At 32.5% G+C, this 60,768-nt stretch overlaps 1 protein-coding gene across 2 annotated transcripts; it reads right to left on the bottom strand.

Annotated features, from left to right (window-relative positions):
• Positions 1-9,212: 9,212 nt before the first annotated feature.
• LOC123695580 lies at positions 9,213-22,590 on the bottom strand. 2 transcript variants are annotated; one of them, XM_045641474.1, is made up of 3 exons: positions 22,460-22,590; positions 10,052-10,198; positions 9,213-9,709 (listed from the first exon to the last, which is right to left on the bottom strand). In XM_045641474.1, exons 1-3 carry the CDS (start codon positions 22,523-22,525, stop codon positions 9,233-9,235), a joined length of 690 nt encoding a protein of 229 aa, XP_045497430.1. In that variant the 5' UTR covers positions 22,526-22,590; the 3' UTR covers positions 9,213-9,232. The 2 variants fall into 2 exon arrangements, with proteins under 2 accessions (XP_045497430.1, XP_045497431.1); XM_045641475.1 differs by lacking the exon at positions 22,460-22,590 and adding an exon at positions 10,755-10,809.
• Between the last annotated feature and the right edge of the window lie 38,178 nt (positions 22,591-60,768).

The following is a 60,768-nucleotide window of genomic DNA, read 5'->3' as shown; positions in this document are numbered from 1 at the left end:
AACGCGCCTAAAGAAGTTTCACTTCAAAATGCAAAAATAAGGAAACAACTCACACGGAAACAATTACTAATAAGAAATAATTAGAATTGTTATTTTGAAAAATTAGGTTAATACATTCAAAGTATGTATAACAAATCCGTATAGCGAGTTACGGTCAAGGACCTCGCGTGAGAAAATTTATATTTCAACGGATTAGTTGGTAAACAATTTTGCTTAGGATTTGTTTGAAAAATACTAACAAAAAATTGTAATAGAGTTGTTATTTAACACTTATTGTAGGTATATAAATATATGTATTCAAAAATCTGCCTTAAATACATATGATTTAAATATTTATCTATACTAATATTAGAAAGCTGAATAGTTTGTTTGTTTGAACGCGCTCATCTCGGGAACTACTTGAAAACTTGAAAAATTATTTCGGAGTTAGATAGCTTGTCTATCGAGGATGGCTATAGGTATAGGATATCTATGATCTCGCTGAGACCAAAAGGAGCGGAGCACTGCGGTTAAAACTGTGGAGCACAGCTAGTCATAGATAAAATTGTTGCTTTTCTTTATGGAAAATTTAAGATAATATTTCTATGTACTACTACATTAACGAAAAATTATAAATACAAATACTTAAGTAAATAATTAAAACTTAAAACATTACTTTAAACCGTAACAATAAAAACCTATAAAAATGGAAAAAAATACACACTTTTCAAACAGAGCGAACAATGTACAATAATTAATAATATCACAAAGCAAATACAGATTACAAAATGTCTAGCGCAAATTCGCGCCAAATGTGCATCTCAAAATGGCGGCCATTAATTACTCTGTAAACAGCGCGACATAATTGGGTTTTTGTCTGTTCGTAAATGATTCACGAGCAATCAAGTGATCATCTGTTTTTAATTAATGACTTTATTTGGTGACTATTAATGAATTATTTAACAATTAAGTAAATTGCATTCTTAATTAAAAGCGCTCAAATACTGGCGGGAAATCTGAACATTGGAAGTATTTTGAATGAAATGTCACATAATGTAGATTATTTAAATTTGCCTGATATGAGATGCAAATACAATTTTTTAATGAGATAAAGCAGGATAGACTGAAGAAAAACCCCAATTTAGTAGTCAGCTATGACTTTTGACAATTTCATTGCCGTTCTTAGATTTCTAATGGCACTTTTAATAAAAAAGATATACCTATTGAATAACTTAAAAATATATAGAGCTATGTCTTTCACACGAATACATACGCCTACACACACACACACAAAATTGTAGAATTTAGTTTACGTATTTACTCAATAATTTATTATTTTAGTTATTTGCTCTAAGTAAAGAAAAACAAAATAGTGAAGACGATATTAATATTCATTATAATAGAAGTTTACAAGTGAGGCGCTTCGAGAAAATGCTATAAAGAGATATCGATAAAATTTTATCATAGATTTTGTTCGTTAACACAGCCTTTGAAGTCGATTGAGGATAGTTACTATAAAGTTATAAGTTGCGGAGTTATAACGATCTACTATCGGGTTGCGTTGAGAGCTGTGGACGACACTATTGCTAGTGATGTTCGATTGCGATATCGATATTTTGAATTAATATTTTTTGTTTATTGCGAAGAAAAAAAATTCATTCTTATAAAGAGGTAAGTAAATTACGATATCATACATTGTTCATTGTAGATAATAAAAAAAAAAACATCTAATGTTTTCATTTTTCCTGCATTCAGGATTGAACACTTTGGTTTTTAAAAGCAGTCCGCTTTAAAATGTAGTAGACTTCTGGCTAACATTGAGAATCACCACACAAAAAAAAGGAACGAAACAGACAGTCTTTTGCATTCACAATATTAGAACACTGATTATTATGATTGTAGAATTGATAATACTTTCCTTGCTGGTTGGCTTTTACTAATGTATTCTGATTGGTTACTGTTTAATTATGTATTACTAGCGGTCCACCCCGGCTTCGCCCGTGGTACATATTTCGCAATAAAAGAACCTATGTCCTTTCTCAGGGTCTAAAGATTGTCTGTGCCAAATTTCATCAAAATCGGCGGGAAAGCATAACAGACAGACAGACAGAGTTACTTTCGAATTTATAATGTCATGTCATAGTAGGGATTACCACCCACACTACACTACCAGTCTATCTCTAAAACAACGTCAAACCCATTGCTGCCGACAGGCCCGTGAAACTTTTAATTAGTATCGTATTTCATCTCGGAACTGTTATGCTTTACAGAGTAATCTTACTTGCCAACTTGTCAAACATAATATTTGTGTTAGTACTGTGTCAATCTTGGATAGATTGTAGAGGCAGACCAGATACGTTAAAAAGAAAATTATTCAGTCGTGTTGTGTAGAATATAACTGTTTGTGAAAAATCAAAAGTGCATTTAGAAACGAGATATTTTGAAATGTTTCTTTAACATCAATTATTACTAATGCTTAAGTAAAAAGGGCACTTACATATGTGAACAACGTGTGAAAGGTAATCACTTAATTCCTTAAAAAAAGTACCAATAGGTAATGTCCAACAAGGCAAACGTATTCCTAAAATCGAAAATACCTGAAAACGACCTAACCGTAATCCCTTATTATTGCATCCGTATAGCATTCAATACGATACGACCATGATACGACTTATTTCGTTCAAAAACTGTACTAGCTGTCATTTACAAATACAAAACCATCACTACCACATTGCCTGACATTTGAAAAGCGTTTCAATATTGCTTATATCAGCAGCCAGCTAAAATCACCGATTCCGAATCCGTATTCAGAACATGCAATTTGTACTGCACAGTGAAAAGCCTACAATTCGTCACCTACGACAGCTTATTCTCTACATTCACGAAATAATAGCGTGGAAACCAAACTGTACTACAAACAAGCCAAAACCAACCTTATTACCTACGTTTAAGGTTCACGTTAAACGCAGGATTAAAGTTGGGAGCGTTCATCACGTCCAGTTTGTTTAGAACCCCAGCATTTGTAACATGTTTCCTCAAAACAGGGGAGTGACGGATCGGGAGGGGTCAATGTTAAATGGCGTTGAATGGAAACAACCTAAGTGCATCTAGTTAGGGAGCAGGAACATTGTGCCATCAATATTGGCTGCTTCCTCTTTCAAAAGCGAATCTGTCGATAGTGCAGACGCGGTTTAATTGCCTTGAATTGCTATTAAAATGTTTTTTACTAAATATGAATTTTGATTTGATAAATTCAGAATTTTGGCATAATTAAAGCCAAAATTTCGACGATTTATTCATCACACCAACCGACCCTATTATAACTAAATTAATGATTATTTTAATGCCAGATAATTTATTAAACAAAAATGTTCGATTTTAAACGGGTGTTTGAATAAATAAGAATAATTAAAACACTTTTTGGGATGATATTATACTAACAGTGTTTACGGGACATCATAAATTAACAAATCACATACCTTGAACAAGATTCCATATTGAGCGGACGATGTCACGGGCAATAGCTAGTATAAACTAATTTATAATTTACATAAAAACAATTACTTTTGATGCGGGTTGTATAAGCCTAATTGACTGTGCCGTTCTATATTAAAATTTACTTTCAACAAACGAACAAATAAAAGAAAATTGTGGATTTTCATGCCGTTGAGGTTACTGCGGGTAAAAATTAATTTACCGTTGCACCATTACATGGTTATCTCTCGGGTTCGGTTTGATATAAAGCGATTTGAATAAATCCTATTTAAGTATTTCGCGATTTGCCTATCCTGCTATAATTCAAAATGTGAGAGTTTGTGAGGATGGATGTATGTGTATGTATGCTTGTTAGTCTTTCTCGCAAATACTACTGCACCGATTACAATGAAATTTAGCACACCTATATGTGTGCTATATTTCATTGTATAGGTAGAGAGTAACTTGAATTTATATTTTTTTGGTTTTTATGGCATTCAAATGCTTTATAAATATAAATTTATAAAGAATAGAAAAAATAGAATAAATTCGATCACGAGGCGGGACTTGAACCCGCATCCTTCGCGCCATTCCGGGGCGGATGCCTAACCAACTCAGCCACTCGTGACCCGCCTGAGCAATCGAACTTATTCTATCCTTTCAGTTTTATGTGTCTTAAGGGACACACCGCGCGCCATCTATTGAGATGATTTAACAACCATTTCAACCAATATGAAGCACTTTTCAGTGAATACAATATTGTAACGATGGAACACGACCTTTTCTTGAATTTATATTTTTTTGGTTTTTATGGCATTCAAATGCTTTATAAATATAAATTTATAAAGAATAGAATAAATATAATATAGAATATAAATTTATAAATTTATATTTATAAAGCATTTGAATGCCATAAAAACCAAAAAAATATAAATTCAAGAAAAGGTCGTGTTCCATCGTTACAATATTGTATTCACTGAAAAGTGCTTCATATTGGTTGAAATGGTTGTTAAATCATCTCAATAGATGGCGCGCGGTGTGTCTCTTAAGACACATAAAACTGAAAGGATAGAATAAGTTCGATTGCTCAGGCGGGTCACGAGTGGCTGAGTTGGTTAGGCATCCGCCCCGGAATGGCGCGAAGGATGCGGGTTCAAGTCCCGCCTCGTGATCGAATTTATTCTATTTTTTCTATTCTTTATAAATTTATATTTAGAGAGTAACTTGTTAACTTTGTTGATTAACACATAGGATAGGTTTTATCCTGGAAATCCCACGGGAACAGGAACCATGCCGGTTTTTCTTTGAAAACGCAGGCGGAAAGTTCTGCTAGTGTTTATATTATAATTAAAACTGTAAAAAAATTCTTGATGATTCACATAGAATCTAGTTCCAAAGTGATCGAAATACTGATATTTTTTTTTAATCTAAACATACGGAAATAATACGTGATTTATTTTACCCATTTCAAATAATGGCAATTTTCTAAATAATAATAGAATAAATTCATACAGCATATAACTTTTGTTATAAAATCTAAGCCCTGCCGAAACACTGAAGAGCAATTTCTAAACTTACCACTTTTTAGTTTTTCTTAAAGAACAAAAACATTATTTAGTACTCTTAAGAATTATTTAGTACTCTATCCCTAATAGAAGTTGCCTTATACACCGCTCTCACTACCACCCCACCTCTCTAATTCGCACTTCTAACCAAGTTTTTCTTCTTTTTATCGTTGTTTGCTTTTAGCCTTACTGGCTCAGCAATTACCATACCAGCTTAGTAGGCTTCACGGGAAATCGGAAGGCTTTAAAGGGCTTGAAGTAATGTGTAGTATGTACTGAAAGCTTCTGAAAGGTAGAGTAACTTTTCTTTGGCTATAAAGGGGTAAAGAAGGCTTTTGGTAAACAAGTGGAGAAATGCTTTGAAAGAATTGGGCTTAAAACGATTATTATAGATGGCTGAATATTAGTTTTTTTTACAGATTAAAAAAAAAATGTATATAGAATCCTTAAATGTTTTAACTAACTTGTTTTTTTTCAATAATTATTACCAGACCATCACCGTTGTATACACGTAATAATTATTTAAATCCATACTAATATTATAAATGCGAAAGTAACTCTGTCTGTTTGTCTGTTACTCAATCACGCCTAAACTACTGAACCAATTTGCATGAAATTTGGTATGGAGATATTTTGATACCCGAGAAAGGACATAGGCTACCTTTTATTGTGAAATATGTATCACGTGCGAAGCCGGGGCGGACCACTAGTAATAAAAAAAAAACACTTTATTGTACGATGCACAGTAATCACAGACATATATAATATGTCTGTGACAGTAATATAAAATCGGCCTTATCGCTTTGAAGCGATTTCTTCCAGGCAACCTTGGGATATAGTAAAATGAAAAGAATTGAATTTAATTGAATAGACTTTTGGTAGGAGGAATAATTATCGTATTATTTTTTTTGAATCAGTTATTTTTTATGAATGTGAATAGGGAAGCGCTCGCCCAAAATCTCGCCTAATGTTAAGCTGAGATGTGGTCTAAGATGGTTAGCGCTTCCCTTGAAGCACCTGTTCACTCTACGCTTGAAGACCAATTTTCAATTATAGATAATTGCAATAGAGGTGCGAACAATAAAATATATACAATATCGCGGCCTTATGGTATAAGCTATAAAATAAATATTGTTCAGAAGAATTCAATCATACTTAGCAACTTCGCACATTAATCAGTTTAAGCAAATTGCAAATAACTTAAGTAAAAGAATGTTGAAACAATGTGAAACTTCAATTAGGAAAGAAATTCATTTTAATAAATCAGATTTCATACTGATTTTTTGTGTAGGCTTGAGATACAATAGGCCGATTCTTTATTTATTAATAACTAGCTTTCCGCCCGCGGCTTCGCCCGCGTTTTCAAAGAAAACCCGCATAGTTCCCGTTCCCGTGGGATTTCCGGGATAAAACCTATCCTTTCTCGGGTATCAAAATATCTCTATATCAAATTTCATGCAAATTGGTTCAGTAGTTAAGGCGTAATTGAGTAACAGACAGACAGACAGACAGAGTTACTTTCGCATTTATAATATTAGTATGGATTTTATTGTTAGTCTTAATAAAGAATTTTGTAAATAAAAATTTAGTTATTATAGGTTTGATGCCTTATATCAATTTACTCGCATTTTTTAAGTTTTAAGGAATGTATTATTTTGTTATAACGTCAGATCATTTAAATGATAATAAAAATGAATATTAATATAGAATAATATATACGTATCAATCAGTGCTCATTTCCTCACAAAAAATTTTTTCATACGCGAAATTAATGAAATTTGTACATAAATTTGCCGTCCCGACGAAGCGTTAAGCGCCAATAAAAAAAAAGTTGATAAAAGTTCAATGTGTCCCCAACTTTAACGAGGTTGGGGTCAAACCAGGAGTCCAATTAAAAAACTTTGTGAGCTACTCCTAATTAGAAATGCTTGATATTCAGACGTTGGTACTTCACTGTAATTGCTTTCAAATTAGTGAAACGGAAAAAAGATGGCGGGGCTTACATAAAAGAGTGATTATGTCGCTGGCTCATAAGAAATTTTTAATTAAATAGATCCTTACAACTCGGATTTCTTTATGTTTTAAACGTGATTTAATTCAGCTCTTTTCGAATGTGTGGAGAGGGCATGATGTACAAAATTTTTATGATTTTGCAATTCTCTGCTCGCTGCTCAATTCGTTCAAGGAAAATCTTGTTAAGGTACGTTTTCGAGCGAAAAAGTTTGACATAAAGTTTGTGATGGTTCACACTCGCTAAAGGTACCATGGTAGATTAAAATATCATAGGGGCTTATTTTTCACTTAGTAATATTGATTTTTAAATATTACAGCATAGATGATGTATTCATTCAACTAATTTCTTGTATAAAATAAGTTTACTCTTTTTTTAGACAATCAACGTGTCTCAAATCTCAATTACTATTAAAATAAAATATGTTAAAAAACGTTGTTCATCATAAACTGTATAAAAATATTTTTAAAAAAAATATTTCTCTTTTAATATTATAAAGCTGAAGAGTTTGTTTGTTTGGTTGTTTGAACGCGCTAATCTCAGGAACTACTGGTCCGAATTGAAAAATTCTTTTGGTGTTAGATAGCCCATTTATCGAGGAAGGCTATGTATCATCACGCTAAGACCAACAGGAGCTGAGCAATGCGGGTAAAACCGCAGGGCACAGCTAGTGTGTAATGTCACACAAACCGTTCAAATTCACGACGCACACATTCATGACGTCGAATTTCCTCGTAATGTAGAACCAATTCCTTTAATATTAAACGCGAGATAAAGCCTCATTAACCAGCGCAAATACGAGGTTAGACGTTTCCACAATTGCTGAATAAACACTTTATTAGCAGTTCCCGGTAATGAACCAAGATGCGAGACAAACATAAAAGTGCACACTTGCAATTTTCGCAATTTGCGCTAACGATGGTAAACGTTGACCGTTGTCAAGTAATACTGAATTGTCGTTGTGGATCTTATATTGTTTAGAAATAGCTTTTTTCCATTAAGTTGGTTACCATTGCGTTGTTTAGGTAAGAAATAGGTCTGAGAAATATTTAATATTGTAATAGTTTTCGATTGGTTAAAGTATTTTTAAAATTGACTCAGCAGTTTTAGGGAAAACTTCCAGCTAATGAACATTAAAAAAGTTCTTGTAAATAATAATTTATTGTACATTACCTTTGAAAGTTTTCAGAAGTCGTTTAAGTTCATTGTAGTTTTAGTTTGTTTATGTCAATGTACTCGCTTTTTTATTTTTCAAATCGGACCAGTAGTTCCCGAGATTATCGCGTTCAAACAAACAAACTCTTCAGCTTTATAATATTAGTATAGATTATCTGATATTTTTAGTACCTACGACTCTATGTATAGTAACTTATGTACATTTTTCAGCCCCAAAACTTACCTTAAAAAGGTCGCATTTTAGCAGCGGGAACGCCGAACGCAGTAAACGGTTTAGGGTCCAATTCTAACAAATTGGAGTGTTTGTGAACGTTTAATCGGTTCAGTAGATTTGTGGATGAGGGGACGGTAGCATTTATCCCGTAAATAGTTCTTTGAATTCTATGAATAGTGTATTCGGTTTGTGAAACTGAGCAAATGATAACGGTTTGTGAGTTAGGTTTGTACTGGCTATAAAAGTTTGTGAATAATGTTATGTAAGAATAGAGTGTATTTATTTATTTATTTCTTGTACATTTCTTTTTTTGTATGTATTTATAATAACAGCAATACTGACACTTTGTGAGCAATAGTGCTTCACCCACGTATAAAGAGTAATTTTACTCGGGAAGGAGTTGTTTCACTGCTGTAAAAAGTAGCTTTAGTAGTAGTAGTAGTAGTAGTAATAGTAATGACACTCCTATCTCCAGATCTTATCTCCAGACATAAAAACCATAAAAACTACTGGGCCTATCCGAAAAAATTTTATGGTACCAATTCGACACCATCCCGCATTCACAAAAAAAGAATCATGTAAATCGGTTCAGAAACCTCGGAGTAATCGGTGTAAGTACATACATAAAAAAATATAAGTATACCGGCCGAATTGATAACCTCCTCCTTTTTTTTTGAAGTCGGTTAAAAATAGCTCTGTTGCGACGAAAGAGAGACAAACAAAGAAACTGTTTTGCAGATGCATAATACGATTATCATATTTCTGAGGGTTGAAACGAATAAAAGACAACACAAAATTTAACATACAATTTATTTAACCAACGATCTTAGCCAAATTATTGAAATCGGGCCACCCTTCGTCAGTCTCATTTCTCCTGTCCCTAATATCTTTAATTTCCTTCAAAATGCTGTTAGTGATATTCTCTTCCGGTTGTACAGTTGTTGTTTGTACAGTTTCGCCATTCTGAGCCTTCTGGTATTTGACAATAAGTTCCAAAATCTCGTGTTGCATTTTGAGCTTCAAATCGCTGGTTAGGTTTTTCATAGAGTTACCTATATATTGTCCGAAAACGAAGTCTTCTGTAACTTGATGGGTTAGGAATTCTCTTCCTAGCTGTGTTAGTACATCTTTAACTATGTTCGTTCCTGCATTGATCTGTGAGGGGGTTGTTCTGGGGTGTTTTATTGTTTTCTCGTATTGGGGTCGGATCGCTGGAGGGCCCACAGCTACTGATATTACTTCATCGTTTTCCATGTCATCTTCGTTCAATGGTTTGAGGTGGCCTGAAGGCTGCAATTGAGAAAGATTAGAAAAACGTATTGACTAGATTAGTTATATGATAAATATAAAAGGTGAGGGTAATATTAAATAGTAGTAGGTATGTAGTAGAATTTTTATATAAGTATACGTAGAACAACAAAAACGGGGCACTTATTTACGTCCAAAAACTACAAAATTCTAAAAAACGTGTTGGGAAAGCTAGGTATAAGTTTTATCTGGGATGATATATATGGATTATGGGTGCGTCTAGATCGATGAATTAGAAATTCTGCTAGTATCTAAGTTATGTTACATACAATGGAACCACTCATTTTATATGTTTTTACTTTTTAGTAATTTAAAAAGACTAACCTTCTTCCTCCCTTCCTTCGGAGTCTGAGTACTTAACCGCTTCCGTGCTTCAATCTCGCGGGGAAGCATGTGACGTTTGGACTGATAATGGACATCGCTTTTCAGACCTCGAGGGTGCCGCCTGTACTCGTGGGTGTGCCAGGCTTCCTGAAAATATACACAATAATCTAAACTGTATTATTTTAAAAAGGAGAGATTTGATTGTTTGTTAACGATGTCACTAAAAACGACGGAATCGATTTCAATAATTATTTTTACTAGCAAAAATAATTAATTCCGAAATCAACCCAGGTAGAACAGGGATGAGTAGTATAAATAACAACATAAATGATAATTTGGCAAGGAAGCTATAAAAGATAACGTATACTTAACGTATTATAACTAAATTCAACGTATGCTTTAATGAATGTTTCAATAAATAAATAAATAGCGGGTTTTATAGACTTAGTACGTACAATATATAGGGAAAAAATGAAATAAATAAAAAGAGCTTCCTAACTGTTGTGATAAAGACTATTTAATCAGAAACAGAAGCTTCTACAATATTAATTCATAATCTTAATATTTAGGTAGATTTGAAATCAATTCTTCGATCTCTCGAATAGGTTAAAAATCACGCGCAAACCACTGAACGTAAACAGACCGTGGATACTATAAAAAGACGTTTCCTTAAATTAAATTTAAATAAAAATTAAAAACTTACCACTATCATTGGAGTTAACAATAAGAAAGAAATGAGCCAATATGTTCCCTCCATCGCTCGCAAGTTTTAAATGACATTGTTCGCTGTAAGATGGAATCAAGAATTGTTTGTTGTTGATTCAAACAATGGAAGACAATACATATGATTTTGAGAAAAGATCGAGGAATAAATAACAATTGCTTTGATGTCTGTTTGCTTGTGCATATTTTTCATAATAAACAAGCAAAATTTTTCATCTATACTAATATTATAAAGCGTTTGTTTGTTTGAACGCACTAATCTCGGGAACTACTGGTCCGATTTGAAAAATTCTTTCGGTGTTAGATAGCCCAATTATCCAGGAAGGTTATAGGCTATATTTCATCACGCTACGGGCAACAGGAGTGGAGCCACGGGGGTGAAACCGCGCGGAGCAACTAGTTTTATATATATATTTTATGCTGTTTTCCCCCTTTTTGCTATTTGTCTCAAAGGTTTTTTTAAAGGATAGTTTTTAAAACATGGGAAATTATCGACATAAACTTATTGTTCTTAAAACATATTGTAATATCACTACATAGTATAAAACAAAGTCGCCTTTTCTGTCCCTATGTATGTTTAAATCTTTAAAAGTTACACAACGTACTTTGAAGTTTTTTTTATAGATACAGTGATTGAAGAAGAAGATTTATATGTATAATTTATATATTTTAGATACAGTGGGCGAAGCCGTGTGTAAAAAGCTTGTAACATATAAAAAATAAATTACCTGTTTGTTATATCAAGCAGCTCCACTGTTTTATTGTTCTACGTTGAATTTATTACAAAACATTGGCTAAATATGTTTTAAATTCATACATAGTTCAAATAACATATTAATTAAAAGCCAATAACATACTTTGCTATTTAAATCATGTGATATTGTAGTTTCAATTTCATATTGTAATATAATTTGCTATACTAATAGTTTGTGGTTGAATTTTTAATTCAATTTGTAATTTTATATCCGAAATAGTATTATTTTCTGTTAGTAATAATGGTTTTTAAATAATGTAAGTATTATTGGTATTTTAGGATATTATATTTACTATCACGTGAGTTTGATATTACTTTAAGGACAAAATTATCATTAAGAATATCGTATAGTAGGTAAGTCTAATATAAATGAGGCACTAGTTTTCAAAATCATCATAAAGTCTAAAGTTTTGAAGAAACAAACCCAAAAAAAAAATACCGTCGACTTGGAAATCTCTTTTTTGAAGTCGATTGAAAATTACATTTAAACAAAAAAGAGAAAACGTGTGTGCCCACGTGTCTGAAGTAAAACTTCTTTCGCAAGTTTAAATCATCGCCTTACTCCATGATGTGACGGTATTGTTATGACTTTGCTCTCAACGCGCCTAAAGAAGTTTCACTTCAAAAATCAATATCCAAAGCATCCTTGTCCACAACAAAATGGAGACATTCTCAAATTCGACAAAAACACAAAAAGTTCGCAAAAAGTTTAAGCTTTTACAGCGTGTGAACAAAACACGTGGTTTTGTTTGCTTTGAGATAAAACTTGTAACACGAAAACGCTCTTGGCGAGTTCGGGAACGTCTTAGCAGGTTTTATTCTCGAGTTTATTAAGGTTTTATTTAATCTCTTAAGAGGAGAGAAAAGCTTAGTCAAACTCATTTCTTTTTGAAGTGAAACTTCTTTATCGGGGTTAGAAAAAAATGTAGTGTAACATTTTTTCGTTACGCGTGACATTTTTCCGTTACGCCACAATATACAGATACATACAGTAAGGAAACTTCATACAAAATGTTCGAAATGGCTCCCCCCCCATCAAGCGTGTTTACGAGGGTATTGAGGGGGATCGATAGTAGCGGGTGACACATCCACAGATTTTGAATTGTTGATTGTTTCTTCTTGTAAATTCATATTTAGGCTACACCATTTTTGTATTTTAATCTCAAAATTACCACAAATCAACTGTAAAAAAGCAAACAGAAATATACAGGCCGAATTGATAACCTCCTCCTTTATTTTTGAAGTCGGTAAATATCAAAAAGGTAACAGCCCTATAGCTATACATCATAATTTCATCGCAGGGGCTTAGTTTCCTAACTGTATGTACGTAGTATATATCTGTCAACTGTAGTTACGCGCTATCTTTTTCTTATCCCTACCACGCGTGATTCGACGTATTTCTGTAAAGTTGCATATAGTAAATTGTTTTTTGAAAAATAAGGTCATTAAGAAGTTTCACTTCTTACGTGTCTAGTGTACACACGCACACATTTTTTGAAGTGAAACTTCTTTATCGGGGTTGGACAAAAATTTAGTGTAACATTTTTGCGTTACGCCGTAGGCGTGACACTTTTGCGTTACGCCATAGGCGTGACATTTTTGCGTTACGCCGTAGGCGTGACATTTTTGCGTTACGCGCCAACTTTTTCTTATCCCTAAGTTTCACTTCTTACGTGTGTACTATAGTACACACACACATTTTTTTTAATAACGCAGAGAGGCGGATAAATGTGCAGATACGAGGTTTCGTATTTGAGTTATGGTTAATAGACTAGAGTAGATAATTTTTGAAACAAAAAAAATCGCAGTCGGATGAAACCCATTAGAAAAGAAGGGGAATATGATGAAAATAAAAGGAAAAATAAATTACGGTCAATCCGAGTTCGGGAAGTGGGAGGGGGGAGCTTTTAAGAGAAAAAAATGGTTTCGAAATTACCTGAAATGTTTTTATCGACATCATTTTGCTTTTGAATATGCTGTAAATATTATACTTAGAACAGATTATTTTTTTTTTTGAAATATTACCGAAAAGCCGATACAAGAGAAGATATAGAGTTCGAGAAGTGTGCCTGATTTGGTAAAAGCTCATTATCACACTCTTTGTATGCATTTCCTGAGGACTTTTACTAGGGTAATTTTTATTTTTTTTGCACAATATGAAAGTAGAGATTTCAATGAACAAAATGGCTCCCCAAGTTTTTGAAAAAAGCTGATATTTTGACGGGTGACTTTTCGATTGAAAATTAGGTTGTTTTTTTGGTATTAATTCAAAATAAGGCGCAAAAATAAAAATTTTCTATAAAAAAATTACAGTGTATTTGGGACATAATAAAGTAAGTTTGCACCAAATTTCGTAGAAAAAAAATAAATTTTAAAGTAGATAAAAATAAAAAACCAAACACATGGTTTTTTGAATTTTTCACCTAAATTTTGAGGTTATGTGATAAAATTGTTAGTACAAAAGTTGTAGATCTTTTTATTACCTACAACTTTGCCATTGAACGTTTTTCCGTAGGACTTGTAGTTTTGTTGGAAATCGAGAGAAACCATTTTTTTCTCTTAAAAGCTCCCCCCTCCCACTTCCCGAACTCGGATTGACCGTAATTTATTTTTCCTTTTATTTTCATCATATTCTCCTCCTTTTCTAATGGGTTTCATCCAAATGCGATTTTTTTATCTTTTTATTATTTTTAAAGGCCCAGTCCCAGTCTATAAGTCAAAAACCAAACTCAAACTCGAACTATTTTAGTATGACGAATGCTTTTTACTTTAACACGACAGACAGGCAGATACAAATTACACATTCAAAACGTCTTTTGTTTTTGTTAAAGGTTAAAAATTTGTGTATCAAAATCATTTTTAAATCAAAGCCTGAACATTCTATAATATAGATGCAACCATATCAGTATGTTTTACAAGTTCCAAACCACTTTTTTAGTTTATAATACTTATAATACCTAAATATTCCGGCGTAACCATTATCAGTGTACTGACAAAACCTCAGCAAATAATTATCAAATAGAATCACACAGTTATCAAGTCCATAACATATAACCGAATTCGATCCGCAGATTTCCCAAACATCTGTTTAAAATGTAAAACCATAAAATGCTAATGAAATTTATTCTGAACACATCAAACTTCTAAGTAGGATCGTTTGTATTCCGAAACGGGCTACATAACCAGACATTTGATCTCTCATTGCTCGCATTATTTGCTAGTTGAGTACCATTTTAGAAGGGGCGGGAGGTCTTGTTATACTGGTCACACGATATGTTACGATGTACTAAAGTTGTACAAGGGGAAAACAACTCCTTTCGAGATTTAATTAGATGCCCTTAATTGAAAATATGCTTGTATAAGTCTTGTAGCGTCAGAAAAAATATTTGTACGTTTTCGTTATAACGTATTTTAATAATTTAAGTTGGCGTAGATGTGGTTGTGGGGGACATTGAATGGAAAATAAAGTTATTACGAATGTCTAGCGATTTCACCCCCGTCGCTCCTCTTCTGTTGATCGTAGCGTGATGATATATATAGCCTTTTTCGATAAATGAGCTATCGAACACCGAAAGAATTTTTCAAATCGGACCAGGAGTTCCCGAGATTAGCGCGTTCAAACAAACAAACAAACAAACTCTTCAGCTTTATAATATTAGTATAGATAATGTGAAAATCATGTCAGCTCATGTTAACGTCATAGATAAGTGGAAAAAAGCTCTCTTTAATTATTTAATAGTACATAGAAAAAAAAATACTATAAAATTAACAAAATACCACTGAAGATTTTGGATTGGTGCAAAAGAAGTAAATTATTGATAAAGTCTGCCTCGAGATATTATGTAAAACCATTTGTTTTTGATACTAATAGTTATAGTGTCGTCCGTTACTTTGCATAGAAATCTCTTTGTTACTAATAAATTTTAAATCTAGCTGACTTACATAGATTTTTTAACAAACATATACACAAATATAGTACATGCGAAATAATATCAGTCTATCAGTACTTCATATAAATGTTTAATTTGCTGTCTCTATCGTAAAACAAGTTTCAAGTCTTGGGTTAACTTGCTACATTGTTAGTTTCATATCTTCTACTAATTGTTGAGCTAACCATAGTTTTAGATAACTTAACAAGATGTAAAATGAAACCGGACAAGAGTATGAAGGGTATTAAGTTTTAATTAAATAGAGAAACTAAACATTTTTTCATATTTATTTTTTATTTTTATCACGGTTTTTAACTGTGCATGTGTATGTAGTTGTAGAAAGTATGAACACATATTGTATTCATTGTGATCAACCTATGCTATTACAGTAGGTACAGTACCTACTCCAAAATTAATAATGCGCATGCAAAACTTCGCTATTTGTCGTATTTCCAAAATGTATTTCATTTGACTAAACAAATTTTACTAAATTATGCATAAAGAAAATGCATTTAACCACTCTATATACATATCGTCTTCGGACGCTCCGGGAATAGGATGACAGTTGCCGAACTGTGACGAAGATTTCTATGCGCATTATCACTTTTGGAGTACTGTAATTTAACTTAAAAAATACTTGCATTTAATACATATAATATACAAAAGTTCACGAATAAAAGTACGATCAATTTGATTCTATTACGTGGAGAAATGACCGGAATTTAAAAATAGATTTACAGTAGTACTCGTTAACCACGTTTACAAATCTAGGTTTTATTCACAATTTTATTCGCAAAAGTTAGTTACTACTAAAATACTTCATCTCTGTATTTCCACAATGAAACCGCAATGACGAAACAAAGCAAGCAATCCATGAATAAAATCACAGCACTGTAGTTTTAGCTCACAACTCAATCCCTAAGGCCTACATTCACTTTGAACACTGAAAAATCTTAGTTTTATATCACTGCCCCAAAGGTCTAACGACCATCATATCTTGATCCCTACGACAGACGCTCGCTTTGTAATTTCTAAGGCCCCTCCAAATTAACGGACGGTATTACGGGTCAACGAAAACTGGACGGACTTCATTCGATGTTAGTTATGCTGGGATGGACTAGACGATTTTTGTTGAAACTACTTAAGTGAGCTTTATAATGCTTTTTATTTCACTCGTTAAAGTGAGGGTTTTATTATCAACACTAAAGTCGAAGTTTCTAAATTATTTATCGACCTGAGAGGGTTCGCATAAATTTAATTGAAGTGGATGGATCGTTTTTATTTGGGTTTAAAGTGTTTTCTTAATAATTAAACTATACTAAATTTCCCGTGATAAAGCCAAGACAGCTTTGATCCTGATAAGCTTTTGATCGATAAAGACTAGTCAACCGAGCAGATAATCTAGATGATCTATTACATATAATATGATGTCTATGTCTATGCAATATATTATTATAATGCATAAGTTATATATAATGCATATGCCTGTGCACTTCCTATACCACCACTTTCGTAATGTGACCAGACAGATCGCTATTAAAGACCGAAGAGAACCGAGAACCTTCCTACGTGTTACAGTTTACTTTCTTATCGAACGAAACAGCAGTCCTTAGTATTTGTACTCTAATTAATTATTCCGCTCAAGCTGAAATTACAACCGTTTTTCCAGCTTCGCGAGCTGACCTCGTCATGTCATGAATACCTAGTACTTTTGGTTATTGTTCTGAAACATTAAAACGTTCTGGATTCAGGCCGGCCGTCAGTTTTATTTCCTTTTTACTATTTACATTCATGTTACTCCATTTTCGGGTCAACGAGTTTCAGAATATTTTAGGCTCCTCCGATCCGTGGTTGCAATACTTGGAAATTACTTTTTTATCTGGGTTTTAGCTGACCTGTTAGTTTTTTAGGTTGATCTAAATTCATGTAGTTCGCGTTATGAATCGACATATATATATATATTGCATTTAATTCTGTTACATTGTACTTTAGTATGATGTATGACATTGTTAACTATTGCTCAACTGTCGAGCTTGAATTCATTATGCCTGCTGTCAATTTCTTGGATATTATTACCACCGTATTCATATTATAATTGTACATATTATATAATTTTATAAAGCGAGATCGATAATACCTGAGATGCATACAGGCATATAGTTTTGCAAAAATAAAATTTTTAGGACCCAGAAACCCAGAGACAGTTTATATCAAAACACGTTTTATCAAAAATGATTAGTTTCCTTATTCCTCGAGCAAAAATCGCCATTTCCAATACAACCAACGGCACGTACGAATTCGTACATTATAGATTCCTTTCCATATCTCTTGTACCAATTTCAACAGCCGACATTGCAAAGGTAAAAATTCAATAGGGGCATCTCGTATTTCAATCTGCCAGTACAGCCGGTAAAGTGGCGTCCTGATTTATATGTACATTTACAATGAAAAACTGGTTTAGCACGTTTTGTTTTTAGATAAAAGTGCTTTGTTTTATTTTATAAAACGTCAAAGGGGAGAACGCGACCACGCGACTATCACTTGACTGACGTCACACGATGTTCGTAACTCCAATAAAAAAATATTTTATTAACATTCAAACTCAACATTTATTTATTCAACAAAACTTGTCTACGATGCGTGTCTTGTCAAGTCAGCAATGATTGCTAAGTTTCCCAGTGCACTAACAAACGCCAAAACACTCAACCACTAACAACTTTTTAATAAACTCTCTCATCTGCCTCACAGTCACATCTAATCTAAAACTTTAAAAATTTCCATAAACTTAGCCCACTATTTACATGCATACATTTACAGTAGCAACCCGGGACTTGCCAACAAAAGAAAAATTATCGTTCCAATATGTTAATGTCCCCATTTATTGGGCATACTTTGCCAACGTCAACGATGCTTTAGCCAGCACATTTGGAATAACGGTGTGGTGGCGTAGCGACGCTCCGGTTTAGTTTACAGCTCGGATAAATCACTTGAATTGTTGAATGTGCGTGAAAAGCGGAGTCTGTTTTAAATTTACAAGTTGCAGACGGGAGCGGGCTGGTTCAACTTTTGTTTGGAATCTTGAGGATATAGTCAAAGAGCTGATGGTTTATGTCGCTGTGATATAGTGGCACTATATCGATACACAAAATATTAATAAATTTAAATATACTTATGTGAATATAGCAAATACTCCCTTCCTTAATCTATCCATTCAATCTATCTCTAACAATAAAATAGGGAGGACTTTAGGGCCCATTGATTAATACATAGTTCCTAGATCTTTTTACATATGTGGTTTCCTTTTAATTAGAGCATCGAACAATTAAACGAATATTGGCGATATTCTCGCAGCTTTTACCTTATATACCTACAGGCTTCATGACTTCCTACGTACGTAGTACCCGTACTGGAAATTACTTCTAATCACGTTAATTAAGAATAAATCAAATAATTTCCCTCAAACTAAAATCTCTTTCCTTCATTTCCATAGAACATAATGTGCAAAATAAAAAAACGCATCATAAAACATCCGAACGATTCTCTCATGAATTCATTCGCATCCAAAATGCAGCGCAAGCACGGCCAATCCCATTTGTTAACTTAACGCTCAACTATTTGGATCTTGTTCTCTGCACGATCATGTTAGGATGTCATACGTGATGCTTACATGTAACAAATGAGTATGACCAGTTTATGCCTTACATGTCTTGGTGTATATATAGTTCAGGATACATCGCCCATTTTTGCAAGTGACTACTATCAAGCTGATTTTCCGTTTGTAGCTTTATTTTGATGAGACACCGAATAATTTCGTGTACGAAACTCTCGATTGTGGTAGCTAACAGAGATAACAAGGATAAAATTTTTTGATTTGATGGTTCTCAAATATTTATTACGCAATTTGTAGGACAATATGTCTGTTGAATTATATAAACATTAACTAAGTGAAAACAAAAAAATCAGCTTGTTAGTAATCATTTATGATGACCTCGTTATCGATACACTTTGGAAAGGGGGACTCTTTGAACAAACCATAGATTTTGTAGGACAAATATTTTTTCGAATAATTTAGGTAATTATCTTGAGATTGAACAAAAAAAATTCATTCAGTTAGTAATAAATATTTGAGAACCATCAAATCAAAATTTTTTATCCTTGTTATCTCTGTTAGCTACCACAATCGAGATTTTCGTACACGAAATTATTGGGCGTCTCATCAAAATAAAGCTACAAACGGAAAATTAGCTTGATAGTAGTCACTTGCAAAAATGGGCGATGTATCCTGAACTAATATGGATTATTATGGAATAAGACATCTAATTCTACGAAGCTTGCTTTTCGAACTTTTACTCCTGAATATTTCACAATACCGTTTAGCTCTACCATTAAAGATATTTATTAAGCTATTGCATAGCTTCTATCGCGGGCCTTGAGAATAAAGCGCGGGCCAGAAATTGCGTAACGAAAAACCTCACGCTCCCTATTCCGACAGGCACGGAGGTGTGGCTTGAGGGCATAGCATGCAATAGCTTTCCCGCGGCAGTCCTCGAGTGCCACACGTATTTTTTTTTATTTATTTAAATTGAATACACATAACAGATCACGATATTGTTGGGCCTATAGGCGAAACATTAATTTCAGGAGCAGATCGCAACCCAACAAAATGTGTACAATTATTATAATAATGCGATACAGTTTACAGTAATTATCAAAAGGTATAAGGTATTACAATTCATATTTAAAAATTTAATATGATTTAAAATCAGATAAAATTAAAGACAATTAGGTACTATCGATTAAAATTATACAACTAGGCCATCACTAGGACTTACTACTAGGACTAATATAATAAAGATGAGTTTGTTTTTTTTTGTTTGAACGCACTTATCTCAGGAACTACTGGTCAAATTTGAAAAATATTTTCAGTGTTAGATAGACCATGTATCGAGAAAGGCTATATGTATGATCACGCAAATACCAAAATGAGCGGAGCCACTAGGATGAAACCGCGGGGCGCAGCTAGTGTATTATAATGTGGATTTAAATATTTTTTTCTTAAAATAGGAAGTCATGCCATCCATGCCTGCCATCTCAAATGATGTTAATAGGGATGCGTTTTCGCTCTAGAGGAATAATATAATTACCTACTTTGAAAATTAATAAGTATTTGCTTCTCTCTTCACTTTAATCACGTCTTAACAAGGCAATATGGCTCAGTCTATTTTAACTTCATTTATTTAAAATATACTAGCTTACCGCCCGCGGCTTCGCCCGCTTTGTCTAAAACCTAATAAATTATATACTAAAACCTTCCTCTTCAATCACTCTATCTATTAAAAAAAAACCGCATCAAAATCCGTTGCGTAGTTTTAAAGATTTAAACATACAAAGGGACATAGAAACAGAGAAAGCGACTTTGTTTTATACTATGTAGTGATGATGATATCTCTGAAAAGTTTTAAGCAACAATTTATCTAACAATTCTAAAGCAGAAACAGACTTAGTATTAAGACCATTTGACCACTATTTTTAATATGTAACACCAATAAGCATGGCTCACAAGTTGATCCGGGTAATCCCGGATAACGGTAACCGAGTAATGGCGCCAAAGTGTGTTTAATGCTATCCGGGTTTACGCTTATGTTTTATGGTCAGCGCACACTGCGTCAAGGTGAGGTATATAAACTGTGACGTAAATATATGCTTACTCAAAAGTATTGAGAAGTACTATTTTTTTTGGGAAATGCAGTTTTAAATTATTATTATTGTAACACTATTTTTTATATTTAAAAGCAGCTTTTAGAAAAAAGCTTCGAATGAGAAAATCCCTCGAATAATACTGGTCGAAATCACTATTTAAGTCAAATTCACATTACATAATATTATACATATTTAGTAGTGTGTTTGTTAAACTTAAAGACATAGAAATCTAAATAACAATGCTTAAGAATTATCTTAATATATATAAATCTCGTGTCACAATGTTTGTCCTCAATGGACTCCTAAACCACTAAACCGATTATAATAAAATTCGCACACCATGTGCAGTTCGATACAACTTGAGAGATAGGATAGTTTAAACATGTAGGTACCACGGGCGAAGCCGGGGCGAACCACTAGTTATTATGAATATATAGTTAAAATAGTACGTACTTATGTAAGTCTAAGAAAAATTAATATAAATCTACAAAATTTTTAACAAATTATTATTATTAAATATGGGAATACAAAGATCTTATAAGTTATAACAAAAAAAAAAAAAAAAAAAAACAAGCCGCTGTTTGCACGAAACCCAGAAAATATCACTTTTACAAAATATATTCCATGCAATTTACAAGAAATCACGTTACCAAATCCAATTCCAGAGGTTGGAATTAAATTCCGTTCATATGAACGACGACCCTTACGACGAAGTTTAATCAACGGTTTGCCTTATTAAACAGGCAGTTTAATGCTTACATAAATGTCGAGGTATAATATAATAAACAAGCGAATATTATTAAATTCGCACAGAGAAAGGAAAGTACAGTGCAGCTTATATTTTGCTTTATTCATTTGCAGGAAGTTCTATGGGGTTTATACTATAAAAGTTAATAAATTTTCACCTACAGAATAATTTTAACCTGTATTTTGTTTGTATTTTCAACTTCACTAAATATTCAGCTATTGCATAGCTTCTATCGCAGACTTTGAGCACGGGGACCGAATCGAGAAATTCCGTAACGAAAAATCCTCACGCTCCCCACTACGACGGGCGGAGGTGTGGCTTGAAGGCATAGCATGCAATAGCTTTACCGCGGCAGTCCCCGAGTGCCACACGTCGTTTTTTTTGTACATTACATAGTATGTTTTCATATCTCTTCTACCACGAAGACCAACAATTTGATGCTATAATATGATACGAAAACCACGATATAGGTGTGTATCGCGATATGTAGGTTTATTCATACAAAAAAGATGGGTAGTAATACATGCATGTATTACAACTAAGGGCGGCCGTACACGGACAGCTTCAAGCAGTTGAGACCGACGGCTTGACGCCGCGACCGCGCGGGGAACTATAGACATTCATTCACCGCCGTACACGGACTGCTCGAGCCGTCGGGAGCGCGTCAAGCCGCTTCAGGCTTCGAAGTGCCCGTAACGGTCGCTCTGAGGAAAATGAAGAATGAAGTATTTCAAACATTTTAGCCAGTTGAAGGGGCGATTTTTCAATCCTTGGTTAAAATTTATCCGTCCAATAAAGTATTATACGAACATTTTAAAATGTCACCTGTAAACTGTCATATACGGACAATTAGAATACATTTTTTAAATGGTAGTTTAATACGTTATTCGATGAATAAGTTTTAACCAAGTATTGAAAAATCAGCCTTAAATGTATAAAAAAGACTCAAAACTCTACATTAATTATTATCTGCAACATAACTGCTTAAGAGAAACACGGATGAACTGAAGCATTAAAGTTTAAAACCAAATCGAATAAAATTAAAAATAAAAGACTTGTATAACTTATTCCGTAAAATATTTGAAACGTCTTCGTTTATCCACTTTGATCCGCTAAATTGAACAAGATGGCTTCAAAATTGACTTGAAAAGTACTTCTAATGAGTTAATGGGTTGAAATTTAGAAGTTATCTTAGTACATTTTACCTTGAAGTGTATTAATAAATTAATTTAAAATGCAAATAATAAAAAAAATGTTGTTATTGCTCGTTAACTCTATCTTCATTCTGGCAATGTAGGTATGTTAATTTTTCTATCAGACCAAGGTATTTTAAAATGCACTAGTGAATATACAACCTATATAATATGTACATAGATAAAATTCTATTGTTACTATGTTTTAAAAATCACCCCGTTACATTTATTATATTCGTATATTCGGTATTTTTAATATATAAACTAGCTTTGCGCCCGCGGCTTCGCCCACATTTTCAAAGAAAAACCCGCATAGTTCCCGTTCCCGTGGGTTTTCCGGTAACCTATCCTTCGTTGTAATCCAAGTTACCCTATATATATGTATGCTAATCGGTTCAATAGTATTTGCGTGAAAGAGTAACAAACATACATACCTACAAATACACATACATCTATCCTCACAAACTTTCGCATTTATAATATTAGTAGGATTGGATACTTACAAAAACTGTCTTGTCAGCTAGTTGGCTATAATGACCCCTAAATGAATACATACATCATTTAATTCAATTACCATCTAAGCCTGCTAATATACATACAATCTCGCATTTGCTTATGTTTATGTGTTTGCAAGATGTTGGATTTACATACACGCATTAAAAGTACCTACTAATATTTACTAACATCTATACTAATATTATAAAGAGGAAAGGTTTGTAATTATGTATGTATGTATGTATGGTTTTCACGCATAAACTACTGGACCGATTTCAAAAATTCTTTCACCATTAGAAAGCTGCATCTTCACTGAAATCCCACGGGAACGAGAACTATGCGGGTTTTTCTTTGAAAACGCGGGCGAGGCCGCAGGCGGAAAGCTAGTTAAAGATATTTTTTGAATGGGGTTGTTATTATAGGAAGCTATTATTAGAGAAAGTTACAGGCTAGTGGAATTAAGCTATGACTATTATTATATCGTTTTAAAAAATAGATGCAGAAATATTCTAACTCTGTAGAAAATGCTTTCCGGACCGATCGTAGGTAAATGTTAAAATCTATACATATAATAAATCTGTAGAAGGGTCAATTCTGTACATTGAAAATATTGAAAAAATAAATAGCAGGGGGTGTTCCTGGATCGATACCAAACCCAAATATTTGATTAAAAAATTTTTTGTCTGTCAGTCTGTCTGTCCGTCTGTCTGTCTGTCTGTCTGTCTGTCTGTATGTGAAGGCATCACGTGAAAACTAACGGTTAGATTTCGATGAAACTTGGTATAATTATACCTTATTATCCTGGGCATAAAATAGGATACTTTTTATCCCGGAAAAATACTTAGAAAAAAAATTAATCTTAATTTTTCCGCGCGGACGGAGTCGCAGGCGGAAGCTAGTTATGTTATAATAACGATTCAAAAGCGCGTCTAAAAGAAGACTAATTGAATAAATAAATTTTTGAGTTTGACTGTACATAAAAATATTTATTTTCTGCACGGGCAAAGATTATTGTTGTAGCGTAATATTGCAAACTTTAATATTAAATTAAAATAAGAAATTTTAAAATTATTAATAAATTATTATAAAACATTTTATACGAATAGCAGAGGGCTTTTAATGTTCGAAGTTTAAACATCTATTTAGTGCGGAACGTGCTTGACCCGGATTCGAACCCCACGGCCCACGTACTTTACGCACTCAACCCACTAACACATAAACTTTGAAAACTTTACTGTTATAACTTACATATTTACCACTAAATTATCTTTACAAGTATTATAAAAGAGTTTGTTTGTTTGGCTAATCTCAGGAACTACTAATTCAAATGTAAAAATCTTTGTTGGATAGTCGATATATGGAGGAAAGCTGTAAGCTGTATATAACATCATACTGCGACCAAAAAATATAAAAAATTAAGTTCTTGTGCTTCGTAAACTGCATAAGTTTTTCTGTTCAAAATAATGGGAGTGAATACAGGCTTAATATATTATATCTCATGTAATGTCAACTCATCTTCTTTCCGGTAGAAAATTATATTTTATCAAATAAGTATCTTCCTGATCCGATAAAGTTGACGAGAGTCATGAAACTCAATATGTTTCCTAAGTGAAGATACAATAAAATAACAAAAGAACTGTGGACAGTTGGAATCCGGTAATAATATCTTGAGAGCAATAAAACACATAACAAAAAGACATCATATTATGTTTGTATTAACTTATTATACAACATAAATAGTCATAAGTTTAATTTTCTTACTAGCTGCGCTTCGCGGTTTCACCCGCGTGGCTCTGCTCCTGTTGATCTTAGTGTTGATATATAGCCTAGCCTTCCTCGATAAATGGGCTATCTAACACCGAAAAAATTTTTCAAGTAGTTTCTAAGATTAGCGCGTTCAAACAAATAAACAAACTCTTCAGCTTTATAATATTAGTATAGTCTAAACAGTCATAATCACATTGGTACCTAAATTAACAACATAAGTACAAGATTTATTTAGGTATATTAAATAAATCTTGTAAGTTATTAGAATTCACGCCAATAATCTTACAACGATTCTTCATGTCGACATTAAATTATATCTTAAAACAAATTCAAGAGAATAAATTGTTACCGTTGTCCAATTATCACAAGTATCCAATGCTAATACATCATTACACGCAAACGAAACAATACCAGACAGTAAACCTAACGTTAATCAAATAAAAAGTACGAAAAATGTAAATAGAGCCGCGTGGAGCGTTGTTTTATGAATAAATGAGTCTTCCAGTGATTGCTGGTGAATTATTCACTGGGCCCTCCACTTTTTGCCGAAATACTCTTTCGCGCATTCAATATTGTAATTCTTGCTTCTTGAATTTAATATGAACTTTGTTACCGTCCGTGTGATTGATGCTTTGATCGTGTTTCTTTGAATTGTAATGGAATTGTTAGAATTGGATGGAGATATCTCTGTATTGATGGACAGTTAGAGGAATAGTGGACTTGATTTGATTTTCGGTTGAAATTGAGAAGTCGTTCTCGATAGCCGTTCCGTATAGGTACATTGTTTTGATCCAGATTAATTCCTAATACAGTAAGCTTTGCAAAAACAGCTCAAGCTGTTCTGTCAGCTTCGATTTAGCTATTATAACGTAAGTTATTTCATGGTGCTTACGAATAAAGTTTTAAATGTTCGTTCTACATAAATGGTGGCAGAAGTAATCAGTCTAAGGACTATAATTTTATTACAGAATCTTAATCGAATTTTATACATATATTATAAAGCTGAAGAGTTTGTTTATATGTTTGAACGCGCTAATCTCAGGAGCTACTGGTCCGATTTGAAAAGTTCTTTCGGTATTAGATAACCCGTTTATCGAGGAAGGCTGTAAGCTATATTATATAATCACGCTAAGACCAACAGGAGCGGAGCAACACGAATAAAACCGCGGGGCGCAGCTAGTCATAAATAAAAGTTCTCACTAACTTCACATTCAAACACACCTGAAATATAGCTCGTAACAAGATTGTAAACAATAATTTTCCCATCAAAGGTACAAATGGTAATGTAGTTTTTCCCTCAAGCATAGTTTCCGTAGCCGAGTTTAACGAAAAAATAAAGGTACAGCCGTGTGTTGGCCAAATGATAAATGATTATTGCCTGGGCCGTTGAGGGTGCGTTCTGCTTCAAATTTAATGATTGCTCAAGTTATGAGCTGCTCGATATGTAGGTTAGAGCTCTGGTTGGGATAATTGCGTCGAGAAATGTCTGATCATGTCAGATCTTGCATAATTTATTACCTTTTGTCTTCAAAGCTTTGTAAAAAAATGAGAAATGCATCTCCAAAATTAATAACATGTTTACAACTATACTATGCTTCACTGCAACATAGTTTTTCAAGACTTTTCAAATTATCTTCACCAATAAGCTTTAAATTACGCTTTACTGTATCTTCACTTGATTTATTTGCTCAGGTAACATTCATGGTGTAAGTAAGTAATATAGATTTTCACATCTATTTTTCTGCAACAAATCGCTTATAACTTACACCAAAATCAACAAAAACAATTTATTATGCCGCGCAAAATAATATAGATATTTCATCTGCTGGTGTCAAAAATAACCGTTGATGTATCAATAACTGATGTTTATTTAATTGTTGCGTAGGATTTTTTGCTAAAATGAAAATAGAGTTTTGCATGACGTAAATTTAGTAACAGTTTATATTGGTTCTGTGAATTTGAATATGTTTTAACCATAGTTTTAACAATATTTCGTGTGTTGTTAAACGGCATATTTAAATACTGGTATACAATATTCTGCCCATTGCTGATTAGATAAGGATTATACTTTTGTTAAACATGGTATGCTGCCCGGTTTCGCCTGTAGACCAAAAACTTTCAGCCCCTATGTCAATAAAAATTGGTTGTTGTGTTTGATAAAAGGTTGCTTATGTTTGACTCTTGGTCTTCAAGTATTTTCATTTCATATTTCTTCTAAATCGGTGATATAGTTTAGTCTTACTTGTTTTGCTTACAACAAAAAGAATTAATTTCGCATTTATATTATTACTAGCTGTGCCTGGGTTTTATTCGCATTGCTCTGCTCCTATTATTCTTAGCGTGATGATATAATATAGCACATATCCTTCATAGATAAATGGACTATCTAACAGTGAAATAATTTTTCAAATCAGACCCGTGGTTCTTGAGATTAGCACGTTAAAGCAAAGAAACAAACTCAGCAAGAAACACTCTTCAGCTTTATAAAATTAGTATTTTATCTTTAAATATTGGCTTTTAAAATGTTGCGTTGGCTATTTAACGATTTAGATAGCCGGCACTAATTACGTAAGTATAATTAGGCCGCCTAGATAAATGGATGTAGTTAAAATTGCTATTTTCACGAGCTAAATTAGAATTACTGTTTCAAGTTCTGGAGGTGTTAATAAAAGAAAGAACAAGAGCTGTTTTATTGTTTTAACTTTGGTAATTGTTTATATTGCTATTGTAGACATTATTTATGAAGTTTTGTACTGGACTGTATATAATTGATATTATGTAAGTAGTTGTTTGGTGAACTAAACTTTTTGGAGAGAAAATTTTAATTACTGAATGCATGTTTGTTTCCTATATCTACGAAACAGATTGCTCATGTTATACAATAAATTTTAATATCGACAATTAATAAAAAATGTAAAACTTAATGTATGTCCGTTTCTCACTAACTACGAAACAGATAGCTCATGTAACATGTTCTACGTTACACTTTTAATAGGGGAAAATTAACTAGATTAAAAAACATTCATATTTATATTACTGGTGTAATCTTTCATCTTTTTCTATGTAGTATGTACCTAGTGTTAACAAAAATATCGATATATTACTGGTGTAATTTCTATGTAATCGCATGTATATCCTTTCATATTTTTCGAAGTTATTTTGTATTTTAAACCACGTTTACCTTTACTACTTTTTTTGCCCGAACACAGTCGGTTCCTATGGGATCTAGAGTATATCACTTCAGTTTTTACGTCGTATATTTTCATTAATTTTAATATAGTTAAAGTAAAGTTTGTGTGTTTATTATAAATATTGCGTTGAATGTATGAAAATAATAATGCTGTGAGCAATAATGTGTGAGCATATAACTATTTATTCTGCATGTGAAATATAGAATTGGAAAAAAAATATAATAAAATAAATAAAAAGTAAATTTGTCTTATTATTATTTGTAAAAATCTTTCATTTCATCTCTACATTACGTAATTCACTGTAAGTCTTTTTGTGATATCGTTCTTTTTTTTCTGCTTTGTCAGTTCATGTTTGTATAATGAAGTATAATAAATAAATAAAATAAATACGTAACATTTTATAATATAGCAAAAAGTCTTAAAATATGCATAAATTTAGAAATTAAAGGCTTTTTAACAGATTTTAAACGCGATTATTTCATTATATTATTTTCCCCACGTTTCGAACACTTTACAGCGAGCGTGGTCACGGGGAGACTGAGATGTTGTACGTCTTGACTATAATGAATAAATCGCGTTTAAAATCCGTTAAAAAGTCTTTAATTTCTAAATGTATAACACTCGCGTAAAATCAAACCCTAGAAAATAATATGCATAAATTATTTCACAAACTTTATACAAGTTTATCTTCCGTATATCAGAGAAACGATTAGTATTTATGTTTGTTATTAAAGTTAGTAAGTAGAAGTAATGGAACAAGTTACCTCGTTCCGTTGTCGTGTCGTTGAAAAGCCCTTTTTTTACGAAAAACCTGCGTTTGAAATACCCCAAGTTACAAGCAATAGCGATTTATATTGGTCAGCGGGACTTAGCGGGTCAGCTTGTTGTGCTCTTTTATTAATTAATGTATTGTGTCCTTGTACTTTTCTCTGTGATGCACAATAAATTATTTTTGTTTGTTTGTTATGTTTTTAACCCCTGGAGTGGCAGAAAGTTACATTTTTATTTTTCATTATACCGTTATAAATTTAACATCATGTGGGTTTGTGTCTTTGTTTTTGATATGATGGCTTCTAAATGTAACCAATTAAGCGTGTTTTTTATTGGAAAGTTCGCTTACTTGAAGCGATTATTATCAGCTTTATTTGTTGAAGAAGATATTTCCGACATTCGAACTTATATCCGGAAAAGTTTATGTTTTCGCGTTATGTCTGTCCAAAAATGTTTTTATGGAAATAATCTACAAAAAAGGTCTCTAGCATTAGCCTGTGATAATTACTGAAAAAGTTATCAAATACCTGTTATTATTTCTTGTACAATTAAGTACCACACAATAAGAATAATTATTTAGTTCTGTAATATAGGAACAACACTAATGAAACACAATTTTTTGTTTTTATAAATAAATAAATAAAACAAATAAATCGCTACATCTCCCAGCACACACCGGTACCAGTAAATATTTGCACGCGTCTGATGGAACGAGCTCAACTTACTGTTTGGTTTTCCATTATATTTAGGTTTAGCGAGTTTATATAAACTTTTGTTTTATTTCATTTCCCTGGTAGAATCCGTAGAATTGACTTCACTGTAAAATGCTTTATATATGGTAAATTGTTGTATGATATGCCGGGTTCACACAGAGCGAGCAGCCTCGCGAAGCAATTTCTAGGCGATTAGACCCCAGTGAACTCGATTTTAGTTCGGATCTTCTACTAGAAAACCCGGATACTGCCACTTTTCTCAGCCGAGCCACATCCAGACTGACCAAGCTGCTTCGTGCGAAAAATGATTCGCGAGGCTGCTCGCTCTGTGTAGATCCACTTAATTAAGTTTCCTCTTATGTACAGAATTTATTATCTGTGATACTATCTTTTAGCTTTAAACTCATTCATAATATAGTGACAAGACTTATTACTGATCTACGTTGCTATTAAGTATTAGTAGTAAGCCTCAGCTCACTAGTAACATATTATTATAATACCGACAACTATAATATGTATGAGTTGCATGACGTTAAAATAATTAATCAATTAGTAGTGGTGGTGGTAGTATTTATTTATTTTTATTTATTTATAAAGTAGTAGTGAAATTTAGCTCAATTTTGTGTTTAAAAACAGTTGAACGAGAGATGAAACAACTGAATTAAAAGAGGCAATATGAAGTACTTTTCAACTGATTAAAATATGAACTCTTAAATGTAAAAAATGACGCACTTTATTCATCTATATTGTATTCACACTTAACATAAAAATAACATAATATCTAATAGGCTTACCTTTTCATTTAGTTCATAATTTCTTTGATATTATGATTTGTATCTCATTTATGTATTCGTTTGAAAGAATCTTAAAATAATTGGATGACCTTTTGAAGTTTTTATTATGCGTTACATTTGAATACGCTTGTGTAAAACGATGTTAACAGATAACAAAAAATCTGAATAGCTTTGAAATTCATATTTACTACTTTGCATTTCATTACAAAATTTACTTTGTAAACTTGTAAACATGTTATTCATAACATTTTACTTACAACTTTTAAACATACCTCACAAAATCAGAGAGCATTCACGCATTCTTCTAAAAAAGGGTACTAACTTGTAATTTTAAACATTATATACCAAAAAGACCGCGACCATTTACGACATCTTTTGAAAAAAAAGTGTACCTACATTAATCCGGCCTAAGGGTGCTTTTCTACCGATAATGTGCGAGGATGTATCGCGAGGAATGTGTTTGTAAATAACCAATAGTATCGCTTCAAACGCTAAACGCTTCGATCTTCAAACTAAATGAAGCTATATGATAGGTTTTTCTTTTTACCACTTTTTACAAACACATTCCTCGATACACATCCTCGCACATTATTGGTGGATAAGCACCCTAAAAATAACATTCAACATTTATCAAGCCTAAAATAAGTTGTATAATCTACTAGCGGTCCGCCCCGGCTACGCCCGTGGTACATGTTTACGTTTTCTCTACATAAGAACCATCCTCGTACTTCAAGGAATATAATAAAAAAAAGAATTATCGAAATCGGTTCAGCCGTTCTCGAGTTATGCGCTTACCAACACATTTTGCGATTCATTTTTATATATAAGATTATTATCCTTATCTAGTACAAATATTCTAGGAATATCCGACTCAATGGTTTCCGAGTAAATTTAATAAGATCAAGTGCCTCAGCGAGCTAAGATGCCAGCGATTCTATTCATTTTTCTGTTCTTTGTTAGTTCCTTCTTTGTCGATCGAGTGGAATTTTAATTTAAAATTTAATGTCTTTACTCTCACAGATTTGTAATATTAACAATGTGTGTTATGTTGAAAATTGGTGAAATAACCGGGTTTGTAGGGAAATTCTGTCATTACTGTTCTGAGCAGAATGTTAAAACGCAAGGGTTTGACCCGGGATAATGTTGAAATTCATGAATCTATTCTATCACTGCGAAATGAAATCAAAGAAATGTTTGGAGTCTTCGAATCTAAGCAAAACAAACGTCTAGAACTCATTGAAAAGAGTATTTCTGAGATAAAAGAGATTAAAAAACATTGTACGAGCATGGACCAACATAATAAAGAAATAGAAAAATCATTGGAATATATTAGTGGGCAATTGGAAACATTGCAGAGTAAAATTGAAGCTCTGGAGGAAGTTAAAAAAGAGTTGTCTAAAGAAATCCATTCAATCCACGAAAAGTGTGAAGTTTATAACCAATTCTGTATTAAAACTTGTATTGAAATACGAGGGGTTCCGCATCAAAAGGAAGAGCAAAAAGAAGGGTTATATAAAATGGTACACTCATTGTTTAACTCATTAAAATTAGACTATCATACGTCGGATGTTCGAGACGTCTATCGGCGATTTAACCGAAACAATAAAACGTCATCCCCTCCTATAATTATTGAGTTTACATCCACCTTTACTAAGCACAAGGTTTTGGAGACTGCAAAGAAACTGTACAAATCTACACAGAAGCAACTAAATGCAAGCCATCTTGGATTAAATTCAACATCAACCATATATATGTCAGAATTATTAACTGCTAAAATAAAACGGCTATTCTTCCTGGCGAGAGACTTTGCTAATACGGAAAAGTACAAATATTGCTGGTCGAGTAACGGCCGTGTGTTTCTGCGCAAAGCTGATGGTTCTCCTCATATCCACGTAAGAGATGAACAACAATTAAAAAGTCTTACTCAATGACTAATAACAATAATATATTTTGGTATTTTTTATGCATGTATTTTAATATTGATTAGTGTTAAGTTAAATTATGTTAAAAATTTTATTAATATACAAGGCTTTAAATACAATAGTCTTACAAATTATGCTTATTATATTTTATTTAATAGAATAGCGTCGTTTAAGTATCTAAATAATATTTTTGCAAAATGTTATATTAGAAGATATTATTTATGTTTGTGCAACTAAAATTATATTATTTTTTGATGAGTTTATTCTTATACAGTGTATTATCAATTATTGCTTTATAAAAGATCGTGTACTTAATTCTAATATAATATTATTTATGAAATGTTTGTTATGTAGTAATATAACAAAAAATGGAATTGTACTTTTGAAATTAACTATTTACAACGAATATTTAAAACGTTCTAAAATTATAATTGTAACTCATCAAAAATGTATAAATATTTTATTGATTTCTTACGCTTTCACTCTTGCACATATCAACTGCTCAGAAATTTGTGTGTGTCGATTACAAACATTTAATTTCAACCTTATATATATCCATAATATAATACATTCACCTTATCCACCTACACCACTTACATATTATAACTCTGCCAGACACTATCTTTATTTCTTCAAATGGGACAACAATAAACGTATCAAAGATACGTATTGGTCACCACATAATCATTATAATAAATTCCAATGGCTAACACAAACTTAATAATTGATGATATAGATCAGACATGTATTATTCCGTTCTGGCAAACCTTTAAGCCCGAATCTTGCATCCATTACTTTGGAGACGTTAATAGACAGTTCACAATGATTACACAAAACATAAGAAGTATACGTAAAAACATCAGCGCATTTGAATTATTTCTAGATCGTCTTGGCTACCAGCCGGATGTTATTGTGTTAACAGAATGTTGGATTGACGATACATTCGGGGGTATAAATCTTTCTGGTTATTACTGTGCATACTCAAAAAAATACTACAACAAAAGTGATGGTATTGTAATTTTTTATAAAGCTAGCCTTAGCAAGGTGAAAATAGTGGAACCTAGTTTTCGTAATGGGACATGTTTAATCTTAGAAATAGACTCTATTATTTCTATAACTTCAATCTATAGATCTCCTTCTTTTACTTCCATGACAGATATAAATAACTTTTTGAACTCTTTAGAACTTGTATTAAAAAAATGTACGAGTAGAAATAGAGTGATAACCGGTGATCTGAACCTGGATATAACAGATATTGGCATGTCTATCTATTCTGAGCAATATTTAAACCTAGTGACCCAATATGGCTATATACCTGCATATAATGTACCAACGAGATCGGGGAGCTGTCTTGACCATTGTATGATTAAGTCACGATCACAGTGCAAAGCTATTATTTGCCACTCTGATATTACTGACCATGATACTATCTTATTGTCAATTAGCCTTACAATAATGGATAAATGTTTTTCAAATAGTACAGATACATTAATTAAATCAAAAATTAATCACAATAAATTGCTAGAGTCAATAGAAAATATGGACTGGTCAACTTTATATAACTGTAGTAATGTTGACATGGCGGCAGAGCTTTTTATTGACTCTCTCACTGATCTCATTACACAAAATACCACAAAAATCATTACAAGTAAACGTAAATTAACTTTAAAACCATGGGTAACCCCAAACTTATTAAAATGTCTGAAAAAACGCGATGCTTTACATATTACGACAAAAAAGTTCCCCGACTCCGAAGCACTTAAAAATGAGTATAAAAAATATAGGAATACCTGCAATAATTTATTTCAAAATTTAAAAGATGAATATGATAGACAGGCTATTCAAGATACAAGAAAAGATAGTAAAAAACTTTGGAGAACTGTCAAAAGGATATGTAAAATTGATGATGCCAAAAATAATCGAAATGAACTTCTGAACATCAAACCTAACAGCCCTGTAGATTCCCTTAATACAGTTAATGATTATTTTTCAGAAATAGGTGAAAAATTGGCTACTAAAATTCTAGATAATCTTGATAAATCCGAATCAGAACTAGCTCGAACTTACCCTAATTTACCAAAAAGTCCATCGAACTCACTTGCTTTCACACCTACCGATCCTTCTGAAGTAGTGAAAGTCATTAATTGCTTGAAAGCAAACTCCGCTCCGGGAATAGATGGCATTACTAATGCAATTCTAAAATATGCCAAATTATCTCTTTCTCGTCCAATTTCTTTTATAATTAACTTGAGTCTATCTTCCGGTATATTTCCTAGCTGTTGCAAACTTGCTAATGTCTGTCCAATTTTTAAACAAGGTGACCCTAATACACCATCCAACTATAGGCCTATTTCTCTTCTTAGCTCACTATCTAAAATTATAGAAAAAATAGTAAACAGCCGACTGATGCGCTTTCTAGAGAAGGAAAAAATATTATCACCTAACCAATACGGGTTTCGAGCTGCCAGATCTACGGAGGATGCCATCACATCATTGGTTGACTTTATTGTTACTAAATTAGATGGTGGCTACAGATGTGCTGGCGTTTTCCTGGATCTGGCAAAAGCATTTGATACTGTTTCTCGAAAAATCCTTCTCAGGAAACTTGAGTGTGTGGGAATTAGAGGTTTACCTCTGGAATGGTTTTCCTCATATCTATCTCAGCGGTTACAGCGGGTAAAGTTGGAAAGCTTCTGTAGTGATATTAAATCTATAAATTTCGGCGTTCCTCAGGGTAGTGTTTTAGGTCCTACCCTTTTCTTGGTCTACATCAACGACTTCTGCTCACTGAACATGCTTCAGGCTCAAGTTTTTGCCTTCGCAGATGATACTGCTGTTATATTCTACGAGCGCGACTGGGCTGGAGTCGTTGGTGTAGCCCAAGCAGGTCTTCAAATAATGGCAAGTTGGCTGCAAAGTAATCTACTTACCCTAAACACCGACAAAACAAAAGTTGTTTGTTTTCACACAACACTAAAAACGGCACCTGGGGTAGATATGAGGTTTACCATCCATCACTGCAAAGATGGTACACCACTATGCTCGTGCCCTAACCTCCAAATAGTAGATGAAACTAAATATCTTGGTGTCATAATTGACAAGAAACTAACATGGGAGACCCAAGCACGTGCTCTAAGCTCCAGAGTTCGTAAACTCATGTACATATTCAGACTATTAAGAAATGTGGCTGATACAGAAACGATGCGTATTATATACACAGCGCTGTGTCAGTCGCTTCTGTGTTACGGAATATGTGCATGGGGTGCAGCTTGTAAAAGCACACTACTGAGGGTGGAAAGGGCACAAAGGGCAGTAATAAAAGTGGCGTATAAAAAACACTTACGATTCTCAACAACGCAACTGTATCTAGAAACCGGCTTTCTTAGTGTACGGAAGTTATTTTTAATGGCACTCATTTTAAAATTTCATAAGTCAGCTAATAGAACTTTAACAAATCCAGAAAGTAGACGTCTTATATGGCAAACTCCAGCCACTCATACCTCTTTTGCTCAGAAATCTTTCTCTTTCTTAGGTCCTTACTTATATACTAAAATTAACAATACATTAAATATTTTTAAAATGACTAGATGTAAACTAAAAAAGTCACTAAAAGTATGGATGCAAGGCCTTGATTATATTCAGACGGAAGAGATTTTGAAGTTGGAAGTATAGAGACCTATCTAAATTACTCACACACACCCAAACACACACACATACACACACACACACACATACACACGCGCACACCCACACACACAAACACACATACACACGCATGTTCAACAGTGATTTATATAATTTGTATTGTATAATTATTAATTATTAAAAAATTTGTTTTTTTGTAAAAATTTTATGCAAATGGAAGAAACTTGTTCCCACGACACAGGGAATCCTAGTGTGGGAACAAGGGTTCTTATATTGTATGTATCATATTATTTTGGATAATAAAAATTATTGAATTATTGAATTATTATTAAACGTCGAAAGACGTCGCTGTTTGATCAAAATTGGTAAAGTAAGAATTTTGTGTCTTTTGACTTGAGGCTTGATCTGTCCTCCTTTTAGACTTACTAAGCTGTAGAGGGTCACTCTGGATAATAATATTATCTTGATAAATGAAAAACTACCTATATAATCTAATCTATTTTATTTTCTAGTAGATTTAACTACAATAACAATACGCTCTTCATATAATTCCTATGAATAAATAATGTTTATAGAACATTCTAGTGAACGAAACAGATTTGATTTTCAGAATCAACGTTTCGATAAAAATCAATTCGCAAGATTTCCAATTTCACAGATCATTTGCGATTGTCTTTTGCCGAGATTTAAGTTAAATGCGATAAATAAGAAACGACAATATAAATAAAATGGAGCGTTGTCTGTTTTTTAATGAAAAGGGGAAAGAAAACACATTTATTTTAAAGGTACGAAACGATCGTATATTTTTGGTGTTGTTTTTTATTTCGACAAAGGTTATCTTTTAATTGTTTAATCAAAAGAGTTAACACTTATTTATGAGGATATTTATGTAGCTTATTATTATGAAATCGTTAACCTTAAACTTGAATAATAACTTTCCAAAACCAAGATAACAATAAAATCACTGAAATCCATTAAATGAAAATATACCTAAGTATATTAATTACATTTGCAATAGTAACTTCAAAAATATACAAAACTGAATTTTAAAATAACCCATTCCAATTCTGCGTATTATGTTATCCAGAGTACCTACACCGAACATGGTTTTTAGTTATATCAAACGTGGCCTATGTAAGCGAGAATAATTAAAATATAAAATGTGAATCTGTTTGTTAGTTGCGTTTTCCCGCCTATACTGATTTTGATGAAGTTTCAAATGGAAATAGTTTTCACGTATATACTTCTGCTCTTATATTTTGATGAAGTTTGTGTTGGATATAGTTGAGTATATTAGGTTTAATATTATCTGAATAGGTATTAAAGTTTCGGTCAACCAACGAATTGATTCAACGTCGACTTTTGCCTTGCGGATACTGTTTCAATGAATTAGTGTAAGTGAATTAGTGGTAAAATAGATAATTTTCATTTAATATGAAAATATGATGTTAGGCGACGTAGAGTCACAACCAATTTAGTTTTATCATTATTATTTTATTATATATCATTTTGCTTTTATATTTTTATCATTTTGCTTTTATTGTAGATGATGATGATTATAAATTCGTAAGAAATTAGTGCGGTAGCATAGAACTGAATGTCTTGTCATATTGAGAAGACTACATATTTACTACGGATGACTGGTCACTCAATTGAATCTAAATAACGTACGTGAAGAAGAAAGTACCATATTTATTATGACACGACGAGAATCGCTATAACTACCGCCACGCACAAAGAAGTACACTTTGTGGCTTCAAACCGGTCAATATCATAACGTTTTTCACCGGACGGACAGGACGCATATTATTATCATTTCCACATCCACGCGCGGATGTGTGTCCCGGATTATCCGGCTTTTGTCCGGGACTAGCGTTCACTTTTAATACTTTGTTACTTACAAAGGAGTTTTGTTGACGTTTTTCTACGATGGGACATCTTTTCAATGTACATTAATAATGGAAGTTTATGCGGATACTTTGTCAATCTTTGTAAGAAATATGAATGTGGGATGTAGATGTTGTGGATAATGTAAGGGATTAGTTAATGCTACTGTATTTTATTCTCAGTACAAAAGACATTAATAACTGGTAATGTATTGTGAATTTTTTTTTATTGCATTTATTGATAATGGAACAAATAGAATATAATATATCAAACGACAATGTATGCCTAATATTTGATTTTCAGTTTAAATATAATAATGTAAGTACAAATAGGTACACAATTTTCCTTTCATCATAAATATAAAGAACCAGTCAATATTACTTACTAAATCAAATTGAGCTCATTTAAAAACATCTAAAACACACTAAAAGTACATTTCCAACACAAGCTTCCAATAAACCCAGTCCACTGAATAAATACTTGAACACTAAGACGAATCGAGAGCAATTTTAAACTGCAATATATCGAGGATATAAAAAACCTAAGTGTAGACCTAGTATCCATGCCAACGTGACCTAGGGCAATATCGTACAATGAAATGACCACTGTCCAAGCGTATTTTAAAACTATTCGACATACATTGCTGGTTTCGTAAGACTATGAATTAAGAAGTGTCGTACGGGATGAGCAATGTACTTTAAAAGAACTAGTTACTTGTTTTTTTCGGACAACGCTATACGTGATACATTTGTCTTTCCGGTTCAAATAAATATTTCACTGGTTCTTTTGTCTGCGTTTTATTGGACGGCGTAATAAAAAATATTCGAGAAGAATTTTATTGTACAAATTTTTTTACAGAATTTAGGTCAAGACCTCATAATCTATGCTTTTTCAAGTCCCATGAGAATGGAATGAAAGAGCTTTTATTATTAATTGAAAGATTAAGAGCCCGTTTCATCTCTTGCTGATAATGTTCCTGGTAACGTAACCAATATATTTTTGCATATACTTTTTGTTCAAGGCACGAGTTGAATCTCTAATCTCTAATGAAATCTAGATCTCTTCTTACACTTGTGGTTGCTGATATACGGTTTCAGTTCTTGCTGATAGCTTATTTTACACCTTATCGTTCTTACCCTATTCGTTATTTAAACTGACATGTACGCTAAACAGAGTCAGTTAGCTGTGAAAACCAGGATCTTATTAATATTATTCCTACACATAGACCTTAGCTGACGATAGTTAGTGCCAAAAACAGATCTTTACAGCTGTAATCTCTCAACCAGACCATACTTTTCTGAAACAGAATTCGTCAGACCGGTCAATTCAACAAAGGCACGAGATGAATCGTTCTAGATTGTTCCAGAATGATTTTGTAACAGAGCTCATCATACACTGGTAGTCTCTAGTAATCTCTATACGGTGGCTTAACAACGTGACCCCGGGCGGTACATTCACGCGAACTCGAATCTTACGTAAGTGATACAGCCACTTGCTATCCGCTTCAAATAAATTGACGGTCGGCGTTGCGTCATAGATTAATTGATTTAGATGTCCCATAATGTTATATTTGTAATGTCCTCTATTATGTGGCTAGTAGAAGACCTGTAATGGAGAATCTCAGGCAAAGCAAAATCGAGAAAAGTGCTTGACGAAATTACCAATGTATCTTGTTATCTCTTGTTAAAATGAATTTTACAGTATGAATTGAAATTTTAAATTATTTTAGATTTCTAAGTGAACGAAATCTTCATATCTATATACTAAATAGTGTTGGCTAAATTCGGGAAAACTTGAAGCACAAAACATGTTGTGAATTATTTTATGGTTGTAAAAATAACTGTAGTCTGTATAATTTGTAACTACGTGGTAACGAGCATTTTTACTTTTTGTCTTCATTCTCCTCCAAGTTTTTACTTTGAGTATCTGTACCCTTATCATCTAATATTCTTTGGCCAAGAGTTCTATTGATAAATTGAGCAATCGACTCAGATGAAGACGACTCAGGCTGCCAGGGACATTATTTCACGGTTTGTTCAGTGAAATGAGAAACTGAAGAAAATCACTGAAATCATTGCTTATTATTTTTAGAATATCTCTGTCTGTATTGGCGCTTAATATTTGGGATATGGACTATGCATTACGTCTACTTAATAGACCAATATAAAGGTCTAAGCTGAGATGTCTAATTAGGGATACCGAATGATATAGTTTAAAGAATTACGAAATCTATATTATTTTGTGAAAGACGTTTGAACGAATTTAAAATGCCTAAAGTGTTGAATTACCCTAGATATAGAAATTAACAATGTTTTATTGTTAATTTTGTTGAAATCTCAAATATCCAAATTAACCAGTCTCTTTTGACACAAAAATGCCGGAAAAAATCAAACATTGCTGACAAAATATACCAAAAAAATATTTACAAAGTTAACTGAAGATAAAACACCATTACTCAATACCCGTGAAACAGGAGCATTTCTTATGTAAATAACTTAGCAACAGATGTATTAGAAATAATTAATGGTAATGAAATAGGGGTCCAAATGTACCTTCATTTATCATGCTGTGGTCAGCCCTAACGGACACAGGAATCATGAATTAGGGGATTTATAAATGGCCCGTAATCTCCCGTATTTAGGATGATATTTGGGGTGATTTTAAACTGTGTTTTTTTGCTTCTAATTGAAACGGTAATTGATAATTTGTTCTTTTTTCCGATTAAGGGCTGCTGCTACGAGGTTTTAAGAATATTTTTAAATTGAAAATTTAATCACTGTCAATTAGAAATTAATCATGAACTTTTCTGCGTGCGATAGTAACACGTCATGCCAAAAATATCCAGTTTTAGTCCATATAATTAAATACATACAGTTAATTATTAAGATACATATATGGAATTAATATTATAATAAATTTTGATTTCTTTATCTAAGTATCTAAAAATCTTCACCTACGCGGCACAAAAACAGGTAAATCTCGAAATATATTTTTGCTCATATCTTCAAACTCAAACTCAAACATTTATTTATTCAATTAGACTTCTTCTAGAAGCACTTTTGAAACGTCATTATATATTTTTAACATTTACCACCGATTTGGAAAGCAGTAGGTATCTATGGAGAAGAACCGGCAAGAAACTCCTTTGCTCTTTTTAATTATGTCAGTTTTACAATTTAATTTTACAAAATCACATATGTAATATATTATAATTCACAGTGATATATTCAGTTAGAAATAATATTTATATAAAAACATTGTGTGAAGAAACCTTTGAAGGCTTAACTGATCAAAAACACCGTCTGGCGAAGGGAGGTTCCACGTGCCATTTATTTTTAAAATCGTTTTTCCCCTTTTTGTTGCTCTGCTATATACTATAATATTATGAACAAAGATTTTGAAATAACCTTCTTAGAATTTAGTATGTACAAAAAAAAAAAATCATCCGACCGCTATAATTTTACAAATAAAAAGAAAGTATGAGTCTGAATTTTTTTCTATTCTTCAAAAATTTCTCATAAAAGTATTTTAATGCAAAACTTTATAGTCCTACTCTACACGACAAAAATCTTGTTCTAACTAGGTAATATTTTAAACGTGAAAATTTGTGAAAATTGAAAAAAGGCTGATCGATATTATAGGTTCCTGGTGTATAATAATAACTATAGTCTAGATTAGCACATACGCTTCTATTTATAGGGGAAAAACGCAAATCCGCGTGTTCTAGCTAGTTCATACGGGTATTAAAAGAACATTATATTATTTATCTATATAAAAAAACACACGTGACCTAGACACTGTAATTAAAACCATTAAAACGTTCATTTTATGACGAAATCATTTTAATATTTTCAAGAGGACTACACAACTGCCGAGCGCTTAATAAAACCACATATTTTGTATTCATAAACATTTTATAGCAGAACGTCATCCTTTGATTTTGAAAGCTAAAAAATCTTTAAAACGCTTTTCATCAAATACACGTCGTATTTTCGAGATATTTTATAATTTTCAAGTTGAATTTCAAAAAATATCAAAGGCGGATTTTATTGAAAATGTCATCAATGTTTTTGAATGTGAAATGAGTTTTCTTTGGTCACATGATATATTAGTTGGTTTTAGTTTACTTATTGCGAATGGGAAAAAGCCTTTGAAAGAAATCAGATTTTCGCGGTTTTGCATCAGATTTTATGTATCTTAATATATATAAATCTCGTGTCACAATGTTTGTCCTCAATGGACTCCTAAACCACTTAACCGATTATAATAAAATTCGCACACCACGTGCAGTTCGATCCAACTTGAGAGATAGGATAGTTTAAACATGTAGGTACCACGGGCGAAGCCGGGGCGGACCACTAGTATATTATAATTTAAAACAAGCTAGATAGGAATATTTAAGAATTTTTCATACTATCTTCAGTAGTACTTAAAGTCCCAACAAAGCAATTGCTAATGAGTGTGTTTTGAAGCGAAACTTCTTTAGGCGCATTGAGAGTAAAATTGCAAGGTCACGTCATGGCAATACCGTCACGTCAAGGAGTAATGCGACGATTTTGGTATCTTCGGCAATAAGTTTCACTTCTGTCACGTGTGCTCGGCACACACGCCATTTTTTGCGGCTTAATAAGAGCACAGCTCAATTCAATATTATTCATATTAAAGATGTTTATAAAAAAATCGATATCGAATATTGTTCCTTATTATTCCAATAGTGCTATTATTCACACTACATCAAACTTCCAACCTTTAAAAATAAATAAAACATTTTCCGCACAAGATTAACGGTATTGTATTTCAAAAACAGCAGTTTTAAATTTCAATAGAAACATGGAATTGTAAAGTACTGTAAAATATACAGAAACGAAGTACAGAATATTCGAGAATATTTTCAGAAGTTCGAGTAATAATTTTGATATAAATCATGGAGCATTAAATTTATAGGTTCAGTATGAATTATTATAACGGGGGCCGGTAAAGGCATACTGTATATAAGTTATATGGTACAGGGTACAAGACGTTATGCTTCTGTATCGATAGTATGGATATTGGACCTATCAGTATTAAGTTTTGTTTAGTTTTGAGCTTAAAGTATTGTGTTAGTGATTGAATTAATCACATTAAATTTTGATTTAAACATAATTCAAGGTCGTGATTTCCCCTTTTAACGCCGTTAATACACCGACGCATTCGCGTGCGGCAGCGAATCTCTGCGAAACTACTGCGTAGCGAAATATCTGCGGAACGTTAGTAAACAGCAATGTTTTCGCAACTTTTTCGCAATGCGTCTGTGTAATGGCCTTTTCGCAGTTCCTTGCGAAACAATACTGACAAGGACGCAACTATTTCATCTATCTATGTGCTAGAGTGAGACATATCACATGCGAAAACCTGCCATACTACTGACAGATTTTTCGTTGTTTCGCTTCCGCTCACGAATGCGTCGGTGTACTAACGGCGTAATGGCATCATGCTTCACAGACTACACACTTCAATGTGTATTTTTAATACCATATAACTTATAAGTATTGTATAAATTGTTTTCATAATGTACTTGTGAAGCTGTGTGCCATTAAATAAACGTTTTCTTTCTTTCTTTCTTAATACTTAGATACTGTACAATGGAGATAATACCTACAATCTACTTGTTAAAAATATTAATAGCTGGTTCTTTAGTATTACTATTGTAATTTATTAACGCTATGTGCGATAAAATAGTGTCGTTTTTTTGATGTGTGAAGAGAACGAGATTTAATAAATAAAATTGCCGTGTCATGATTATTTCCAAACTCCTCCGAAAAGGCCCATTTTCATGAAAAAAATTTCTCGGAATGGGCTTTCATCTATTTTGCATACCCATAGATGAGTAAGGCAGAACAGCGTGTGTCGGGCCAGCTTATTAATATATAAATAAATACATAACATAAACACACTATTAGATAAAGCCATGCCCAGAAGCATTACCAAGGTAAACCGTCTAATCCGGGCATCATATTTCACAATGAACACGAGAAAATATGCATATCAGCTTCATTTAGTTTCCTATTATCATAGTTTATGGGCTGTAATTATACGCTTGTTATCTTCAGAGCTTTGTTCTAGTCTCTACTATCACCTTGATAATGTCTAGAATAACTTTTTCATGATTTATGAGTAGTAAAAAAAATTGTTAAAGCATTAGTTTTGACTGACCGGTTGGCTTGGTTGGTAGTGACCCTGCCTTCCAAGCCAGAAGTCGTGGGTTCGGTTCCCACCCGGGGCAAATATTTCTGTGATGAACATAATATATTATGTTTGCTATGTGTCTGGGTGTTAATTTTCTGTATAGGTAAGTATTTCTTTAAAATTATATATGGGGCATTTCACGCGAAGCGGACACAGATTTCAGGGTCTGTAGGCGTAGTCTCGACACTAATCGACATCGATATCGACCGAAATCGGTCGGTAACTAACGATTATCAGTAACCAATCAGTAACTATAGTATAGACCTAAAAAATTTAGTGTTCTTTTTCCAAGAAATTTAGCTTAGTTTTAGGGAATAGATAGTAAATTAAAATTAGTTATATTAATTTTCGCATTATTACAATTGCAATTGCATATAAAAAAAGCAAATTTTATGCACAAAAAAACATGGCAGTTAATTTAATTTTAATCAAATTCGATATTTTTTATATCAATCGTTTAATTAATGTTCTATTAATTACATATTCATGGAATCCAAAATTCCATGTATGGCAACCTCTTTATTTACTTTTTTGACATTTGACATCAATCATCAATCATGAAAATAATATTTCTATCAAAATAAATATAAATTGTGTGTTTTCAAGAGGATAATTTTTAATTATGTTCTTAAAAGTCCTATAAATCTATTGGATAACAAATATCCTAAGAAAATATCAATCTGCGTTATGTTTTTATATAGTTAAAGCTATTAGTTTTAGTTTAGTAATATTTTGTTATTTGTGAAGTGCAATAAAATTCTAATCAAAAGACTCCAAAAGCTCTACAAGATAGGGCTCCAAAAGCTCTCAATTCGAATCCTTTTGAGAAATCTTTAAGACATCATAGAAACTGACAAAACTAAAACTAAGGACGGAATGGATAATTTGTATCACTTGTATTTTTAGCTTGTATTATTATATTATATTATGTGCATCATTGTATATTTTATTACAGTTAATAAGCAAAGGATGCAATGCAATTGATTTAGCGGTTCACGGTTAATATTATTTATGTGTTAGATATAAATATTTATCTATAAATTTTATATTTTACAGATGAACAAGTTATTAGAATTATTATGTTGGTGAGGGATGATGGTTTTGAGCCAAATTTTCAACTACGCTATTATAAACAGTTAAATTAAAATTTTCTAATAAATTTATTTCGTAATTGAATAGTTTTATTTTATTTGTATTCATCTGTATAATTTTATTATCCTAGAAGTTCAAAAAGAAAATAATCGAATATGAATGCAATAATTTAGGCTGAATAAATGCAGACAGCAGTACACTATTTTAATATTTATTTAATATAATATAAGATGCTTCTTAACATTTTCAATAAGATTTTGAAACCATCTTAAAAATAAAACATTATTTGTTAATTTTGTTTTAATTGCAATAACATTAAATAAGAGAAAAAAATATTGCGTTAAATCATAATATAGCATCGGAAGTGTGAAATATCTTCTATTTATTATTTAAAAATTATAATAATATACAATGTTTCCGATATTATCAACTGTATCTACAAATCCACACAAACCGTAAGGCCCTTCTCCCATTTCGATACTTCTAGAATACGATACTCGAGTAGAATACTAGTTAGTTATTTGCTCGCTGCCCGATGCTCGCATATTAAGCGACTGAAAAATGACTAAATTCATCATTATTGTGCCTCGTTTTTGTAGACGGACGCTATGTCGAGCGATTCCAGTGACGATGTAAAAGTAGGATATACTGGATTCATCCATATATTGAAAGAAACATAAGTAAATTGTAGAGTTTTTATAGCCGCACGAGAACTACAACATGATGATAAGAATTTTTTATCTTTCTTCCGAAGAGATACGCGCGAAACGCGACGCAAAAACGACCACCTATACTAGTCGCGGACGTGTAGGATACCGGTAGCGTAATGGGAGAAGGGCCTTTGAGATCTTGTCGAGATCAAACGTCAGTATCATAACGATTGACAATGTCAAAGAATAATTTGTTTTGACAATATTCGAATGTGTTGCAAAGAAATGATTTTCCAAATCCATGAAATCTATATTTTATTTATTTTTCATATATCTACGGAATTGAAATAATGATGTTATTAATTTAGATAAAAATGCATTGCTACAAGGCTATTATTATATAAATATTTTGACGCATAAAGAAAAGTTTTGTGAAGAATAAAAATTATAAACAAATATGTATCCATTGTATGCTTCCATCAAATTGGGGAGAGGTATTAAGCGACATCATTTTCATTGCTGAAGACGGGTCTATAAATAAGTTATCGGTAATTACCGACTAATTTGTACAGACTACAGGGGCAGGTTTCAGATTTCGGTTATATTTTAGTATGTTACACCTGTATATATCCTCGGTATGTATACGAAAAAATTTTGCATTTAGAAGCTTAGTTTTCAAAATACAGGTCTTTGAAGATGTCAGTAAGCGCGAGGTATGGGGGACTTTGAATGTAATTATCAGTTCAAGAAAAGTAATTTTTAAATAAATTGATGACTGAATAATATACCCCATTAAATAAACCTTTTATCGTCATATTTTGAATTTTGAATTTATATTTAAATTCCTTAGAAAAATAAAAAAATATTTTTCTTCGTCATTTTTTACAAACTTTGCGTATTTTTAATTTTTTTTAAGATCATTAAATAAATGGCTTATATTATGCTTAAACTTCATGCAAAGTTCTAGAGTGGTCATCGCAGAAGTTTAGAAGCTACATGTATTATAAAGTCCCCCATACCTCGCGCTTACTGACATCTTCAAAGACCTGTATTTTGAAAACTAAGCTTCTAAATGCAAAAATTTTTCGTATACATACCGAGGATATATACAGGTGTAACATACTAAAATATAACCGAAATCTGAAACCTGACCCTGAAATCTGTGTCCGCTTCGCGTGAAATATATGTTTATCAGCCATTTGGTTTTGCATAAAACAAGCGAAAGCTTAATCTTCTAATCGTAAAATAAACAGTAAAAACAAGGGTCAAGGAACAATCTGTTTGGCTCAATTTAGGTTCAGTATATTTATTTAATTTGCAAACTGTCACCTATAACAAGTGATAACTGCGTTAAAAACAACCGACTTCAAACTTGCACTTGCAAAATTTACAAATACCTACAGACAAAAATGCTCATAAAATAAAAACTACTGGGCCTATCCGAATAAAATTTTTATGGGACCAATTCGACACCATCCCGCATCGAACAAAAAAAGAATCACGTAAATCGGTTCAGAAACCTCGGAGTAATCGGTGTACATACATAAAAAAAAAAAAAAAAATATACCGGCCGAATTGATAACCTCCTCCTTTTTTTTGAAGTCGGTTAAAAAAGTGAGATGTCATTGCCTATTGCAGCATATTTTATGTAATAAAAATTTCACTATACTGAAATTTGTTTTAACATGAAAATATAATAAATGGTTTAAATTGAATGAAGGCATCATAAGAAATATGATGAAAATATATTGTAATAATAATGGCATAAGACGCCTTTTGTAGGTACTTGAAACGTTCGCGAAAATTTCTAATATTCTAAATTCAATGACTTATAAATTACTCTTTGTTCAAGAAATTTTAAGAAATCTAATAATTTTAACTTCAAATAACTTGTAGAAAAAATGTATTTTACAATGTGATCTTTATAAAGCCCCAAAAATTATATATTTTGTAACAAACGTAAGTAATTTAATTACGAGCTCAAGCATTTTCTATTAACAAGACTGGCCCGAAAAGAATTTTCATTTATGAACTAATAAATTCGTCTTCCTTTCCCGCCTAAATATTGAGATATTTAATTAAATTACCTTTTTACTTGATACTGTTCAATGTTAGTCTATGATAAAATAAATTATTATTTTGTTATCGTATTATTTAGGTAAAACGTTGTAAAACATAGATGGCACATTGGTGCCGAAATTAAAAACTATTATCGACTACTATTAACTATTATTGAGGAGAAATTCAATATTTACATAAAAATAACAAATATTAAGGTGTCATCATCGGGCAAAGATTATAAAAACAGACCCGAAAATATAAAATGACCTCGTTAGTTACACATCATATAGGTATTGTGAAAAAAAAAAGAGACTCTTAATAGAGATAGTTAAATGTCGTTAACTTAGCTAACGATAAAAGTGGCTATGGTAAAGTACCTATTACGTGCTGTTTTGGATTATGAATAGAATACATCTAATCTAATCTAATATATAAAAATCAATGCCACTTTTCGTTGTAATTCCATAACTCGAGAACGGCTGAACCGATTTCGATAATTCTTTTTTTATTATATTCCTTGAAGTACGAGGATGGTTCTTATGTAGAGAAAACGTTAATATGTACCACGGGCGAAGCCGGGGCGGACCGCTAGTATTATAATATATTTCAAGAACTTATTTTTAATAAACAATCTGTTTATAAGCTCTTGTATTCTTTGAATTCTGTGTTAAATATGGATTTCTATAAATATCTCCTTTCATATTACACCAAATTTAAATTTAGCGGTTTTCCATACAAGGAAGGTTGAACTATTCTTGGAAAACGGCCCACGTATAATATACTAATTGGAATAGTTCAGAAAAGGGTTAATCGATCCATATTTCCCGTTTATCCTAACCTCAAATCTATACTATAATCTTAGACTATAATATTATTAAGCTAAAGAGTTTGTTTGTTTAAACGCGCTAATCTCAGAAACTATTGGTCCGATTTGAAAAATTCTTTCAATGTTAGATAGGCCATTTATCAAGGAAAGGCTAGGCTATATATCATCACGCGACCAATAGGAGCAGAGTTATGCGGGTAAAACCGCGGAGCGCAACTAGTTTGTAATAAAATGGCGCCGATGAAAACTTCCACGTACAGTCGGAGTGAAAAGTTAGTTTCGGATGTGTAGATCGGAAACTTGCGAAGTTAAGAAAATTCTAGAAAATTGAATTTCTAGGAATAGTTTTGGTTAAGAGGTTCTACGGCGATTTACTTGGAAGCAACTTTGGAAGAAAAAAGACAAACAATTTTTACGTAAATAAAGCAATACTGAATTTGATATTTTTGGTTTTATAGCATTCAAATAAAACAATACTGTTTTTTTATCTCAAAAGGTACTGTTTTTTATCTGTTTTTTCACTACTGAAACTACTGAAATATTCACAGAATACTTTTTTATTCGTGGCACATTAAATAGATAATAATTTATACAGAATAAGGTTAGTTCAAATAAATTAATCTAGTTATCTTTAAAACATGTGTTTAATCCTTATTATTTTCAAATCAGTAGCTATTTATAAAATTTGCAAAAATAAGTTTATATTAGTGAAAAAATATCTGTAGAACATAATATATTACATACTAGCGGTCCGCCCCGGCTTCGCCCGTGGTACATATTTACGTTTTCTCTACATAAGAACCATCCTTGGACTTCCACAAACATTTAAAAAAAAGAATTATCGAAATCGGTTCAGCCGTTCACACGTGATGCCGTGACAACGCGAAACGGGTTTCATTTTTATATACAATACTAGCGGTCCGCCCCGGCTTCGCCCGTGGTACATATTAACGTTTTCTCTACATAAGAACCATCCTCGTACTTCAAGGAATATAATAAAAAAAGAATTAAAGAAATCGGTTCAGCTGTTCTAAAGTAATGCGCTTACCAACACATTTTGGGATTCATTTTTATATTATAAGATTATAGATAGATATTATATTTCTATCAAATATATATTAAAGTAACTATGCTTTTATTAGAGTAAGTAATCAAATTAACTATGTAAGTTTATGGTATCTGTAAACCCAGTATAATCACAACAACTTAATTACTTACAACTAGTATTCCCATGGTTGAATCAAAGTTTCAATAACAATTCTATTTAATCTATACTAATATTATAAGGCTGAAGATTTTGTTTGTTTGTTTGTTTGAACGCGCTAATCTCAGGAACTACTTGTCCGATTTTAAAAATTCTTTCGGTGTTAGATAGCCCATTTATCGAGGAAGGTTATAGGCTATATATCATCACGGTAAGACCGACAGGAGCGGAGCAATGCGGGTGATACCGCGCGGCACAGCTAGTATAATATAATATAATATTATAAATGTGAAAGTTTGTGAGGATGTGTATGTGTGTGTTTTTTACTCTTTCACGCAAATACTACTGAAACGATTACAATGAAATTTAGCACACATATAGAGGGTAACTTGGATTAACACATAAGATAGGTTTTATCCTATATGAACTATGCGGGTTTTTCTTTAAAAACGCGAGAGAAGCCGCGGGCGGAAAGCTAGTATTCGTATAATATCACGAACCTTTAATTATAGTTAGCGATGCTCTCAAAGGAGTGCAGATAATTAATATTTTGACAACGATATCGAATCACCATTTATTAATTAAAACCTAGGATTAAAATAGTGCATTATGAAAAGCTTTATTATAGGAAAAGATAATCATAATACATATGTATACTGTAATCCTAGTCTTAATATATATAAATCTCGTGTCACAATGTTTGTCCTCAATGAACTCCTAAACCACTTAACCGATTATAATAAAATTCGCACACCATGTGCAGTTTGATCCAACTTGAGAGATAGGATAGGTTTTATCCCGGAAATCCCACGGGAAAGGGAACTATGCGGGGTTTTCTCTGAAAACGCGGGCGAAGCCGCGGGCGGAAAGCTAGTATATTACAAATGCGAATTCTGTGTGACGTAACTCTGTCTCCTCTTCACGCCTCAAGTCTCAACCACTGAACCGATTGAGATGAAATTTGGTAGGTACACAGATAGCTTGTGAGCTGAGAAAGATCATACGAAAGATTTTAGCATCGAAATATCCAGGAGAAGGAACTATGTGGATCTTAGAAGTTTAATTTTTTAATTATTTTAGTTTATAATTGATTTGTACGTATACTAGCACAAATGATGACTTTACTTCAGCTTTTTATTGAAAAATACAACTAGTAAGACTTGAACTATGATTATTTACGACGACTATAAAGTTCTTACAAATTGCTTGAAACAATGAAAACTCTATTCTATTCACCAAACAAACAGCGGGTTGCTGAGATCAACCTCACCTCCTTCCAATATCAATACTTTCTCGAATAAAATATTACATCTGCATTATTTTCTCGCAGTTTACAAGGCCCCGACACTAAAACATTTCCACATCACAAAATAAAGCGTAGGAAATTTCTGGAGCAGAAATTTTTAAATTCCCTTGCATTTTCAAAGAACTAATGCAGCGGCGGCCACAAAGTATTGTCTCTTTGGTGTCACTTCAGTGTGAATATATTTTTCTATTGCGCGTAGCATCACGGTTATATTTAAATGTTTTTCTTTGCTTGTATTTTTCTTTAGCGGTAGAGGTACACTCTTGAATGGTTGCTTGATATAACGTTGGGATGAACTGAGAAATATGTTTCTTACTGTAAACTTTTTGAATCTGTACTTAATATTAAAAAGCTGTTGAGTTTGTTTGTTTGAAAGCGTTGATCTAAGGAACCAAGGGCCCGATTTGAAAAATTATTTCACTGTTCGATAGTCCATTTATCGAGGAAGGTTATAGGCTATATTTATCATCATGCTGAGACCAATAGGAGCGGAGCAATACGAATAAAACCGCGGGGTTACAGTTAGTTGAACATAATATTATGGTGTTATGATATTGTTAGTCCTGTATGTGTATTGGAAAACATACATATTTGATGAATTTAGTAAGTCATGTGTGATTTGGTGAACGTTATATTATCTTCAATTTACTAAGTAGGTATTACAAAATTTTATAATTGTGAAATTTATTAACATTCTTTGTAATAAGCACTATTATGAACATTTTGATGTCCCTTACGAATTTGAAACTCAATGCTTCATTTTCTTTCATTTTCATTTGTTTTACACCTGTTAAAAGGGACCAAATATCAAATATTGCCAACGAAATGGTTACGAAAGGTGATATTTCGTTTTACGTGCATTTTAAAGCACTCTCCATAACATGATATTCAGTGGAAGAGGTGAATATAATATCTTTGCTAGAGTCAGGTCAATGTTCTTGCTTAGAACAAGGTAATAATATTACATAAAACATTTTTAGTGAAATCTTTTATTGAATTTTCTATAATTTATTATAAAATAAAATGTCCTGTAGCTCGTTGAATCATGATGAAACTTTTATTATGTGGTTATAATTAATATTAAGTACGATTTTTTCGTTATCTTGAAAAAACCGTAAAAGAAAGAATAAATTATTTATCAATTTTAGGTCATATTGCAAATCTCCGATAGGTTCTGGTTTTGATTTTTAGTACAAAAATTCAGTTTAGTGGGACACATATAATGCTGATTATCAACTTTAACAATATACTTCCTTGGAACAAACATGAACAAATTTAACTTTTAATCTTACAAACAATCATAATGCTAAAGATAAACCGAGCGAAACATCTAGAACAATAGAAACAATACAACTAAAATAAACTTAGAAAGACGTAAAAAAGTTCCATTTTAATGGTCTTGTGAACTCTCGCCTGTGTTTCGAAACTATTGGATGAAACTAACTTTAGTCAAAGACATTTCTATGAAATATTGAACACGACTTATTTACAGCATGCGATTGTCGTGACCTTTATTTTGTTAAAGTTAGAGTTCAATTTTGTAGAACAAATTGGTTTGTACTTTGCGTTTTGTCAAGTTTCTGACGGTTGGGTAGTTTGGTTGTTTACGCTTTTATTTATAGTGCAAGACATTCGAGAAGAGTGTTTGCAGAATACTGTTTCTTGTTTAAGAAATTAACACCTTATACCGGGTAAAATTTGGATTTATTTTGATTATTTTTCCGACCCAAATATCGACCAATAGAATTGCACCATTCGACGTCACGTGGTACAACCTACATGGTATTATACTGATAATTTTTTGAAAATTTTCTCTGGTCGTTGACGTCAAACTGACAGGTTGAATTCAATTGTGAAATTATATTGGCCGACATTTGGGACGGAAAAATAATCTCCCGAATACCACACGAGCTTCAAAATTATCTGGCATTTCCCTCAAGGTTCCCTGCAAACAAATAAAGTCGTCAAGTTTTTCAGGAAAAATCACTCGCGCTTCGCGCTCGTGATTTTTTAACCTTGACTAAAAACTTGACTCCTTCATTTGTTTGCAACGAACCTATCGGAAAATACCCGATAATTTTGAAGCTCTTGTGGTATTATAAGTGAATATTTTATATGAAGGCTTGGACGGATAGCTATATATATTTAATGTACCTATTTTACTTCGAGCTTGATAAGAAACTGACTTGAATCTAAGAATCACAAAGGCCGATCACCAGCACCGGTCGTCCTACACTGCGTCGTCCTGAACGTGGTCTCAATGAGAGCACCTTTCTAAATAGATAAACATCATACAAAAAGCAATTTGAAATTCCAAAAACTTTAATTCAGTACCTAACAAGGAAACCTTCGATAAAACCAAACTCAATCAAGTCTAGATCCCGATAAACATCTATAAAGGCTTGTTCACATCATAACTGCGTTACCGTCCGGGAACATTACGGGCCAGTACGGATATGGACTCGCTAACTAGTTCACTAAACAAAGGGTTTTACACCTCATTACGCAGACTTCAAGCGAAGTGCGTTTATAGGTTACGATACGATTTGTCGAAACGATAATATTTTTATGTGTAAGTATTTATTTATTTAATATGGATAGAGCAGAGTAATTTTTGTTCCATTTCAAATAACTTGAAAGGTTTGATTAAATTTAAATTGTGGGTCTATATTATTTTTATGGACTTTATTTCTAACAATATATAAAGAAAATATTTCTCCATTATTTTGGTTCCATTATTTAAAAAGAGTGTCATCGGAGAGGCAAAGAAAACAAATTATTAGTTTATTGACTTCAAATAGATAATTATAGCACTTTGTATGATAACAAATGTGAAAAAAAACCAAATGTAGCACGACACGACAAAATATCGTACCTACATATAATCCCTATATCGTGTCGTCACTTCTAAATATCCTTCAAACTTTTAGTGTTATGTTATACGGGAAACTACGCTCGATTTAACTGACTACGAATAAATATATGTATGTATATCAGGCGTATGTTATACTTAACCAAAATTCGGATAGGCTCGGGCCTTTGTGCAAGATTGGAGATTAGATTTGCGTGCTTTGGCAACAAATTGAAGTAACTATAGCTATACAGTATTGCTTATTTGCTTATGCTTGATTTGGGTTTATGATAAGGTAAGAAATTAGGTTTTTGAAGTTATACTTCTTTTGGCGCGATGGAGAAAAATGATGAGAGTGAAATTTTCTAAATTTAACAGCATGAAGTTAGTTCTAGGTGGTATGTAACTATGTTCAAGTTGTATATTCTAGTATTTTTTTCCATACGCCAAAGAAGTATAACTTCTAACGCGTGTACATAAGTACACACTCTTTTTTTTACTGGAGCAATATATTTGTTAACATTTCAATTTTCAAGTATTTTCCGTACATAATGCTTTTACTAAGTGACTACGTTATATCTATAAGTTACTTGGTTTATTAATAAATTTTGAAGTTTTAATGAACTCGTTGATCTTCCTCGGCACTAAAATTATTCAATTGTTGAGTGCTAAGATAGAAGAAAACGATATTAAATCGTACTTTATTCAGTTCTTTGATTCAAATCAATTTTCACCCGCTTAAAAGAAATAACACAGCTTTTCAAGCGTGAAAAACACATAAACATAAAATTTAAAAAGAAATCTCCAAACTGAAGATTAAGATAATTTTTCAATTAAGAACGCGAACATTAGAAACACTTAAAATTATACTTATTTTAGTTTAGAATTGCTAATTTGAATTAAAATTAATTTATTTCGTTAATGTAAGAAAATTCTCTGGAGTGGTTTGCAAATGAGTCTGTTTGTTTGTCCATGATAACATCTTTAACGGCGCGCTTTATATTCTGCGGTTTTAATGGCGTAAATGTTTCTTTGATAAAAAGACAGATGTTTGTAATTTATTTTTAATGAATTTAATTACGTAGTCGAATATTTTTAACAGTATTATAGTAAGAGAATGCAAAGATAACATTATTTATTGTAATACTATAAGAACTATGTTAGCCTGAAGATATTATTAATTTATTTAAATGATGAATAGTCAGTAAGACTGGTAAGAAAAAATGACGTATGTTTGTATTAAATTCCGTTTATGATTCCAAGATAATTATTTGTAGCACACACGTAGCACCGTAGCACAAAAACGCGCGTAGACACATCGTAGCACATTGTGACACATCGTAGCAAATATACTTATATTTTTATGACCATATTTTAACATTCACATATTGATAAGAGAAAGCCTTTCAAAAGAAACTAAATGATAGTTATATTCGCATTTAATTTAATCTATAATCAACCGTATCACGTTCCACAAAACTTAAAAATGCACCTCCACAAAGACAATTCATTTCGCACAATATTATTCAAACGAAAAGGTAATATCAAAAAATAGATCTACCCGCAAATCCTAACAGTCATGTAGCATAATATCCTGATTTACATCTCAGAAATATTCTGGCAAAAAACCGAGTTTCGGCTTTATGAAAAGTGGAAAGTGTATAATTTTCCCATTAGAGGCTCCCTCACTATCTTCTATGGACCATCAAACATTACTCGGCATCTCGCAGACTTCAAATGACGTCATTAATGTTAGATGTCCATCTCTCCCTGAATATGTGATGTTATTGATTTTGCAATTTACAATTCTTCAATGTAACTTTACGAGTCGCTTGTGCTCTTTTAAACACGCTGTAAGCTTCACCTATATATTTGTATGTTACCGATTATTTAGACTCAATTTTGACCCGCTTTTGAAGAAAAGATTTTATTGTAGTGAAACTTCTTTATCAGGGTTAGAAAAAAATTTAGTGTAACATTTTTTCGTTACGCGTGACATTTTTCCGTGACGCGCCATCTTTTTCTTATCCCTACCACGCGTGATTCGACGTATTTCTGTAAAGTTGCTTAAAGTAAATTATTTTTTGAAAAATAAGGTCATAAAGAAGTTTCACTTCTTACGTGTGTATACTTGTACACGCACACATTTTTTAAAATTCTTACACTTATCAAAAACCGGCCACAATAAAATAATTTCCTTAGTGTATCTTATTGTCCTGAATAATAATTAATTTAGATAAAAAAATATTTTTACTTATTACTAATTATACGGTTATATATTAATTTGAGTGTATTTTTGTTTTGTTTTATGTGTGTCTTCTATCATTAAAGCGTTTATATTCATTCTCAATTCAATATTTATGGTTTAGGATTGAATAGAATTGCTCAAATTTGGAGTAAAAAACATTGGGTTGAAGAGTTGACAGATGTAGGGTTTAAAAATTAGTAAAGTGGACCTCTCTGTTCCGTCGACGTGTAATAATTTAGTTAGGCGCGCCGCACACCAGCGCCACATGCTACATGCATCGAACATTTACGTCGCCACAATCAATGCACTACAATTCAGCTTGCTACAAATGTATTGTATAAGCGCACATCGGAAGCACAGTTGTAGCGTGGCACCGCTTTGAGAATGTCGACATCATCGTCTGATGACGACGATTTCTTGGTGTGGCGCCACAAATAACGAACGTGTTCCATCTTGAATTCGTGTTGCGCGGACAACGTCTCGCCACAAAGTGCGTCCGCTACAAATGTTTCCTCGGTGTGCGTGCTCGCGTACAAATATATGGGGGCGATAAATGTGTCGCGTTTCAAATGTGGCGCCACAATTATCGAGATACAAATGTATGCCTGGTGTGCGGCGCGCCTTACGCTTTTGAATCTCAACTTCTAATTAATAACTTTCAAAAATACTTTTCCAGACACACTAGAATTTTCGGAACAGACGGTTGATGATACTACTATGCCTACTTCATCTATTACTAATATTATATTATATGTGTTTGTCTATTTATCCATCTTTCTGATAATCACATTTAAAATACCATAGGTTTTTATATAGTTCTTATACAACACATTTGTATATTTATAAACATCACATAGTCAGTAATTTTGCTAAACATCATCAACAGCCCATTACGTTCCCCCTGCTGGGACACGAACCACCCTTATGGAATTTGCAACATATGACAGCATGATATCTTCTAGGGCAGCCCGTTCCATCTTTACTTAACTATGTAACGACAGATGAAATGACAATCATCACGTTATAATAATTATGTATTTAGGTTATACAATTACCAAAAATAAGATAGATTGTAAGAAACTTCTTTTGCACAGTCGGTTATGGGCAAGTTCATCAAAGATACAATATGGCTTATTCCCAGTGGAGCACACGCAAGTATTACTTACAGTCTGGTCTTGAATGCCAATCGTATTATTATACCCATAGGGAATAATCAGTCAGAAGATCTTGAGATTATCTTCGTAATATCAATTTGGTGTTTTTCTTCATATTTTTGTTGTAATGTGCGTATTTTTTAGGAGGTTGAGTTTTCGATTGAAAAAATGAAATGGAATGGTTTGTCTGTCATTCTTAAGTATCCGTATCCCGTATCCGTAAGTATCCTTTTGAAAACTATTTTGCAGAAACCATATTTTTGCTATACAATCACATCTATTTTTATTAATATGTTTCTTTAAACAGTAAGATAATATTGTATTGAAGTAAATAACCGGATAAAATAAATTTAGAACAATTTAAAATGTTTGTTACGTTATAAAGACTAATGTCATTAATTATCCGTATCTGAACCTATTAATAATAATTAATAAGTTATGTCTAACGCAGACGACGCCGCGTTATTAGCTTGTCTTGGTCACTTACAAGCTGATGAATAATGAAATACCCGGGGGGTTCAAGATGGATTCGAATCAGCGGTTGCGTGTATTACCTAACGATACGGGGTCCCGCCGGGTCTACCCTTAACAAATTATGATACTATTGAATTTGGTAGCGTTATACAACTCGGTTAAAATATCTGTGGACCTCGCTGGAATGCGGAGCCCCTTCCCGTTCCCCTTTACCTCGTTTACGATTGAGCGCTTCGGACATATTTAGAAACTTCTTCAGCTGACTAATTGGGTAGGAACTATATTTGAGGCATGTGAAATTTACAGGCCTTTTGGGTATATTTTATATGAAGCTAAAGAGTCTGTAGCGAAAGATATATTGACTGTAATCGATTGCTATTGAAATAATCTATACAAATCTGTGTTATTTTTACAATATATGATTACCGTATGCCTTTAAAAGTTATGATGCCAAGATGCCAAGTTCATGCTGTTTAATCTTTTACATGAATAGTGTCAGGGACTTCATTTCTTCTTGTAAAATATACAATGTATTATACATATTGTATGCAGAAAATAACGAATAACTGAAATTGTACTTAAAAACTCACATAGAGTTCGTTAAGTTACACTTTAATAGACTTTAAAGCAAGCAACATTAATTGCATTTTTTATTATTAATTTATAACCGTCCTTTGTCATGATGTTCCAGATTGTTATTTAATATATCTACTCTAATAAAGGCTAGTAAAGATAAAATATATAAAAGAGCTTCTGGGTGTTGTAATAATAATATTAACGTGCTACGATTTTCAGGGAGGTGTTTGTGAAATAAATCCCAAGTTTGGGAGAGACTTTATTAAAATATGCCGCGAATTATGTTACTGGAAATATACATTTTATGCCCTTGTTTTTTATGGTACTCCTGGGTGCTTTATAAAATTTTTCTTGATAGAATATTATTTTTGTAAAATCTTATTTTTGGTACACTTTTCCAGAACTTTGAAGCTTGGAAATTTCGTTTTTGATAAACTAGATTTCCGCCCGCTGCTTCGCCCGCGTTTGCAAAGGAAAACCCACATAGTTCCCGTTCCCGTGGGATTTCCGGGATAAAAACTTCTCGAATCTTATGTGTTAATCCAAGTTACCCTCTATATGTGTGCTAAATTTCATTGTAATCGGTTCAGTAGTTTTTACGTGAAAGAGTCAAACATCCATACATCCATACAAACTTTCGCATTTATTATAATATATATTTAGGATATTAGATTAAGATTATTACAATAAAGAATGTTTACGAATTTCAATCGTTTTTAATGTTTGGAAACTATGACCGATTTTAACTTATACACAACGGGGAAGTCGCAATCTTATGAAAAGACAACATTAATTTTGTCTTTTCAAAATGTCAATTACAATCAGTATATGTGGGATTGGAACCATTTGTATAAGTCTTGATTAGAGGCACCTACAATACGTGCGTAAAACAACATCAAAGACAAGATAGAAATATAAAAATGTATTGAGATTTCACACAAAAATATCATATTGCAAATCTCGTTTCCAATGAATTAATTTCATGCTATTGCTCAGCAAAGTTATGATTATCTGAGATGGTAATAGGAAAAAAGATTTCTATGGCCCTGGCGGCCGGCCAAAGCATTGATCACAATTATCGTATAACTTTTTGGTAATATTATATTGATCTGGAATTTTCTATATAGTTAAAGAAAATGCCATTTTCGTCTAGTTTATAGCAATTATAGTTTACTAGCTGTGCTGCGCGGTTTTACCCACAGTGCTCCGCTCCTGTTGATCTTAGCGTTATGATATTATTAATGTAGCCTTCCTTCTTAAAGGCTTCCTCGATAAGTGGGCTATCCAACACTGAAAGAATTTTTCAAATCGGACAAGTAGTTCCTGAGATTAGCACGTTCAAACAAACAAACTCTTCAGCTTTATAATATTAGTATAGATAATTATTTGTACAAGTTTATAGTTATTTAATTTTTCAGATCTTTGTGTGAAAAAAATGATTCTTCATAGCTAATATTGCAAACAATTAAAAAAGTATAAAGAAATAAACATGTAGTTTTTATAATAGCTCAATTTAACAAACACATAACTAATTATTTTAACGTATGATAATAACATGTATGCCAACATAATCTCATAATAAAAAGAGGTTTAAACAAATTAAGCGACAACACTTTAGGATTACTGCAAACCGTGCCCCCATTAATGCTTAGGTGCATTCAATTTGAACAATTCATTAAATAAAGGTGGCTTCACACGAGTGGCCCGGTACAAGTGTCTCTTCGCTGAGTGCGGCCGTGTGAAGAGGCCACGTGCATAGAAGTGTAGAAAACTCAAGTAGGACATTGTTACGTTTTTCATTAGTGTCGGGTGTTATCT

Source organism: Colias croceus, chromosome 11, assembly GCF_905220415.1.
Source record: "Colias croceus chromosome 11, ilColCroc2.1".
Classification (NCBI taxonomy): Eukaryota; Metazoa; Arthropoda; class Insecta; order Lepidoptera; family Pieridae; genus Colias; species Colias croceus.
This window is presented reverse-complemented; position numbering and strand designations above follow the sequence as displayed.

Bases quoted from the DNA above. Each gene is read 5' to 3' on its own strand.
- LOC123695580 (XM_045641474.1), bottom strand. From the start codon at position 22,525: ATGTCTATAGTTCCCCGCGCGGTCGCGGCGTCAAGCCGTCGGTCTCAA. The intron at 10,199-22,459 runs GTACGGCCGCCC...GTATATTTTCAG, and splicing joins AACTGCTTGAAGCTGTCCGT to GAAGCCTGGCACACCCACGA. The intron at 9,710-10,051 runs GTTAGTCTTTTT...TCTCAATTGCAG, and splicing joins CGAAGGAAGGGAGGAAGAAG to CCTTCAGGCCACCTCAAACC.